Raw genomic sequence first — 72,089 nt, forward strand, 5'->3', positions numbered from 1 at the left:
AAAGGCCCCTGCTATGGACACATTAGTCCACTGAGCCACTAGACCCGGCTAGAGCAGAAGCAAGCCACAGGCAGGTACTGAGCAGGGAGGAGAGTGCGGCAGAGGAAACACCGCAGACACCAAGTAGCCCCACCAAGTGAAGAAACTGCCTCAAGCATAGCAACTGAAGCCAGGGCCAATGACAGGCAGGATGATCTGTCTAACTGCGAGGGCAAGGAGAAGGCTTAAGGCACCATACACTGCCCTAGTGTGCACGCCCCAAACGTGGAAGGGATTAACCACCACAGTGAGTGCTTTGGCCCATAGAAGGGAAGAGGGGCAGGACAGAGAAACAATCATTGGTGCGTAGAAGCACCTTGCACCACGTTCAAAGGGAACAGCGCGGCCGCCCGGGCCCTGGAGGAGCAAACAGGACACAGCACAGGGGGCGAATCAATGTCACAACAGAGCCCCACACGTAAGCACGGACGGAGTGCGCCAGTCAGTTCCAGAGGGGAGGAAGATCTACCTGAGAGAAGAGTAGAAATGTGTGCCCAAACATACGCGCTCATAACGCTGATCCCCTTCCTACCCAAACCAGGGGATCCCTCAATGAAATGGGAGGACTGGAGGGAATACTTCACGAACTATCTAGAGGCCCTAGAGGACGAGAATGGAGAGGCATTTCCCAGCAAAAGAAGGAAGAGGATATTGCTTAATAACCTAGGCCCAGAAGGCATCCGAGTATTCCAGAATCTAGTCCCGACACCACGACAAGTAGCTGATGACGATGTATTTCAACATGCGATTGACGACCTGAACAACCACTATAGACCGGCAGTGTGCACGTCCATAGACAGGTACAACTTCCAACAGAGGAAACAAGAAGTGGGGGAGTCCATAGACGAGTACGTAGCAGCGTTGAAGAAATTGGCAGTCACATGTAAGTTCGGCACCTTACACGACTAATTCATTAGAGATCATGCACATCACAAATTCAGCAATCCCAGACAAGCTGTGGGCAAATGGAGATGCGACCCTGAAAGAAGTCATAGCCATGGTGAAGAAAGCAGAGCTATCAAAAAGGTACGCGGAGGCAGCAAAAAGGGAGACCGCCGCCAGGCCCATGGTTAACAAGGTCACGGAAGCAGAACCACCGGAAAGAGGCAAGGTAGTAGCGGGGGATACGAGGACACAGGCCAAAGGGACATCCAGACCAGCTCCTACAAAGAAGCCTACCAATGACTGCAAGAACATGTTTTACAGGTGCGGCAGTCTTTCTCATGCGGCCTATGACAAGCGCTGCCCAGCTTTCCGCGCCAAATGCATGTTCTGCGGAATTGTGGGGCACTATGAGAAGGTATGTCGCCGCAAGCAGAAAAGACCAGCAGTCAAGTATGTCACTCAAGAGTCAGATGTAGAGGGAGAAGGCGAAGAAGAAGAAGATAGTGTGTTATGCATAGAAGAACATATACTGGGAATCTCCTGCAACCACTCCAAGAAACCTCAGTTCGACCTGGTGATAGGAGGAGTACCGATAAAGATGGTAGCAGACTCAGGATCCCCGTATACTATAATACAACAGAGGGTGTGGGATGAACACTTCAAATGCCACTCAGGACATCACCTAGAACCCCCAGATATTCGACCAGTCATGTTTACAGGAGATCCCATCCCTATAGTAGGTTATCGGAGCCTGAAATTTGAGTTTAGGGAGCGGAGTGCAGAGTACAATTTATACGTGGCAGAGAAAGGTCCTTCAGTTCTTGGATGGGTCGACCAAGGAGATTTAGGCATACAGTTGAACCCGGGTGCAACACACAAGTTCTGATGACCAGCCCTGAGCAACTACCAGACGTCATAAAAAGGAAGGAAGACTTTCCACAGTGTTTGGAGGCAAAGTAGGCAAATTGACTAAATTCACGCACAAGATCGACCTCAAAGCAGATGCAAAACTCGTATGCCACAAAGTGAGAAATATCCCGTTGGCAATCAGAGAAATGGTACAGTTGGAATTACAGAGGCTGGAAGACAATGGCATCATAGAGCCGATAAATAGTGCGGAGTGGTTGGCATCGTTAGTTGTGGCGATAAAACCAAACTGCAAGGTTCGCCTGTGTGTGGACCTGAAGGAATTGAACAAAAACATAATAATAGGAAAATTCCCACTACCGAGAATAGACGAAATGCTGGCAAAAACGTAGGAGGTGAAATGGTTTTCCACCATCGACCTCACCTCAGCCTACCATCAAATAGCCCTACACCACACATCCCGAAAACTGACGTCATTCATAACCCCGTTCGGGTGCTACCAGTTTCGCAGAATGCCTTTCCGTCTAGCATCGGCGGCGGCCGTATTCCAGAAACTTATGCACAAGCTGTTCAAGGAGGTGGACGGAGTTCAATACTTTCAGGATGACATCTTGGTATTGGGCAAGAACAAGGCAGACCATGACGCAAAGCTATCCAATGTCCTGCATGTCTTAGAACGTAATGGGCTCACTGCAGAATGGGACAAGTGCCGGTTAAGTCTGTCACATACTTGGGCCACAAGATCAGCGATAGACATCACACCTAAACAAGCCAACGTCAAGGCAATATGTGACGCACCACCGCCGAGAAACAAAGAAGAAGTCAGATCCTTCCTAGGCTTGGCCGAGTTTTATAGTAAATTTGTGCAGCACTTTGCCTCCAAGACAAACCACTTGCACCAGCTCCTCTAAAACAAGACAACTTTCGAGTGGACGAAGGAGACACAGGAAGAATTTCAGAGGATCAAACTGGATATCAGCACGGCAGTCCCTCTATATGGGTTTGATCAGCAAGCAAGATCAATACTAACCACAGACGCGAGCGAAAGGGGCCTGGGAGCAGTCCTAATGAAAGAGACGAAAGAAGGAGGAATGACTACCATCAGCTTCGCATCGAGGTTTTTGTCACTGACGGAGCAAAAGTTCAGCATAATAGAAAAGGAGATGCTGGCAACAGTATGGGCCATGGAGAAGTTCCGCCAATTCATATGGGGCACGAGATTCAGGCTTAGGACGGACCACAAGCCACTGGTCAAAGTCCTCACATCTTCTGTACATGCGAATGCGACTCCACGCATTGCTAAGATAACATTGAAATTGTTGGACTACAGGTACGACGTAGAACACATCCCTGGAGCAAGGAACAAAGTAGCCGATTATCTCAGCCGAGCCTCAGCCATGGAGGAGGCTCCACGCGATTCCGAAGACGAGTGTATCAGAGTCGCGTTCATGGAGGATCACGGAAAAGTGAAAAGCGTGCAGGAGTGAAAGGAAGCATATGGAGAACGACTCCGACATCAGGACGGTCAAGCAGTTCACACTACAAGGATGGCCAGAAAAGAGGCACATGAAGGCCGAGCACAGGACATTCTTTGAAGTGAGAGAGGAATTATCCGTTGGTGACCGAGGGATCTTCCTGCTAAGAGGAGAAAAGGTGGTTCCTCCTAATTCCTTAGTGCCACACTTACTCGCCATTCTACATGAAGGACATCTGGGCATCGTGAAGACGAAGCTTAGGGTGAAACAGATGTACTGGTGGCTGGCAATGAACAGCCATATAGAAAGGCACGTGCGTGAGTGCGAGCAATGCCAAACAGCAGACAAGTCACAAAGCTTGATGCGTCCACCCTTGGGAAAAATTGACAACACCGCTTACCCTTGGGAGGATTTGTCGATAGACATTCTAGGTCCGGTGTTGAATGCAGAAGGAGTCCCGAAATATGTAGTTGTGTTCATAGACAGGTATTCCAAGTGGCCTGAGAAAGACATTCAGGAAGACATGGACACAGATAAAGTATTAAAGTTTCTTACAGCCATCTTCCTTAGAGAAGGTATTCCACGCTCCATCCTAAGTGACAACGGGCCCCAGTTTACGTCGGAAAATTCCTACATGGGAAGGAACGGCATAAAGGTCAAGCACACATCTATATCATCCGGCAGGAAACGGTTTAGCTGAAAGGTTTGATAGAGTCATCATGGGCTCGGTACAGTCTGCGATAGGAGCAGGAAAGGACTGGGAAAAAGAATTGAAGTGCACGTTGTGGGCCTACAGGATCACCCCGACCAGCACGGGATACAGTCCCTTCCAGATCCTAAGAGGTCGGGATCCCTTCACTAAGGACAATGTCGCGTGGAAAGAGCGCACCATCACGAGCAAGTGGTCCACAGCAGTAGTTCACCACAACTTGGAAAAAGCGCAAATAATACTGTGAACTCTTCCAGCACTCCAGTGAGACGCACCCGCCCTGGCAGAGCCGTGGTAAGACCGGCTAAGTATAGAGACTTGATGATGGGAATGAGCCAACCAGCAGGTAGACTGAGAGACTTTACTTTTCTTGTAAATTGTATTATCCATAAAGGAGGAAGATATGCAGTGTCGCGCTCTAGTCGTTACTCTGCGACGTGACGACGTAGAGCGTGGCCGCCATTTTGGGGACAGAGAGCGAGGAGCCCGCGAACCATGCAGACGCAATTCCCGGCGCTCTCCCTGCGATATTAATAAATAGAGTTATACCTACCTGCAACCTGGGTCTGAGAGTATTATTGGGGTGAAAGCAACACATTACAATGAGTAGTGGATAAAACCCTTTCACCCATGATTCCTAGAGGCATCGTGTAGCTTTTGGGATTAGAACAAGGCATCAGGAGCAAACCATGCCACTAAAAGGGCTAAAACTACTGAAGTCTTGGAAACCAGGGAGCTTATGTGTGTCCTCCGACACCTCTACAGCCCACCAGAACAGGCAGGGACTCGACCACCCGGATAAGGTTGGACCATATCACTCCCCAAAGAGATGCCACAAACAGTGGGCCTGTGGAAAGTGATTAAAGCCCCACTGGGGATAATGTCCTTCCTGGCCTGGTCTTCCTGTGCTCTTGTTAGGGACTTCCAATCAGCGAACTATAGGGTTATCTAGGCTTGGTCCCAGTAGCAGGGGAACAGCAACAGCACCCTAGTTCTAACATACATTTTTTAAACATGAGTGCGTGAGAGAGCACTTTTCTAAAGCATGCCTTACGGCAAACCATATACAGGTTCTAGTCTACTAACCTGTCTATAACTTAGTAACCATTACATTAAAACTAGTTGCTTTTCAGTAGCATGCAAAATGCATTGTGGCAGGTTTTGTGTTGTTTGTAGGGTGGCAGTGTATTACCCAGTGGATATGGTGATGTGGTGGGTTGGTATACCTAGATCGTATTCTCTAACTATTTCAGTAAACATTTGCAAACTTTCTCTGTAACCTTTTCTGTTTATCAGAGGCATGGCTACTACAATGAAAATCAACAGAAACATGGGCCCGGCTGTGTATAACAGGTGTAATTCCTCAATTTTTTGTAGGGAAACCTTTGGCAATAAGCCGCTAGCATCATCCAGTGTGTAAGTAATTAAGGAGGCAACCAATGTTGAAGTTGGAGGGTCCAGTGTGTATGCCAAAGTCCAAGGATCTTGGTAGGGGCCCTGCGCCCAATCAAGAGCAGAGTATACTTCACATTAGAAAGAATCAGTCTGTTATGGTAGAAGACATATTCCTGAACAAACCTGCAGGCTTTCTGAACAAGAGACGAGGTCAAGTAAGTATATGTAGGTTTCGAACACCTGGTCATGTCTTTGAGAGCCATAAGCCAGGCAGCTGCAGCACCATCATTTGAGGGTCTAGCCTGCACAGAGCAAGAAACCATTGTATTGATGTAAGAGTCTAGCACCCACATCAAGTTATTGTGTAAGGGGTACTCTGCCATACTCACAACTTACCCATCCCATACGAGAGGGGGGCTGGGTTGAGTGGCTTAGGTATGTGTGGGCAGTAGTGAACTTTTACAAAGAGGGAGTCAGTAAAAAAAAGGCTGTACCATGACCAGTTGTGTCAAAAGTGCTGCTACTGAAGGTCCAAAGCATGGTCATAGCTGAAGGGATGCCTTCCTCATGGACTTTTCAGGAGGGCAGATGGGTGTTTTCCAAATCTAGTGTAGTCTTGAGCTCTGACTGGGGGAGCAAAAACAATTGATTTGCGGCCACTGTTGGATAAGATACTGGGAGAGCTAAGGAATAAATAACAAAAACGATTAAACAATATTTTTGACAGCAAGATGCAGTTCTTAATTGATATTCTCTATTTACTATCAGGTTATATCACTACTTTACCTTTAATCAAATTGTTACAAAGGACGCAGGGCAAAACTGTTATGTTGTATTAGGTTATGTTATGTGTATTTATCTGGCATGCGTTCTGAAAGTACCTGCAAGAAGATGCCAAAAAAAAACTGGACAGTGAGCTGCCAAGAGGCTTTTGACACATTGAAAGAAGCAATGTGCTCAGCACTCATTCTTAAATTCCAGATTCTTCAAAGCAGTTCATAGTGCAGACTGATACTCCTGGACATGGGATAGGAGTGGCCCTATCCCAGAACAATAAAGATGGCGATGACCAGCTTGTTGCTTTCATTAGTAGGAGGTTACTCAACAGAGAGCAGCATTGGGGTACCATTGAAATGGAAGTCTTTGCTGTTGATTGGTCCCTGAAGAAGCTGAGACCATACCCGTGCCAGATCTCTTTCTCTAAAACTGTACAATTATTCCCCCAATTGGCAATACCTTTAGCACCCCTTGTAAGTCCATAGAAAATTGTACCCCTGGTTCCTAGGGCAGGGAGGCTAAAGAGGGTTCCTTAGGGCTGCAACATATATCGTGCCACTCTAAGGGACCCCTCAGCACACTCATGCAAACTGCAAATACAGGCTGTGTGACATGGTGCAGAGAAAAGTGAAGAGACGACATGGCACAACTCCTGTGTGCCATGACTAAAGACACTGCATATAATATAAGCAAGTCACCTCTACAGCAGGCCTGAGAGCCGTAAGGCAGGGTACATTTTATTTAGGGCTCCCAGTTTGATGGTATTATTTTGTTTTACATTTCCGTCTGTATTTATCCAAATACATTTTTTGTCATCTTATTAGTATTTATCCATATTTTGTTTGGGTTTGAGAATAAATGGAGTCATAAAATTGTATATTTTCACATTTATTTAACTGATAAACATGTGCTCATAATTGAATACATTTCGTGTGCTAGCAAATTAGCAGCCAAATATAAAAAAAGCTACACCCACAGGTACATATTAGTATTATACACAAATATATATGAACATATGCCTGCATTTAATGAAATCCCACTTTGTTTTTAATTCCCCATGCTGTCTATCTGCTCAGCTTTTGCCTGGAATTCATGAAAGACAACATGTAGAGTCACTCACAAGAAGCACAAATTTCAGTATTTTTTTGCTTTTAAAAATAAATACAGATGGAGGAGGAGCTTCGCGGGCAACCAAGATGGCCGCGTGAGCTCGGAGCTCCGAAGACCCTCCGATCCTCCGTATTGATCCTGCTATCCATCCTGTCCCACGGTAGTGGGAATCAGTTGCGGTGCTGTTGCTGAGGCGGGGCCCGTTCTCCGATTGAAGATCCGGGCTTCCTGTGCTGAGCTATACCGTCGTGAAGTTTGGTGACGACGACGCCATTACAGCCTTGCATTGAGAGGGGGACGGTGGCGCTCCTACGCGGTGGCAGTCCGAGTGGGTTTGAGCTGCCCTGCTCTGTGCTGGTGACCAGATCAGATTGCCCAGAGGCCTGACATTCTGCTGGGTTGGTGGAGGTGATTATCGACTTCGACCGTCTGGTGGTGGTAGTGTTGGCTCGACCTCGTCTTGGGTCGTGAGATCCCCGTCGCCCATCATGGCGGGCAGAGGAGACCCCGACAAGGGGAAGCCCCCGAGAGTCAGCAGGAAACCTTCCCTCTCGCAGACCACCATTTCAGAACGCTTTTCCCTACCTAAGGTTTCTACTGGTGCTTCGGGCCGCACTAAAGATTTGCAGCGAGATGTGTCTCCGGAAGATGCTGAACCCACCCTCCGGGACGTAATGGGAGCCATTGCGGGCGTCAAGGCCGAAATGCATAAGCAGCACGAAGTGTTGTCACACAAGGTCGATACCTTGACGATTGAGCTCAACCTAATCAGGGCAGACCTCGGGAAGACGAACGACAGAGTCAAGTCGCTCGACATCAAGACGTCGAGCCTGACTACTGACATGTCTGATGTACAATCGGAGGTTCGGGATCTGAAAGCCGCCAACTCGCTGCTTGCCCGCCGGCTTGATGATTTTGAAGGACGGGCACGGCGCCAGAACGTCCGCATTATAGGTGTACCAGAGGGCGCGGAGGAGGACGCAGCTGATCTCTTTGTTGAGGAACTGGTGGTGAAGCACCTGGCTCCCGGTGGACTGAGTAAGTTCTTCTCGGTGGAGCGAGCGCACAGATTGCCCGGAGGCCAACCGAAATCGGGAGCATCTCCGCGCCCCATTATTGCCAGACTTTTTAACTACAGGGACCGGGATGCGATCCTGCAGGCATCGAGGAGAGGCGGTCCGTTAAAATTTCAGAATGCAGATGTGAACTTCTTCCCTGACTTCACTCAAGCGGTACAGAAGCGCCGGCAAAGCTTTATGGGCGTCAAACGAAGACTGAGGGAGATGGGGTTGAAGTTCTCTATGCTTTTCCCAGCGAAGCTCCGTATAGAACATGGCACTCGAGCGGTGTTTTTTGACTTGCCGGAGGCAACTGGGGACTGGCTGGACACCTTGCCTCAACGTCGGCATGCCCCTGAGGATCAGTCGGAAGGGGCGTCAGGTGGTCCTGACCCTCAGGAATGAACTGTGCTTCTTCGGACTTCTTTCGGTGGAGGGCCCTGCAAATGCAAGCAGTCACTGACTTATATTTTCTTTTCTTATTTCTGCTGATTTTCAACTTTGGAGGATAACGGGGGGTGATAGGATGTCTCCTTTCTCCTCTGGGGGCTTTTCGTAGGTTAGTTTTTAGGGACGACAGGCACACTGCTAGTTGGGGGGGCTTTTTAGTCTAATGCAGGGGTGCAGGGTGGGGGGGTGGTTGGCTTGTGTGATTTTCTTCTGTTTTTCCTTTTTCCTCTTTCTCATGGCAAGGTTACTATTGTTCTGTTTGCTATGTTATGGTAGCTGGTTTCTGGGGGTGGTGGTTGGGACGGTGCATCTTTGATGATGGGGGGTAAGACATTAAATGTGTTGAGTTGGAACGTGATTGGGCTGGGAGATCGCATTAAACGTGGGGTTGTGTTACAGATGTTTAAACGTTGTGTACCCCATGTTATTCTACTGCAGGAGACGCATCTCATTGGCAATACGTGTCAGGCACTTAACAGAAAGGGGTTTTAAATGGTGGCTCATTCCGGGTTCTCTTTGGGGTCCCGGGGGTTGGGATCATGGTGCGCATGTCTCTCCCCCTGGAGGTGGAGTCCAAGGTGATTGATGATAGGGGCCGATATGTTGCTGTTGTGGGCAGGTGGGAGGGGCGTACCCTGGTTTTGGTTTCAGTTTACGCCCCCCGGGTTTGCAGACGACTACCTTCCAGGATCTCGGGGGCGCCATTTTGAGCCTCCCGGCGGGATTGCTTATACTTGGTGGGGATTTTAATGCCGTGGTGTCGGGAACCCTTGACCGCTTTCCGTCCAGAGATCTTCGCTGTGCACAATCATGGCTCCCGAATTTCCTGAGCACTATGGGCCTTATTGACTGCTGGCGGCTTCTACACCCTGCCCAGCGGCAGTATTCCTTTCACTCGGACGCGCACAGTAGCCTCTCCAGGATTGATTACATCTTGACTCCGGCAGTCCAGGCGTCGACCGTCTCTGGAGCCCGCCTTATGGCCAGAGGTATATCCGACCACTCACCGGTCTGGGTGTCATTTGACTTTGGTATTGCGGCTACGACCAGAGTTGCGCCGATCAACCCCTGGTACTTTCGCAACCCCAAGACTCGAGACCTCCTAGCTAAAGCTATCGACCTGTACTTCACTGAGAACATGGGTTCGGTGGCGTCAGCCCTGTCCCTCTGGGAGGCCTTCAAAACTGTCCTGAGAGGAGAAGCTTTCTCCCTGATAGCCGAGGTGCGCAGGCGAAGGGATGAGGAAATGGTGCGGTTGGAGTCGGACATTGAGGGCCTGGACTCTCAATTGGCGTTAGACCCAACGCCCGAACTGCTGCACGCTCTCTGCCTAAAGCAGTTGGGGTACCGAGCCACTGCCACTGACGCTGCCAAGGCGATGGGCAGGGAACAGCAAGGGAGGATCTATGATGCGGGGGACAAGGCGGGTAAGCTCCTTGCCTGGTTGGATAGGAGGGAGATGGCTTCCTGTGTGGTGCCTGAGATATTGGGTGAGGACGGGGTGGTTGTTACTGACCCCAGTGCTATCGCTTCGGCTTTTGCCGACTACTTCGAGACGGTTTATACCTCGGTCTCCACCTTGACTGAGTCAGACTCGGCCTCTTTCCTGGAAGGGGTTGAGCTTCCTTGCCTGTCGGACACCGAGCGTGACGACATGGACAGGGGTATTACGGCTGATGAGGTGGCGCTCGCGATACGATCCCTGCGATCTGGCAAGGCTCCCGGTCCCAATGGTCTTCCGGTGGAACTCTACAAGATTAAAGCTGATACCGTCCCAGTGCCCCTGCGGCGCATGTTCTTGGAGGCCCGGGAGGCCGGTGAACTCCCGCCGGATCAGTGTTTGGCCACTATTGTGGTCATTCATAAGGAAGGGAAGCCCAGGGACCTTTGTAGATCGTATCGCCCGATCTCCCTGCTGAATGCCGAACCCAAGATTTTGGCTAAGTTACTGGCTAATCGGCTCGTGGGTGTGATCGCAGACCTGGTCCATCCGGACCAGTCGGGCTTTATACCCCACCGCAACACTGCTCTTAATCTTCGGAGGCTTCACGCTGTCATGGCGCGGGTGCACAAACTTTGCGAACCGACTGTCCTGGCATCACTGGACGCGACAATGGCGTTTGATTCCCTCGAATGGAACTATCTCTGGGCGGTGTTGTCTAAGTTTGGGTTTGGCCCCGACTTCATTAGTTGGGTCAGGCTTCTCTATGCCTCCCCGTTGGCCAATGTAACGGTCAACGGCCGGAAGTCGGCTTCCTTTACCTTGCGCAGGGGTACTAGACAGGGTTGTCCGCTGTCGCCGCTCCTTTTTGCCCTGGCGCTCGAGCCGCTCGCTGCCTGGCTCCGCACCCACCCTGATATCTGTGGGATCAAGTGGTCACCTGGCTTTGAGGATCGCGTCTCGCTGTATGCGGACGATATCCTGCTCTATCTTACCTCCCCCTGTCGGTCCCTGATTGTGATGTTTGACGTATTGAGCACTTTTGGTGAGTACTCGGGCCTAGTCATCAACTGGTCTAAGTCCTATCTCTATGTGCTTAGCGGAGACACCCCACGTCTTCCTAGGGGCTGTGCTATACAGGTCTCGCAGCAGGGATTCAAGTACCTGGGTATCTACATATCAGCGGATGCCCGGGCACGATATGCCAACAACTTGCTTCCCCCTCTTGCGCGCCTCAGGCGCGACGTGGAGGGTTGGAAAAGATTGCCGCTGTCCCTGTTGGGCCGCGCCGCATTGTTCAAGATGATGTCCCTGCCGAGATTCTTGTACGCGCTCCAGAATACGCAGGACCCCGTCCCTTCCACGTACTTCAAGGAAATTGAAGGTCTACAGCGGACCCTCTTGTGGGAGGGTAGGCCACGCATAGCTGTAGTTAAATTAACTATCCCATGGTACGATGGCGGTATTGCTTTGCCTGAAATCCGCCGGTACTATTGGGCCTCCCAATTGGCTGCTCTTAATCATGGCTTTTATGGACCGGCGGAGAGTCCGGGGTATGCCATGGATCGTTGGCTTATGAATGACGGGATGTACTACAGAGCGTTGTACTCTAGATCTCTGGACGGAAAACTGACTGGTCCCACTAAGACCGCTGTGCACATATGGAGGGCCGTTACGAAAGCATTGGGGTGGAAGGGTAGGCTCACTATGGCCACTCCCCTCTATGACTCCGACTTGCTGGGAAGGTTGTGGCACTCGAAGGGATTTGACCGGTGGGACCTCATTGGCATTTCCAAGGTGGCTGATGTGATGGCCAGGGGGGAAATTAAGTCTTTTGAGACCCTGCAGACTGAATTCCAACTGGGTGCCACGGAGTACTTTAGGTATGCACAATTGAGACATGGTCTTCTGTCTACCCTGCCTGTTGGCGAGAAGGTCCCCGAGTCGTCCCCGCTGGAGGATAGGGTGCTGGATGGCCATATGCCAGATAGCGCCATTTCCCTGACTTATAAAAAGCTTATAAATGTTCGGATTGACTTGTTGTTGAGTGTGCGTGATCAGTGGATGCGTGATGGGATTGAGTTGGATGATGAGGATTGGCAGTGTGCGGTGTCCTCCCCCAAGGAAGTAGCAATTCCGGCTAGGCTGCGCTTAGTCCAGTTGAAGATACTCCACAGGGTTTATGTCACTGGCCCCAGGTTGATTCATATGGGACTTTCCCTGGATGGTCTTTGCAGGCGAGGATGCGGTGCACTGGCCACCTTCATGCATACCATTTGGGAATGCCAGGCCATTGCCTCCTATTGGGAACGGGTGCATGCGGTTATGCGTGAAGTGACTGGTGTGGATTTGTCTGCGGAAGCTCGCCGCTGCTTGTTGAACGTGTGGGGTCCGACTGATTACACTAATGCACAAACCCGCTGGGTCACGCTAGGGTACATTGTGGCCAAGCGAGATATTGCTAAAAAATGGGGCGCCCCGACTCCCCCCTCTGTGGGACTGTGGAAAACCAATATGGACTGGTGCATGCTCCGTGAGAAAACTGTGTACTTAGCTAGGGGTAAGCCTAAGATGTGGGGGTTGTCTGGGGGGGCGTGGAATGCATACAGAGGTGATATTTGTGTGCCCCCTGACGCAGGTCCGCTGGAGGTTCGTCTTTCTCCCTAGCCATTCCCTCCGCCCACTGTTTCACTTAAACGTAATCCTGGTTCCTTTCCCCCCCACAATTGTACGCTTTTTCGATATGGTTTGTTCAGAGTGCTAAAAGGTCCCACTCGCCCCCTGGAATCGTGCTTTTCCGCTCTTATGTTGTGCCTTGCCACCTTTTCCTCTCCCCCCCTCTTTTTTCCTTATTCCCTTTAAGGTTTTCTTTTTGTTCTCTTAGGTTCTTAGTTATATTATAAAATTAAACCTGATTGCTCCTTGAATTGTTCTGTGCACACCTTTTCTCCGCTCTTTATATTGCTGCCTAGCCTCAGGGATGTAAGGCTGAATAGCTGTGTGCTTTGAATTATCAATAAAGGTTTTCCCCAAAAAATAAATAAATAAATAAATAAATACAGATAAGAAACACATAGTAAAAACAGAAAACTGGGAGCCTTAATTATATTACATGTGAGGACATATCTGCATGAGCAAATAAGCCCCTGTGATGTCCATGTCGATTCTTGAACATTGCCAGTGAACAGGGAAGCCATCTTAAGTGTATGTACTGGGCGCTGGTGATTACGAACTTCGCAGCTACATGATGGCTTCACTACAATGAAAGATGTTTGGTATCAAACAGCTTGTATTGATAAGCCCACACTGATTCCAGTGATGGATGTATTAATACATGCACCCAGAGGGGACCTTAGAGGTGCCACGTGTAAACCTACTATCATTAGTGTACTGGCTGACTGGTGTAGACCAGCCTGCCACCACAGACAGGTTTCTGACCCCCTGCAAGTGAGAGCTCATGCTCTCTGAGGGTAGAAACAATACCTGCTCTGGGTGGAGTTGTTGTCACCTCCTCCAAGCAGGATGGCTAAGTAATGAGCAGATCAAGGCAAGAGACTTCAAAGGCCTTTGCCGTCATTGATATGTGACCTAGGCTTCCCCCAAACAGGAGAAATGCCACCCCGTGCCCTAGACAGATTTGGCATCAGGACAAGTGGGAAGATTAGCTAGTCAGAGGCGTGCTCCCTATCAGGCTAGTTCCACCCCTATGGTGGGCTACTTGATGTGAACACAAAAACTAGAATTCCACCAAGTTGGTTTTTGGTGGAATTAGGCTTACTGGGTCAGGGTTATGCTCATTTCCCACAGGAAGTGGTGATATACGGGGTGTATTCACCCATTGGCTACTACCTGTCACACCCCTTAAGACCCCTAAATTGAGTATTTAGGAGGCATCACTGATGACAGGTATTTAGATTTGACGGATCCAGAAGAAGATGACAAAGAAGAGCCGTGAGAAAATGAGAACTGAAGACTTGCTGTGGACTTTTGGCGGCAAACCATGCCTGTCTGCACCAGTCTTGACAGTTGTGACCAAGTGACTCGTCCTGCAGCTGAGTGTCTGCCAAGAACCCTGGCAGACTGCCAGCTCTTCACAAATTGGCAGCAATCTCACTTGGAGTAGAGGAGCTACTTTCCTGCAGTCACCAAAGACGCCGAGTCTGGTTCACAGTGTTTCAGCTCCCCGGCAAGCCCGATGCAGCAGCTGTCCAGGAAGAGGTAATTGTGATCCAGAAGGTCTGATCTGTCCCCCCACAGAGTAAGCAGACACCGGGACCGACTTGAACTACACAGCACCAACACTTGGGGTACAGACCCCTTGTGGCAAACACAACCCATGAGAGTCCAATCCAGACTCCCACTGCACCTAGACCAAGCAGCCACAGAGGGACGTCAGCATCGCAGGTACCCACTTCCAGAGTGGTCAAACTGTCCTGATTTCTACGCTCAATTGGCAAGACCAACAACCACAAGGGCCTTTAGTGCACTAAGCCCAACTGACCTATCTAATCTGCACTTGATTACCCCAGCCAGGGTCAAGGTACCAGAGAATCAACTGAACTTTCTTCCTCACAGGACCCTTGTGACCCGAGCCTCCCCCTGTTGGGAGCTCCTAAACTTGACCCCAAGTCTCCCTCTGCAGCCTGTTTCTAGGTGCCCCCAATCTTTTCACCGGCATAGCACGCAAAGCTACCAACCTGACTAGTATGTCTGCACCTAAACGCCCCGGGGCAGGTAACAAGTAACTGCTGGTGGTACTTTGGGCCTTGGTCCTCTACAGCTCTACGTCATGAAGGAGACCCCCACAAACTGACTGTAAATAACTGTATGCAACATATGCCTTTTTCCTTATAGGAAACCATTGCAGCGTAAAGACTCATTTAAGTGAACATTTTACTTACCTTTAAAAATCGATATTTAAAAAAGTACTTACTTGATAACAAAGTTCTTGGACTCAGAATGTATATAGAAATATGACTTATTTTTCTAAATTGGTCTCGGATTTTTTCTTGAGTGTGTGTCTAATTTTTTGCTTCTGTGAGTATAATAAATGCTTAGCACTACCGTCTGATAAGCTCACCACACTACCACAAAAGAGAGCATTTAGTGTTATCATTTTTGCTTCTGTTAACCAATAAGGGTTGCCTGGACTCTCTACACATTGTACCTCATTTTGGTCCAACATATAGAGAGCCAGCTTCCTACAGAATTAGAAAGCACCTGTGGTGGAAGTGGGTGGCGACCTCTTAAGAAAAATGTGGCCACCTGTACTCATTATTATTAGAAATTGAGCACTGTGCCGATAGCTGTCAGCATGACTCATTAAAATGTTTGCTGTGGCTGTTTCACAAAGAGGATATGTGTGGGGCTGTAGCCTGTAAAGCTATAAAAGTATTTTTTTATTTATGATCGTGGGAGTGGTGGTAAATAGCACTGTGTGCTCTAATTGGGCTAAACTTTTTTGAATTTGAAAAAGTGTTTGACTCACTTTTTTAATTACTTAGTTGTTGGGATGGTAGGTTTGCTACTTTGCTATTCATTTGAAATGTAATGCAGTAATTGTCTGCTTTGACCTACGCAGAATTCAGTGAGCACATTTGAAAGGTTCAGAGTGTCTGTCTGCTCCCGGATGGCCACCTCACTTCAGGTCATTACAGTTCTGAAATGTTCACCTACAAATAAGTTCATGTGTATTAGTCTAATAAGTTTGATGGCAGTAAAAAAGATTACAACACCCAAAAAGGATTAGGCTCACATAAAAGTCCAGGACTGGAAACAATGTCCATAATGGCCTGAATGGAGGTGATCACACTAATCTGCTGTGGAGCAAGGCTTCAAAAGCTCTTTTTCTATTAGCAGCCAATGGAAAGAGACCGACCAGGACTTGCCAGGAACTGAGAAATCATTGTTAAGATCCAGCCAATACTTCCAGAAGAGAGATGAATAGTAAATTAAGATTCACAGTGCCCTAATACCATAGCGGGTGTGTAACAGTGAAATCCTTTGCTCTGTTCTACTGTAAGTGCGTTGTGAGAATAGTGATGGAGCTCGCGTGGACGAATACTCAGGAATGAAAGCTTCCCACTATACTGGCAAGTCCCATAATGCCTTACTGAAACCTGGATTTCCTGAAACTTTATCTATCAGGCACAGTGGTTTCTGGCTGGCTGGGACACATCGAAGCCAGACAGAATCCACCATCCATAAAAAGGATGATTACAATACACTTACCGATAACCTGTGCTCATCTTAGGTAGCTTGACACAGAGCAGTCAGGCTTATACTCAGGGGCAAAGTGTAAAGTATTGGCACAACACCACCCGCGCAATACACTAAGTACATTACAAAAAGACTCCATGCCGTATGAATAAAAAATGAACACTGGTCTTAGTATTACACACACATTGAAATCTAAGCTGGTTCTGGGGTTGCCCAGAAAAGCGTCTGCATCTGCAGCTCTGGCAGAACTTCACTGGCTCTCTTTGAGACAGAGAGTGCAATTTAAGTCCCTCTGTCTCGTCTTTAAGGCTCTTCATGGGATTTGACCTTTATCAATGCAATCTAAATTTGACTGGTATACTCCAACCAGACTGCTGCGCTTCTCATCAGCAAGACTGGTGAGAGTGCCAAGGGTCCGGAAGGCTAGGTCAGGGGGTAGGTCCTTTGGAGTGGCTGCAGCTAAACTATGGAATAGACTCCCATGGGAGATTAGGCAAATCAAGGAGCTTCTCCCTTTTAGGAAAAGTCTTAAAGCCTGGCTGTTTCCCAAGTCATAGCTGTTCCGCCTGTCCTGACACTCCCTTCCACCCCTCTTGAGCTACTAGCGCCATGATGCCTGCAAGGCGGCAGTGCGCTTTACAAGTTGAATAAATAATAAAACGACATACACATTGGATATATGCTTTACAGTTATATGCAATTGTTGAACTCTCCCATTTGCAACAGAACAGCATGAACATATATGTACTAGTCATGGGTATTCACTTGTGCCCATTATCCCCTCAGCCTCGCAAGCAACATAAACCCATGTGTTTAGTTCCCAGAGGTGTTCACGATCCAAGCAATCCCTCCCACATCAATAGTGACAGAAACGTATATGCAGGCTGTTAAGAGGTATTCCACTTTCTTGCTATCTCATTGGTATAAAACACATCATTGCCAGTATCGCATATGCCATACAATTTTAATGGTCAAGAAATCATAGGTTTTTACTACGCCTCGTGACCCAGCCACTCAAACTCCACCAGCCAACGATACATGTTGCTCCCACTAGCAACACTTTGGATGTATGACGTTACAATGCATACTTTTACAACGTATACCTTTACAACGCATTTTTTACAACGCAACATCCATTACAACGCATTCCATTACAACGCATGCCATTAACAATGAATTTTTAAAAACTACCTTTACAACGCATTCCATTACAACGCATACTACCTTTACAATGCATACCATTACAATGCATACCATTACATTGCATGTATGGTAAGTATTGGATAGTGTAGGGGTAAAAATTACTATTCTAACTCCAGGGGGTGCAACAGTAGGGTAAGTGTTGGATAGTGTAGGAGTAAAAATTACTATTCTAACTCCAGGGGGTTCAACAGTAGGGTACGTGTTGGATAGTGTAGGGGTAAAAATTACTATTCTAACTCCAGGGGGTGCAACAGTAGGGTAAGTGTTGGATAGTGTAGGGGTAAAAATTACTATTCTAACTCAAGGGGGTGCAACAGTAGGGTAAGTGTTGGATAGTGTAGGGGTAAAAATTACTATTCTAACTCCAGGGGGTGCAACAGTAGGGTAAGTGTTGGATAGTGTAAGGGTACTATGCGTTGTGATGGTATGCGTTGTAATGGTATGCATGGTAATGACTGCGTTGTAATGACATGCGTTGTAGTGGTATGTGTTGTAATGTCATACCTTGTAATGGTTGTGTTGTAATGGCATGCGTTGTAATGGATGTTGCGTTGTAAAAGTTTCGTTGTAAAGGTAGTACGTTGTAAAAGTTGCGTTGTAAAGGTTGTTTCCCCAACACTTTGTTTCGTTTGTCAGGACCACCTAAAGTGGAAAGTAACAGTTACTTGTTTCATCCCTCCAGATTAGGCATCCAGGAAGGATCACTATCCCTTCCCCCATAGGCAAAAGACTGACACTGGAAGCTGGTGCACTTCCAAATTGGAGTGATGTTTCCTAATTTGGAAGTGCTCTAGCTGCAAGCTGCAGTTGCTACAGGCAGCCTGCTGTGGGTTCAGAAAAGGCAGAACAATGTTCTCAACACCTCCTTGTGGCATTGGTCTGGGGAGAAAGAGCGGCAACCTCAAACGGAGGTTGCAATGGCAGGCACTGGCGTCCTCGCAGTCTGGAGGTCAAAGGCAGTTCAGGCATCCCGCTTGGACCCCATGGGCTCGGAAAACGTCCGCCAAAGCCCCTCGGACACCACACGCTATGGAGTGTGTAAGAAAGTGGGATTCTGTTACAGTAACTCCCCCACATTTTGCCAGGTTTCTCATGCACTTTTGACAGAGTGTGCCCAGAGTCCCTGCCAATCAGGTTTCCAGGGCCTGTCTTCTTTCCCAAAACTGTATTGTTTCTACAATTGGCACACCTCTGGCCCACATATAAGTCCCTTGTACTAGGTACCAGTTGTACCAAGGGCCTTGTGACCAAAGTGGGTCCCTTAGGGCTGCAGCCTTTATTGTTCCACCCTAAACTACCCCATACCAAACACATACTATGTGAGTCAACATGGCACACCTTCCTGGGTGCCATGCCCAAACACCATTGCCTGCAGCATAGGTAAGTCACCCCTCCAGCTGACTTTAAAGCCCTAAGGCAGAGTGCCCTATACCAGATAAGATGATAAGATGGCATAGTTGCTTGAGCAATATGCCCCCTAGTGTCTTAGTCTATTCTTGGAAACTGTAAGTGCAGTGAAGCCATTTTGAGTAAATGGGCTGGGAGTTTGCCAAAACAAACTCCACAGCTCCATGATGGCTTTACTGAAGACTGAGAAGTTTGGAACCAAACTTCTCAGCTTAATAAACTCACACTGATGCCAGTGATGGATTTATTATAAAATACAAACTGAGGGCATCTTAGAGATGCCCCGTGAAAAACAACAAACTTCTAGTGTATTGGCTGACCGGTCCCTGCCAGCCAGCCAGCCATCACCAGACAGGTTTCTGACCTCATTGGGTGAAAGCCTTTGTGCTCTCAGAGGTCAGTAAGAAAGCCTGCTCTGGTGGAGGTGCTTCTCAACTCCCCCTAGCAGGAACATCACTGTGTGTTATGCTGATTTGGGCATTTCCAACTAGTGTAGATGCCCACCCCCCTGTCCCAGCCCCACTTTTTGATGGCCGGACAAGCGGTAAAGTTTGTAAGCAGAGTAGGAGTGCCCAGCTTGACCTGGCACACCCCTAGGGTCACCAGGAGCTGAGCTGAAACCCTCTCTTGAAAATTCTCTATCTTGGTTTGGATAATTAGGCACGATAATAATAGGGATGTGCCCCCTTCCCAAAGGGAGGGGGCACCCAAAGGGTGTAATCACCCTATGAGAAAATAGTCATTGGTTACTGCCACGACCTCGGTAACGCCCTTAAATCTAGTATGTTAGGGCTTCCCTGAACCTTGTTCCTCATTCAACCACCTAAGAAGAAGCAGGAACGTAGAGTGCGTAGTTGCGAAGGAGGAAGACAACAACTGACTTGGCCCCAGCCCTACCGACCTGTCTCCCACTTCAAGGACCCTGCACACAGAAACTGGAGTATCCCACAGCCAGCAACCTCCAAGAACCCCAGAGACCTGAGCGGCCTTCAATAAAGACTCCTTTCTCAAGTTGGTACCAGAATCGTCCAGCAAGAAACAACCCCTAAAACTCCAGATCCAGGCGGATCCGCGATACTTGAACCCACAGCCTGAGTACAGGATACTTGAACCCACAGCCTGAGTACAGGTGGTCCAACAATTCAGTGACGTCTTCCCAGAGATCCTGGCCTGGGATCTAGCATTGGACAACCTCTCCTGACCTTCTCCACGACGCCCACAGCCTCAACCTAAAAAGTCCCAGTTGCAGTCCCTCCTTCCTCAGTGATTCTTCTTGTTGATGTCCCAGCATCGAACCAGTGTAGTATGTTTCCAATCCCAAAAGCGTCTCTAACTCCTGAGGGCAGAGCTCCAGTAATCACACCCAAAATGGCCTCTAAAGATGAGATCAGTTCAAAAGGCCACCTTTTAAATGCACAGGCCCTCTCTAAATTTTGCAGGTGCCATTCCACTCCCTCGTACTCGTTCCAGGAAGGCCCCTCAGAGCCAGAGGTCTTCAGTTTCTCACGAGCTGACTGACTGACTGATGGTATTTCTAAAGCGCACTAATGCCGAGGCGTCTTGGCGCTAAGTAAGATAACTGAACATGAGCTGACCGGTGTGTTATTGGGTAAAGAGCCATGTCTTAATTTCCTTCCTAAACAACCTCCAGTTGGGGATCTGTCTTAGCTGAAGTGGTATAGAGTTCCATAGCCTTGAAGCTAGATAGGGGAACCCCTTGCCTCCCCATCGTTGTCTTTTGATCTTGGAGACAGTGACCACACCCTGCGTGGCAGACCTCAGAGAGCGGGTTGGCTGATACCTAGTGAATAGTTGTTGAAGGTCAGAGGCTCCCTCTCCCGACAGTGCGTTATGAACCAGGCAGAGTGCTTTAAAATCCACCCGCCTTTGTACTGGAAGCCAGTGTAGCTGCCTGATGGAGCGAGAAGTGGAATGGTACTTAGGCAGATTGAGAAGTAATCTAGCTGCAGCGTTTTGTATTGATTGCAGCTTGGACATTTGAGCACACCAAGCTCCTAGATAAAGGGCATTGCCGTAGTCTATTCTTGAAAAGATGGTAGCAATTATGACTGTTTTCCTAAGACAGAAAGGAATAAACGGCAGTATCTTTCTCAGCCCTTTGAGCGTAAAAAAGCAAGCGAGGACCACTTGGTTAACCTGAGGCCTCCAGGACAAGTCTTTGTCAAACATTATGCCAAGGTTCCTCGCTTTGGCCACTGGGACCAGACAGGCTCCCGCTGATGTGGGCCACCACATCTGGTTCCAGATCGATGATTTTAAGCCAAACTCGAGGACTTCCATTTTCCTGTGTTCTATTTAAAAAATTCAGATTCATCCACTGCATGACTTCCGACATACAGAGGGAGAAATCAGCTGCCTTGGAATCCACAGAAAGGGAAACTGAGACAATCAGCTGAGTGTCATCAGCATATGACACTAGCTTAAAGCCTTGAGGTTTGATTAGTTTCGCCAAGGGGTTAACATAGATGTTGAAGAAGGTGGGCGACAAAGCAGAGCCCTGGGGGACTCCTCCCGGAAAGAGGAATTTGTCTGACTGATGGCCATTCCAGAAAATGACTTGTTCTCTATCAGATAGAAAGGCGGTGAGGAGATCCAAAGCTAAGCCCTTGACCCCAGCGTCGTAGAGCCTTTGGATGAGTACCTCATGATTTACGATATCAAAGGCCACTGTTAGGTCCAACAGGACCAAGGTAACTCTGTCTCCCTCATCCATGCCCTTTCGTATCTCCTCAGCCGCCATGATTAGCGCTGTTTCCGTTGAATGTTTTGCACGGAAGCCATGTTGGGTATTATCGAGAATGTTGTTTGTCTCGAGATAAGATGATAACTCCAAGTTCATGGCTTTCTCCACTAATTCGGCTGGCAGAGGCAGACAGGAGATAGGACGGTAGTTTTTCATCAGTGGGGTCTAACTTTGGCTTTTTTACCAGTGGCCGAATGCAGGCCTTTTTCCATACTAGCGGAAGACTCCTGACCTCAAAACCTGATTGAGGACCGGCAGTAGTAGTGAACTAGTCTCTATTGGGGCCAGGTGGAGTACATGAGATGGATAAGGGTCCATAGGTGAGCCAGACTTAGTTTTTAACAACAGGTCTGTCAAAGTGTTCTCATCAAGTGGAGAGTACAGTGACAGGCCACCCTGGGTGCTGCTAGTGGTATCGTGCCTGTCTTGCTTAATTTGTCAGCTGTTTGCTGCATTAGACAGATCATTGTAGACAGATTGTACTTTATTATAAAAGTAAGATGCCATCTTGTCCATGAATGCTTTGTCTGGCAGAAAATTAGCATCACGTGGGCAACTCAGTAGGGCGTTAACAGTAGATGATGCACAGATGTAGCTGCTCCCCTGCATCCAGATATCGATTGGAGACAGTATGACAGACACACAGAACCATGAGCACAGAAATTGCCATTTTCCCAAAGTGGCATTTCCACATTAGTAATGCCACATACACTCGCACTACCGGAGAGGATTTGCCATTACTAACTCATCGAAATCAAGCACTATACTGTTATTCTTCTGCACATAGGAAATACTGTTCAAAAGACTTTCCACTGATCCCCCATGCTACTCAATGCGAGAAGCAGGCTCCACTGTATCGTATACACCATCCGGTGCCATTCCCTAGCAGTGCATGTAGCGTACTCATGTACATGCCCTGCCACTTCCCAACACAGCACCCTACCACCAGGGATGTCGCGAGAGACATGCGAAACCTTGGCAAGTAGCTTTCTAAATGCCAAGCCGAGTAACAGTAATCCGCACACACAGGCCCTGCCAGGGCAAACCTGTGGCACGTTTGAAGAGCTCCCTCAGTGGGTGGCACAACCAGTGCTGCAGGCCCACGAAGGAGCATTTAAGTTACATGCCCTAGGGATATGTCTTACCTCTAGGCAAGGGACACACAGCTAACCCAAAGCAGCCAATCATGTATTCATCAACCACCAGTATGTATATGACAAGCGCAGCACTTTGGCACTGAATGGCAGTGTTAAAAGCATTTAAAGTCCTAAGGCTAGCACATAGATCAGCGAAAAACCAGTAGGGACAAAAGCAATAAAGCACCCTAAAAAGGGCCACTTTCAAAAGTATCTCTATAGATTTGGGTGACAGCACATGTCTGATGTGGGATTGGGACCGTGAGAAACTACTTTGGGGTTGGGTCAGGGGTGTGTGTCAGTGACTGAAATAGTAGAAAAAATGTTAAGTCCATGCAGAGCTTTTTCTTCAGAACTTGTTTGGAAAAGTAATAACTGAAGATTCCCTGCTTTGTTAAAGAAGGTTTCTCAAATTGCCTGCTGAGAAAAACTTGGAGATTGTCTCAACTGCCAACCTGATTCTTAGCACACCTGCACATCCGTTTGAAACATATGCAGATCATGAAATGAGAGAGTTGTTGCCTACCACCAAGAAGCTGAGTTCCCCAATGGATTGTTGATTTTTTTAGTGGACTGATTCGAGCTGAATCTAGTCTCTAGCAGCACTCGGGGCAAGAGCAATTTGGTCTCTTGTACCCCTCACAGAGTGTAATATATGTCTAGAATTGGCATCCAGGAATCATTTACACTGGTGGTTATTCTGAGACAACAGTAACCCGGAAAATTACTAACCTGTGATTGCAAAAGAATAACCTGAGATTATAGTGTGAAGTGAAAGGCGAACTTGCATTTGATGTTTATATGACAAATTGTGGCTGTATGGTTTTAGAAGATCTGTTAAGTATAAAAAACTTTTAGGTTACACCTCCTAAAAAGGCAAATTGCAATTTTATACTATGATAATATTTCTCTATGCAATCTTGAACCTGTGATGTGAGGAAACATCCAGGGAAGAGAAAAGGTAGAAAGTGCAAATAGCAAAGAGAATGAGGGATTTGTTCATGTAACACATTCGCCACTGTGGACACAAAGTACCCCAACACTTTACACACCACAAAATGTTACCTCCATCAGAATGCTTACATTCAATATATCAGAAATGGTGTTAAACTGCATTTTCATGAGCCAAATGGTTCCCCTTGTTAAGGCCACACCCAATGCATCACAAATCAGAAAAACAATTATGTAAATGGGTTCACTCAATAACTGAGTTCTAGATCAATAAAAAGTTAAAGGTTTTTATTACATAAATTTAAAAAAGCAATCCAGAGGTAATGCCATGAATACTCTCAAAGAAAGGACAATACAGAGATATGCAAAATCATAAGTTATTCAGAATCCGAAGTGGGCAGCGAAATTGGGAGAATAACAGACTGTACCCCTAGTAGAACCGGAAAACATTTAGGCTCACCCCAAATATCAAGGGTTTTATGTATTGTTTGTGCATATGACATTACAGAAACTTCAGAAATACTGTGGTGTGAGCAAATGTATAATTTCATCAGCAAATCAGAGCACATAAAAAAATAAATATATTGCCTTAACACCTAAGCACTATCCCTCTACATGAATAATTATTCAGCAACCTCTATGCTCATGTTTTGCGGAGATGCTAGAACAAACTAGATAAACTGACAATAACATGTTATATGAATCAACAAGGCACAGTGAACCAACGGAAGGACCTTGGAATTATAGTCGCGGATTGTTATTGAGTTGGAGAAGGTTACAGCCGGTCGGTGTGCGGCAGAATTTGCAAGGAGAGATGAAGGGGGGGACATGAGTTAAAGTGTGGCTTGCATCTTGGAAAATATGCTGTTAACACCTACAATGAGGCCTAATTGACACATATTTGAAAACTGAATTTCTAAACATTATAGAGAATTCGTCTCAAATGCAATAGTACTATATCAGTGTATACATAATTGAGTAGGAAAATACATTCTGCATAAAAATATAAACCTATAAAAATGTTTCACACCATATCTGTAGATGAGTGACATTCTATGAGGGAAAATAAGAGAGGATATCAATGGTAAATCTAGATATTGTTGTTTAAACAGGTAATGATCTAGCTTAAATGCAAAGAATACAGGATGGAGGCTTGTACTTACTTGGTCTTAGAATAACCCATTCCCAGATAGAGAAAGCATAGAGAAAGAGTTAGCACAAGTAACGAAATAATCAAAAACAATTGTCTCTAATAGTGAAGTGATACCACCTCTTCTTCTTCTTCTTCTTCCAGAAGGAGACATGCAAGATATGTCTTATATATTTTAATTTCTTGTTTTAGTTTCTTAATTGTTCTTACACTCCTTCCCCTTGGGCTTATTCAATCAATCCCATGTCTACAATTTGTGTGAGGGTTGTGTGGACACGAGAGATTTAAGGGTCCATGCTGCCTATGCAATCTTGGCAGATAGATGAACTTGTCTCCCAACACGAACCTGACAGTACGTTCAGTCTTCTGCAGACTTGAAAACGTGTTGAAGCAATTACTCTGTTCGGAGACCTGACCTCCGGAGCTGACCTTGCCCCACGGAGGCATTTCTGATGTCAAGTTTGGGGCACCGATTGGACCATCCTATCAGCATATCTGACTATCCTATCAGCATAGCTAACCTCCTGAGAGTCTTTATCTGACATAGCCATCACAAGTATCATGTTGGAATAATGTTTTATTCAGAAGCTTTTCAAATTCTGAAGGTAAAAAGTTTGACAAGTTCATTCCACCACATTTAGGTCAATTGGGTACTCTCATGGCTAAGCCCAAAAGTGCCTCTAGAACTAGGGCTAGTGTATCCTATAGACAAATATTGATTTTGACTTTCCCATTGTTTATCATAAAACTATTTATATTTCTTTATAACTTTTGATCCATCATCTCTGACTGTTGTGCCAGCATAGCACCTTTGTGGCTTGAGACACTATAAATTTTTCATCTCTGCAAACACAGCAATCATGCATGTTTGCAAAGTGTATTTACTGCAATGACAGAGGTCACAGAATGTTGCTCTGAGGTCAGGAGAGGTATTCTTTTTTCTAAGTGATTACAGTCCTTTCAACAGGCTGCAAAGATTTGCAGTGGAGGTAGTATGTTTATTGTGCAGTTGACTGCTGTCTACTGGCCTCTCATAGTAAAAGTTCTGCCTTGTCTCTCTCAACTGGATCTTTTGCTCCTCCCAGGCGGGACAAGGATGTCGAAAGCTCCTGCATGACTCACAAAATAGAAAATGATGATAAGCCTACTCTGGTTCATTATTGCTTGCAGGTAAGTCCGAAAACGTTATTGCATCCCATTGAAGTGAGCAACAGCCCCTATAGCTGAAAGGTGTAGGGTGGCTACCTTTTAAATTGCAGATCCTGCCTCTTGGTATCTTTCAGGTCTTCTTCCTCAGGAATGTCTCTGCAGACAGAATTGTTTTGCACCTGCCTGGGGCCACAGCATGCCTTTGTTGCATCTCCTCCCAAGGCACACTCAACTCTACCCCCTTTCCTGCTGATACTGTGGATCAAACTTGAGAGCCTTCTCAGCCAGTGTGGACCCCGATAAACACCCTCAAAACAAGATGTAACGTAAACAAAATAGAGCATGAGTACAGAATACAAGCCTGGTCTTTACTAGAATAATGCCAGGGATACACTATAGTACAAGGACGGTTACACGTCAAGTTATCTTATGAGCTTCATGGTTGAAGCAGCTGGGGCAGTAAGAGACCTGAACATCCAGACTATTTGCTAGCAGTGCTGTTTGACTCTGTTTTTGAGCCCCTGCAATTAGAAGCGCTGCAGGTGCTGGAGACGAAACCCATCCAGCATAGTGCGTCACAGTACAGTAACTTCAGATCTGAGGATGCTGTGCAGAGGGATTCAAGGAAATAACTTACAACAATGCTGTTAGACCCAGGAGTAGGATCAGCTTTACAACAACTTTTAGTGACATCCCATCTGGGATCTTGGTGCGTGGTCGTATTGGTGCTATTCTACTCCCATGGACTTCTGCTTTGAGACTACCTCTTCTGTCCATTTGTGACCACTGACTGCGGTGCCAGGGTGGGTTTCTGACTTTGTCTGGGGTGTTGTGGGGGTAGGGTTCAGCAAGTGTCACAGGATTCAGGCACAGGGAACAAACCTCACTGAGGACCCGAGGCGGGGATCGAAGAACACAAATATGGTCTCCTGTGTGTTCTGCAGTCTTACTGCCATTTGAGTGAGGTCATGTACACTTCATCAGGTGAGACGAGCAGGAGCTGCCCGAACAACTCCGGAGAGTAGTTGTTAAAGCTATGCTGCCCATGTGCAGCTGCCCGAGTGGAGAGAACAAGCATTGCTAACGTAGGAACTGTAATAGATTGACTTTTCTGTGCGAGAATCCTTTTATATGATTTCAGTTTAAGTTGTTTCTTCAAATGAGCAAGTACATATTTCATTTATAGTTTTAAAGCAATTTTTACGTCTGGCTTGACAGCGCAGCTTTTACCAGACCTTGTGTGATCAAGAGAAAAATAGTTTTAGGGAGCATTAATAAGAGAGGGACTTTGGACAGCCTGCATATTGGTGACCTTAAGTACAGATTTATATTGGGAAGAAGCTACGAGCTTCCACTGAAAAAGAGTTCATGTACTGCACTTTTTGCCATGTGGGAAAGCCATTGATCAAGGCTATAAACTTAAACTGTTTATTAAGAAAAGTTACAACAAAGGCTGTAGGCTTGACTTATTTATTGTGAAATGTAAATGTTAAAGCCAATCGGCCTTTAAGGGTGGGTTGTCGTTACACTGTCTTACAGCATGTAGAAAGGTATTTTGTTACAGGGGTTTTTACAGACTACCATAGTAGGCAAATCTCTTGGTGTTGGTTACACGGTGGTCTGGTAGATTTGCGTTTTGCTTGTGGGAAACATATTATACAATACAGCATGAGTAACATGGTTATGGTGACATGCCTATATCAAGGCTCTAGGCCTAATCTCTTTATTATGACAGGTCATGACTAAGGCAGTAGGACTGTCTTTAGTGTGAAAAGCATTTGTTAAAGCCAAAAGGTCTTTAAGGGTGGATTGTCATTACACTGACTTAAAGCTTGTATACTGGTATTTTGTTACAGAAAATGTAACCAATAACTATAGTAGGCAAGGGTTTGGAAATTAGTTGCTACCTGTGAGAAACCATGGGGGTTTACACTTCTAAAATCGTTTTTAGGAAAGGATGTTTTTTTTGTCAAAAGTAAATTTGCATATATTTGTAATTTTTCTACTGTATGCCGACTATTGTTTTGTGGCAAATCTTGTGGTCAATACAGTAGTCCTGATTTATTTTACGAGGACACGCCAATGGTTAAGACTATAGTCCTAATTGGCTTATTGTGAAAAGGTATATCAGATGCCATAGGTCTTATCTGCTTACGATGAAAATGTATGATAAAAGCAGTAGACTTGGCAAATTTATTGTGACAAACATATGTTAAAATTAAAAAGCCAAAAGTTCTCAAGGGTGGAATACAGTGAATTGAATCCTGTAGATAGGCAGGTATTTTGTTGGTCCCCCATCTGGTGGCCAACGGATTTGGAATCTCCTGCAGTACCTGTCACAAAGGTCAGGAATCGGAGCGTAATGTTTGATGACAAACTTTCGTTCATCCACCATGCGAACGTGGTCGTTTCCTCATCCTTCTACACCCTTAAAATGATAAGGAAACTTCTACCATTCCTCCCCCCAGCGCCGGAAAAATCCTCATGTGCAAACTGATTATGTCGAAAGTCAACTATTGTAACAGACTCCTCCTAAATGCCCAGGAGAAAGTCCTGAACAAAATGCAGCTAGTTCAGAACTCAGCCGCCAGAATTCTGTCCGGCACCTCCAAGTTCAAACCAATCTCTCCAGTCATACGCCAACTTCATTGGTTGCCGATTAGAAGTTGAACCAAATCTAAAGCACTTTGCATCACATACAAAGTGATCAAAAACTCTGGACCTGAGTTCCTAAAAAAAATACTTTGCCCCTACACCCCCAACAGACCCCTGCGCTCATCTTCTCATCATTCCTCGCACAAAGATAACATCACGGGGAGATAAGACGATTCACAGTTGCTACAGCTATATTATGGAACCACCCTCACCTTCCCATCAAAACCAGTCCCACCCTCCTGACCTTTAGGAAGCTAGTAAAAACCTTGCTCTTCAACCAGTAGTCACCCATCTTAACTGCTCTTCTATTCACTCCACAGCGCTGAGACACCCCAAGGTATTTGCTGTATAAATTGCATAAATAAATACATTTTGTTACATAGCATCTCACAGATTACCAAAGTTCTCAAGGACCTTGCGTTGGATCCACTTATGAGGAAGACCCTTTTAATAAAATAAAAAAATTGACACACAAATACATACATAGTGGGTCTTGGGTTCAGGCATCCTCTGTCTGTTAAAGTGTCACTCAAATTCTCGTTCTTCCCAAGACAGCATAATACATGGGCAATGGGTTAGCCAATTTCTGCCATTGGCTCTATTGCCCTGTAAGTAACACCATTTCTCCTGATCACATGTGCACATTTGCCTGAAAATGAATGTGCTTCAGTGTCTGGGCTGGTGACCAATCCCTTTGTTTTCAATTTTTTCGTTTACAGGTCCCTATTCATTTCTTTCTAAGAGCGCCGAGCAACTCCCCTAATGGTCCAACAAAGACACTCGCTTGCCGCAAATTTCACATAAAGTGCTTCATTCTGTGTGACCAATTATTCTAAACTGGTTGGTCATCTTGGAATAGCATTGTTTATAGTGTATCTCTGCTTTACCTTTTCAAGATGGACATTATGTTTAGAAGCATTATTTTGGTCACCTTCAATCACTACATACTACTGACATTGGCTTTCAAAGCCTTGCATGGCACCGGGGCAAACTACTTTAGGAAAAGAGTGAGCTTTTACATACCTGGCAGAGTTTTAAGATCATCCCATCAACATATGATGAGCGTGCCTAAATTCGCTCGCTCCTGCAGAGGAGGTCGCTCCTTTCAAGTCCAGGCAGCACACTTGTGGAATAAACTCCCCACTGCAATCAGGTAACTGTCTGACATCTGGCTTTTCAGGAAACTACTCAAAACATGGCTGTTTCAGCAGTAATCTTTTTTCCTTTCCCCTTGTGAGTTGGCTCTTTCCTTCCCACTACCGCCTTGCTTCCGCTACCGGCGCGACACTCTATTGAGTAGCTGCTCGCTTTACAAATACGCGATAACATACCATAACTACAGCAGCAACACACGATACGTTTTAGCAAGCGAAGACGGCGGTCCAGTGTAATGATTTATCAGTGACTACCTTGGTAAGGTAGGGTGCATAGTATGTCATTGTTTTTACCACTCCAAGATGCTAAACAAGTTGCTTCTAAAAGTGGCAGCTAGATTGGAACTTTAACACAACGATACACTATATGAAATGTCCAATGGTATGTTTAGTTTTATTTTGGTATTGCAAGCATATTCCTGGCAAGTTTAGATAGCAGTACAATGAACAATTGGTCACAGTAGCAAAAAAATTTCAAAAACATAGAACACGGCATTCCAATACCAATGTAGCATAGACTGCAGTGAATGCAATTTATTTTCAAAGCAAATATTCCCTTCAGTTTCGGCAACGCAGTTGCTCTTTTATCTAATGCTAATTCAAGTATTTTTCGGTGCTCTGGCGTTGGGAAAGGAAAGGATGGGGTGTTTGAGGTAAAAGTGAGTAAGTGAAGGTAGTGGACAAGGGAAAGGTGATGTGACATATATACACCCGATTCACATAGTAGGACCAATCTGGCCTAACACAGGTCAATTGTTCCAGTGATACCACATTGCATTGCATAGACACTGATAATGCCCCGGTTACTTACCGGTAATCTTCATTACTCCGAGTATAGTCTTCCTCGCCACATGATTTACATAGTGAGCTTTAGCTCCACAACAGAACCCTCCAAAGCAAAAGAAAACACCTCCCACCCCCTCCCAACATGGCCGACCAGTCCCACCTGACCTCTATAAGAGGCGGACCGGCCCAACCAACAGCCTGATCTACCAAGCAAACAATGAAGCCGATAGCCAGACAGGGAGGGGGGGAGGGAACTCATGTGGCGAGGAAGACTATACTCGGAGTAATGAAGATTACCGGTAAGTAACCGGGGCATTACCTCCTCGTTAGTCTTCCTCGCCACATGATTTACATAGTGAGCAAATACCCAAGCCAACAAGGCTTCATTGACCACCATAAGAACAACACCACCCGGTGATGCAGAGAAACCAACACAAGGTTGATGTAGCATAAATGAAAAGAAAACAGGGATCACAGGAAACCTGAAATCAAGACCTCCAGGAAAAGAAGGCCAACCAGGAGTCGCAGCTCCAGTACTCAGAACGGCCCCAGCGAAGTCCCCCCCCGGGACTGCCAGAGACCCACGAACAAGGCGGGGGACGACCACGCCGAAGCCCGATAAAACTCCACAGAGGAGACATCCATGAAGGGGGCCCAGGGAACAGAGCCACACCCCGCGGACCGACCCTGGACCCCCGCCGGGCCCACCGAACCCAGCGAAGCCCAGGAAGGGGGACAGCCCGAGTAAGCCAGCGAACCAAGCTGGGAAGAGAGTGTCCGCGGCCCGAACGAACCGGACCCAAAAGACACCAACAGGCCGACCCACTGGGAAAGGGAAGACGGGCGGCTAAGAGAAACCAAAAACCGCTCACCGGACAACCAGCACGGACAAGAGAGGAACCTTGTCGGCAGGGAAAAGGCGGTGAAGACACCCCCCGAGCCCGGGACACCAGGGAAGGAACCCCGGGAAGGAAAAAGGGGGACATGCCGGAGGAACAAACGGTCCGGCAACACCCGCAAGAAGGGAGGGGAGCGGAGGCACGACCCCCGCATGCCCCTCCGCCCAGCAGACACCACTGCCACCAGGCCTAAAACCACCGAAAAGGTGAGGAACCGCAAAGCCACCGAGGCCAGGGGCACAAAGGGCGGACCCTGAAGAGCTCGTAGAACGAGAGAGAGAACTCATACGGAACGCATCACGAATTTGCGTGTCACCCCTGCGCAGGGGCCCTGCAAATCATCTCCGTAACGTCCCAAAATCAGTATATGTGCCGCCGAAGCGAGCACCCAAGGGGGAGACCGGCAGAGCGTCCGAGGGCGAAGGATAAACAGCATCGGAGCCAATCGAGCCACCCGGGAAACCAGGCCCTCGAACACCGGACTGCGGAAGGCCCGCAAGGCCGCCCACCGGGCCCACAGGGAAGAAGGGGCCACGCCCCAGGAAAACCCTCAGACCGGAAACCAAGACCCGCAAGGGGACCACGGATGCGGGGACAGCACCAAGCCGACCGCGCCAACGCGAGAAGGACGCCCAGCGCCGGGCACAGGCAGAGAACGTGGAAGACCTGCGGGAACCCAGCAGCAAAAGCCACAACCCCTGAGCAAGCCGCGTCCTCCGCACAAGAACCGGGCCCGCAGAAGGAGGCCGGCCAGCCGACATTAGCCGGCACAACACCGACGCCGAGAGCGGGGGACCCAACCACGGTACGGGAAGATCCGGGATCGGCCAGGAGGCTCGAACCCTCAGCTCGCCATAGGAGATGGTACCCGGGGCGGCGGACCCCGCCGGGACCAAAAACAGGAACGTACCACGACTTGCGTGGCAACCACGCGCGGGTGCCAGGCACCTCTCCTATTGTAACGTTCCAAACCAAGGCCATGCGCTGCCGAGTCGAGCACCCCGGCCCTGCCCAAGCGAATCCCGCCGAGGACCCGCGAACTCACAGGGCACGGGGGAAACGCGTACATCAGACCGAAAGGCCACGCGAAAGACAGGCAATAAGGACCCGGAAGGAGGAGTAGAACCCGGGCAGGAGGGCCGAGTCCCCCTCCGTGAACCGAGACACCGGAGGCAGACCGAGCCGAGGCCCCAGGCGCCGAAGCACCACCGGGGCAGGGCGAGACCAGGCAACGAAGGCTAGATCCGACTCCGTCGAACCGCCTCCACCCAGTCGGACCCCGGGTCCACCAGGGCGCCCGACCAGACCAAGACCTGGGCACCCCGAAGCACCGGCAATTGATCGTGTGTGCAGGGGCCAAGCCATTCTCCTCATCCAATTCTAGTAAACGTGCAGCCGAAGCGAGCACAGCAAAAAAGACGGCCGGCCAGGAGGACATTCAGCAACCCCCGAAGCACGAGGAGCTGAGCGACAGCAGGAGAACCCAACGACCACCAACGACCCGGCGCCAAAGGACGCCCCCCCCCCTGCAAGAACAAGAGGGAAGTACCGGGGCCAGGTACACGCCCCCCGAAGGAGGACAAGCCCGATACGAGGACCGAAGGGACCACCGTACATAGGTCAGGGAGCCGACGGGTGAGAGACACCGCCAGACGCGAAGCCACACCCACGGGGGAAGAAGAGAAACGAGGCCGAGAGGTAGTGAGAGCGGGGCCCCCCCTTCGCAGGCCGGCCCCACAGGTCACCACACGGTCCCCGAGCCCAAGGACCGGGACAGTTTTATAAGGAGACCAGAAGGCTCAGCATCACTGAAGATCAAGCTCTCTTGAGTCTGGCGCCTTAGACCATTCGGCCATCCTGACGGCCCACGTCCCAGGACGGGTCGGGAAGAGCCGTCACTCGGGCCCGGAAGCCAACCCCGAAAGCACCCCGTGAAGACTGACTTCGGGTGGAAAGGCCGAAGGGCCCCACCCCAGCAAGGGCGGGACGACCACACCCACAGGCGGACGGGGAGTCCGAAGGAAGGCCGCGCCCGGGGGAGCGGGCCCCAAATGAAAAGACCGGAGACAGCCCGAGTGGGACATTCGCCTATACCGCCGACAAGGACGCAGCCAGACCAGACGGCCAAGCCAGCCTTGCGGCCAACCGAGTGGGAAAGGCGACAAAGCCCCCCCCCCCCCAACGCCCCTCACAACGGACGCAGGCAGAGGAAGGGAGTCGGGAGACCTGCGCAGAGACCCTACCCCGAGAAACACCACTGCCGCTGGCAGAGGGAAAGTCACGCTTAACGCGGAACGAATCAGGCACTTGCGTGACCTCCCCGCGCAGGAGCCGTCTCGAACTGCACCGAAGCGCAACACGCCACAGCACACAACACATCCGCAAGGGCCCAAGGCGCTCGCACGAACGCCGATGTGGACACCCTCCTGGCCCATTCCCCGAGGCGTCCTACCCCGGACACCTCCAAGGTGGAGGTCAGGCCTCTGACGCCTGGAGGGGGCCGTTGCGGAAAAAAGACAAGCCATTGCCCAGAGCCGCAGGACGCGACACCAGGAGTGGAATAGGCACCGATACACCAGGACCGGGGACACACACGACCCCCTGGGCGAGAGGCAGATGAGGCGAGGAGGGGTCCAGGGCCCCCGCCGCGTCCGGTCAGAAGGGCTAGAGCCGCCAAACAGGGAGACCCCACCGATGGCGCAGAAGGAATCCCCCGCCTCCCCAAGGAGCCCAGAAGGCACAGCCACCCCGCCCTCCAAACCCACACGAGTCCGGAGCAATCAGACGGCCCAGGGCGAGCCAGGGCGCCAGAGGGGAAAAAAAACAGACCAAAGGGATCCGAAAGCGGAGGCCAGGCATCCACAGCGCCGTGGAGTTGCAAAGTGTGACTTCCTCAATGGAATAGGCGCAGAGCCGAGAATAATCAGGTCCGGTGAATTTTTGAGCCCAAGGCCCGCCGAGGCGGGGACTAGAACACTGGTCCCGGGCTAGACCTTTTCCTCAGGGTCTGCCGCCCTAACCATTGAGCCCACTTCATAACCTCGGCATGGCTCAGTGCAAGAACTGCAGTACAAGTACCGCGCGCAATCGATTGCGCCATGGGACTCACTGTCCAGGGGGTGTACAGAGAAGCCGGCCAAGATACAAGTGCATATAGTAATATCCACAGTAACAACACGAACACTACACCCTGTGTTGCACGCTACAGCCAATACGGGGCCGGACACCACACAACCTTTGCGAAACGGTACCGACCTCGCGCTTTTTAAGAAAATCACTGTTTGAAAACTTCCCACCTTGGGACACTTCTACAGTACTGGCAGGATTCGAACCCTGGCCTGTGAGGGTTGTCCCCACCAAAGGCACAAGCCTTACCTTTGAGCCATAGCTCCCTGGTTGGAAAAAGCCTTCACCGAGGATCGAGCCGCGCCGTGCATGCTGCGTCCAAACCTGCCGGAAAATGCCGTGCCAGACCGATGACAGAATCATCGGACGCACCTGGTGGCAATCAAACCCCGCCCCCGAGGGGCGGGGAGCGTTCGGAGCAAACACCCGCACGGCCAACCGCCGCGGCCCGTAGGGGCCCAACTTTTACGGAGGGAGGCGGCAGCGCCCAGCGCCGCGCACCAGAGAATCCCGAGGAGAGCCTCCGGACCCGGACCGCGGAGCCCCCGCCGACATGCGAGGTAAGACTGAGCCAGCTGTCCAGGGGGCCCCACATTGCACCCGGGACCGAAACCAGGCGTTTCGAAAGACATCGATGAACGCGCTAACACACAGCAGGGTATGTGCGGAGCTCCAGTGACTCCCAGCTCAGAAGCCGGGAACCACACGCTGTGAGACTCCCCTCCTGCCGAAGCGCCGCCGCCCCAGGCCAGGCCAGCCCGTCGTGCACTATGCAGTGAAAGCCCAGCGCCGGCTAAGCAGCCAGCGCACACGCTTGTAGTTCAAAAGAGCATGCAATTAACCTACACACTCTTTAACCAAGCTGACTGAGCTATCCCAGCTCTTCCCCCACCCGTGGAGAGAAGGCAGAGCGCCATCTGCACAAAACACAGCAGAGAGAGGCGGAACTGACCTGATAAGCCAGCCCAACCGTCAATTTGCATACAATCACAAAACGCACCGCAGCAGAATACACGGTGAGAATGAAAAACTGCAGGCAGACCGTAACAGGGCAGCAGCTCGAGCCCAGGGGTTATTCACACGATGGGCGTCTGCTGCGCTGGACCCAAAAGCCCACAGAGTGGCCAGGGCCCATCAGTAACGACCTGGGGATACAAGGGAATGACCAAACACCCCACATCCCCGGCCGCCCCCCCCGCCCTGTAAACCCCTGGCACGCTAGGGCAGCACCTAACCGGCCCCATAGGACCGGGGGAAGGAAGAGGGGGGGGGGGATTTATTAGGCATAAGGCACTCGAGACCGCTAGAGCAGGTCCTCCACCCTAAACCCCAAGGGCCAGCTCACGCCGGCCCATCTTACCTGAACAGCGCCTCTGGAGAGAATCGCGCAGAACAAAAAAAACAGGCTGTTGGTTGGGCCGGTCCGCCTCTTATAGAGGTCAGGTGGGACTGGTCGGCCATGTTGGGAGGGGGTGGGAGGTGTTTTCTTTTGCTTTGGAGGGTTCTGTTGTGGAGCTAAAGCTCACTATGTAAATCATGTGGCGAGGAAGACTAACGAGGAGGTAATGAATTTGTAGTTGGGCTTGTGCAGTAGTATAGTCAACGTTTCGACCCCTTAAAAGGTCAAGGTGAATCAAGCCTTACCATGGGGTCTTCATCAGGACTGTGTGAACAGGGAGCACCTAGAGGCAATTGGATACTCTGTTTTAGAGGTGTGAGATTTAAATGGTAGGTAGTGAGTGCTTTGCAAACATATAATCTGTTATTTTCCCTTCTTCGCAATTACTGGTCCAGGTGGTAATGTGTGGCAGGAGGCCAACGGGAATTATAACTGGCCACTCGGATTGGGAACTGTTGTTGCCTGACATTAACAGATCCTCTTTCTCGTTGGCTTCCTGAAGCCTGGTGCCTGATAGTAGACAACCACTACAGGCGCCTTTCGGAATGATTTCTGCATTATCAGCACTTTGACAGATCCAGCAGGAACTTTTAGGGAGTGAGGGGAGGAAATGAATTTAAAAATAATCTAAACATAAAAGCTCACATTATAAATGCATTATCATCACTACCTATGGAGAATATACTGTATATTTCATAATGCAATATAAAGTTTACTTTTATGTTCCATTCAGTCCTGCAGTACTGAATGACCCCCTAAGGGACCAGAGGTAAGTGTGATGGTAAAATGCCCAAACCTTTTCTAGTAACTGTGGTAGATTTCATTTATATATGTTTAGAGCAATTTTTACACTGAATATAAAAAAATCATACAAAGTTACAGTTACGCAGTGTCGTTTTTTTAAAGTTTATTTATTAAATACAAGTTTTAAAATTCAGTTAAAAAATACAACACAATTATGAAACGTGTCAATTCCAGCAATACTTATAATAAAGGCTCAAAGTATAGACATTAAGCAAAATTGCTCAGGCTTTAAAGTGCACTAGGAAAGTTTGTCTGATCATGCTTAATCCATATACATTGAAAAACCATGAAAAAGATGAAAAATTAAAAAGTCCTGTTTTCATTATCTGTCTGCACTGGTAAGTATGGCACTGCTTCCCAACACAAAAGAAAATCCCAGGCTAAAATAAAGAGTTTCACCTCTAGTTATTGCGTGGAACACATCATTCAACCACAATCATTTTAAGTACAAACATCGTTCAATTGGAGTAAAAGGAATATTGTGTGCCCTGATCATACCAGGTGCAGGTAGCTGCACACGTTTATTGTGCATGTAGGCAGTGAAGGGCACATTGATTTCTAATGGGCATTCAGTCTATACCTTGTACATTTAGCAACATTTTAGAGGTAGTGACACAACTTTGACCACTGATGCTCTTTCTGAAGGGAACACACCTAGTTTCTCTACTTCATCTGACCGGCTGTAAAAACAAACATTTTTCATGGAAATAGGCGAAATATCACAACTACTGAGAAATGATACTGCACAGAAATAATGGTGGTATGACTGAATTCTGGAGTCAGAAATGTAATCTAACAAAATGTTGTGTTCTAAATAACTGTCTAATTAGTTGCAGATTTTCTATTATTAACTCTAAAGGAGAAATAGTTCTGTTACCGATATTTAGGTCAAACAATTTGTGACTATGGTACTCTGGATACATATCTAAATTATTTGAGCCAAGGTCGAGTGAAAAAAAGGATCATGATTGGGTAAAATAATCTGTACAAAGTAGTAATTGTATATCTTAAATGAAAGTATGTATGTAAACAATAACTTTATTTTGTACATTGCCCTTCATATTGCCTTTTTTCTTAAGCACTGCAAATATCAGGTGTTACTATAACCTAATTTGATGGTACTCTATTCACTGGACTGGGAAAGGATGGAAGCCGAGTTGGCTATGACATGGTTTAAATTGTAGTCTGCAGCTCGCAACAGATGTCTGTATTGAGGATTTAATTCATTGAGCAATCTAGTTGGTTTATTTCATTTGGGTAATCTGCAATCTGTCATTAATATGGCACTCTACTTTTTCAAAGCCAGTGTAACAAACAAATCTTTGACTTATTATTATTTCAACAGTATAACTCAGCCATTCAGCAGCTGAAAAAAAAGTAGTTACTCTTGAAACATGTTTCATTGTTAAACCATTACAATTTAACAATGAAACATTTTGATGTTGAAAATGTTTATGAAGAGAGTTTCACATCAAAGCAATCTGTATGTTCTAGAAAACCTTCAGTCGAATTTAAGATAATGCAGTGGACTGAGCACCAACAAAGAGATCTGCAAGTCACTTTGCATCCTAACGAGGGATGGGTGAATAATTCCACTACCAGCAAAGTTTGCAGAGTTTTGCCTACTTCGTGCTCCATGTGGAACACAGAGGCCTGCAAAACTCGCGAAGCAACGCAGAGCAGAGTTTTTTGTCTTGCACGGCTCTCCAACTATATATTGGCGATTGCTTGCGAGACAAAAATCGCGCTGGACCTCCTCTCTGTAAGATTTGCTCGCTGCAGGTTGCGACCACTCACGTTGAGAAATCTGCTGCTCGTGTTGAGGAAGCTGCCGCTCGAGTAGAAGGTCTACTCGAGCGGCAGAAAATAGCAGTGCCCTCCGGTGTGATGCAGAGTGCCGTTCACACTGATTTTACAGCATAGGACAAACTCCTGGTGCTTAAAATTGGTGGGAGCAGCACATCTTAACATACTCTGCCGCTAGCGGAACTCCACGGAGCGAGGCAGAGTTCTTCTGTCACTTTGTGGTCTGTCGTGGAGTAAAACTCCATGAACTCTGCCCAGGCCTAATCCTAAATGACTGGACTCAGCTTTCTCTTGTCATTATTGTAAGCAGCATGGATCTGGGTAATTGTCATGTCTATCACTCAAGAGCTTGGTGAAAGCAATTTAGTTTGCAGAGCATGCTATGTAAAGTCAGTTGTTTTTTAGGTGTTTGCTCTTTCAGATCTGTTTGGGAAATATATATATTATGACTACTTTTTCCAAGTTTGAAGGCTACGATATAATTTTGTACTGATCTTAGTTGCAGGTCCTTTTTGTAGCCATAGCGACAGGACATTTATGTCACTAACTGGATTATGTGCAGAAACAAATAGAGATAATGGTTGCTCAGTCTACTCATACTTTCTTAAGAACAACTTTCGGGGATATCCATGTAATCATTTACAGTAAGTGTTCCACACACTAAATAAGAAGCAAACTCTTTTATCACATGCTGTAAATTAAACGGTATCTCGAACAAAAAGCCACGCTATGCACTATTTGATAATATAAGAGTTAATGTACTACTACCACTGTACCCTGTGAGAAAAATGTGTACATCACACTCCTCCTGATAGATGGCTGACAAATGTAACCAGTGAAAGACTGCCATTGTAAACATTAGACTAGGAGCTCTTGCTGGTAACAAACTGAATGTGCATGGATGAGCCCCCGCCAAACGAATTTCACTGAAAATATGCTTCCAAAACCTTTTATATTGACACCACAATTCTCAAAATTAGCATTTGTCTTGTAAACATGGATTTTGATTTTGTATTTCGGGCCAGGTGCTACTAGAAACTTTTAATGGCCATCTGATGTTACAAAAGGTAATTCACCAATCGAATAAGTCTAATATTTGTCAAATAAAAACAAGGATGACAAATTCCTGTCTGTTTTATCATTTACTTGTCTCCCTCTAGACATATAGTGGGCCACTGACACAATGCGACCACATTCTACAGACATTAATATTATCACATGTATCCCTTTAAATCTTCTTGCACCATTACTTTTAATCATGCTTGCGGTTAACTGAAAGGGCCAATGTGCTTGCTGTACAAAATGACAGTAGGGGGACGAAATGTGGCATGTTGGAACCCTTCTGGGTCACACTTCTACTGTTTTTTAAATGGTGCATCACAAGCCTGTTTAACCATTTAAAAGATAACCAAAGCACTCAACCTTGGCCTCAACATCTAACAATGCATGCAGATCCACATGTATACTGTATAAATGTATACTGAGTCAAAAAGCAAGAGGGCACACAATGTTATATACCACGTTACAGTCCTGTGCCAGTATTTCAACTACGCCAAGACCTTTGAAGGCCAAGGTGCCAATCATTAGTTCCAAAAGATGTACAAATTTAGAAGTGTATTATACAACAAAATCAGTTTCTATACAGTGAAATAGGAATAGTGCAACATACAGCTCCAAGTCCCTATAAAATGTCAGTGAGTTTTCTTCTTTAACGGGCCTTAGTCGTATTTTACCAGAGCTTCCCACTTTGAAGCATTTAACATATAAAAAAATAACATGATAAAAGACTTAAAAATAAATTTTAATATAGAGTTCCTGATCAAATGACAAGATAATACCTAAAGAGGGCTATAATAATGAAAAGCTATTTTCAAGTTAGCAGAGCTACTTTGAAAACAAAGCAGATCACGCTTTTCCAAAACTCATTGAATGAAAAAATGCCCCTTTTCTCTCAACTCAGCTCAGGCTCCAATGGGTTAACTTGATATGTTGGTCTACAACGTTTTCTTGTGAGCTATTGACAATAGTGGTGGTTTCAATGCTGAAGTTCGAATGTGAATAAAACCATGGCAATTCGTCCAAGCAGAAACTCACTGAATAGGGCCCCAACCGGTAGGACAGATAAAGACATAAATATCGTTTTTAAAACAGAGTAAAGCTTTTAAAACAATCCCTTGTTCGGCTCCTGCTGAGTCGCTGCAGATTTGTAATATTTGTTGAAGTTCATATACGGTATTGTTCATCCTTTGCTCTCCTTCACACTGAGGACGGCATGGGAATGAGCATGCTTATAGGACCCCCATTACACTTGAGTTTGTCGGAAGTAGCAATTCTGTTCAATTTGCCCACCTCTGTCTGCCAGCTGGGGATCTTCTTGGTCGACATGTGCCTCCGAGCATGTTTCGTCAAGTGATCACTGCGCATGAAACGACGATCACACACAGGACAGGCAAACTTCTTTTCCCCGGTGTGCGTTCTACGATGGCGGGAAAGTTCATCTGAGCGTGCAAACTTCTTATCACAGTCTTCCCAGTTACAGCTGAAAGGTTTTTCACCTGAAGGAAATCAAAGAAATGCGTTGAGTTCATTCTGTAACTAGAACAGTGTTTATATTTACATAGGCAAAGGCATTGCAATGGCTTTCCATTGACTCACACTGGGTTAATGTTTAAAAACGTATTTGTACACTACCCATTTTTTCTTCAAAGGTTTTTAGCAACTTCATCAATGGCATTTGTTCTTGTGCAACACCAACACAATTACGACAGGACCGGTTGTCTAGAATAATTGTGCTTCGCTTGATACGATTATGTCTCTACTTATTATCAGTTGTGGATATATTTATACAGGAGGACACGGGGATGGCATGAATGTTACATATCTCGTAACAAGAGTATGTTTGTTGAGACAATGCATCAGCAACCTACTGAAGCAGTAAAACTTTGCCTACCACTGATTGTGATACTAATCCTACTCAAGCTGCACCTATCAAAATGTCGAAGCTAATGTAGCCGTGGTCAGGCTGCAATGCTTCAATGCTAGCATGGAGGACGGAGTTGTTACCAGACTTTGATGCCATGGGCAGAGATCTACAGTGTGTTCCCTAAGAGGGTCAATTTGTGTCACTGCTATGGATGCTCAGGACTACTGCAGACATCATGGCACTCCTTCAGCAATGTAGCTGTAGTGAGATCACCATACAATCCCACAGGGAGTCCACACCATCAGTCATATATTCAGTACAGGGCAAGGGAAGAAATGCTGGGACGTAATACTGTTATAATATAGAAGCGACTGGAAGAGGAAATATTGCTGTGGGGACAGACCTGGAATCAAGCCATCTTAATCAAGTTGTTCAACAGGCAATCCGATTACAAAAACATAGTATGTTTGACAGGGAATTGGCGGTGAAAGCTCTTTGAGGAACCATGGACCTACAGTGTAAATGCTGTGTGCTGGACACAGTTGGTGATTTGGCAAGCATATTCACAGTACAGCATCACCAATCGCCCTACAGTGGTGCCTGGCTAACAATCAGTAAAGCTGAATATATAGTAGCCAGTGTTTTGAGGAAAAATTGAATGGCACAGCAGTTCACACAGGCACTTCTGGATCATTTCACCTCGTCCACATTCACCAGGCATTGGAAAAGGGCCTGAGGTTCTTCCTGAGGGTACTGGTCTCCCAAACAGCAAGTGTTAACTCTGGACATTACTAACACCATAAGTATCACTCCATGACTCCTGGCACTAATGCATTTTTGGAAGATCAAGGGCGGAATTTGAAAAATGTTGCAATAGAGCTCTATTTTATGGTTTGGTTTTCTGAATAATCTCCGATTGAACTAGTGCATGGAGGAAGAAGTTCATTTTGAAGGGAAGCAAAGACCATTTAAGATTATGTGGTGATGCTTAAAGGGATTTGGCCCCTACTGGTTTTATAGTCTGGGTTCCTAGTATAGGAGACCAACCATAGTCCAGGAACCGGACATGCAACTCGCCAATCATGCTTCATAAAATTTCCAGTTAAGGTAGAGGACATTCCTATAGCAGCGCATGCTCTAGTCTGGATTGACGCCCAGCAGGGGAGAAACAAAATGAGTACAGACCTGACTGGGTATATTATGGATTGCATAGTGCACCTTTTATGGCCTGTGTTTAGTAAAAATGTTTAAAAAACCTAAGACTGTCTACTGTGACCATAATCTAATTTCAAACACGCCACTGGATTGTTTAATAAGTACATTTTGTAATTGGACGAGCCCACAAATGAATGCTTGGATTACTAAAACTGTACGTAAAGCATTTAATATTGTTGTCCCTGTGACCACATAGGAATGGTAGCCTCGCTGTGGATTATATAAACTGGGTATAATTTACAATGCACCACAGAGGTATTCTTTAGTGCAAAGGGTTAGCTATTATGACCCTCACCCTTGCCCTATTTGCAGGAGTCCGGAGTGACGTGTCGGTGCTATATAACCTCCTTTCTGTTGAAATGGAAAAGGTTGGACAGGACCACCTACCTTCCTGCCTAGTGACACCAAAACCTGTGCTCCATAAATATTACATTGGAAATATTAGTACTGGATCATGATAAGTTTGTGCACTCACTGCTATGCATGTGCCAGGGGAGGAGATTGCCAAAATTGCTGTTGATGAGCACCTCTCCTTGTCTTATTTCTTTCTATCCCACTGCCGCGATGGACCGGGGTGGAACAGAAGTGCAGAAGAAATGTATGAACTAAGAATTGTTCCAGAAACAGTTGCAGTTCCCTCTGATGCTGCATATTAGTGATGTAACTTACGAGGACTGGTGTGGCCCAAATTCTCATACATGATTTATTTGTTATACCAGATATAGCCTGTTCAATTTTTCAATAAAGTACTCAGAACAATCAATAGAATCCTGAAACCTGCGTATAAAGCAGTGTCCAATTATCTGCAACTAAAAGAGCTATTTGAGTATTATGCACGCGAGACCGATAATTGAGGAGAGGGTGATACTGTGACCATGTATTCTAAAACCTTAAGTACCCCCTACCGTAATATTTTTCTAAAAAAAGACAGTGCAAGTTGCCTCAGTAGACTCAAGTTTCAGCAAATCCTCAATAACTGCCTGTTCCAAAATCAGCCACGAGGATTCTATCTTTTCACTAAATACAATATTTTGAGGAGGCGCAGAAACTGCAGCTCTCTGCTGGGACTGTTGCCACACGCCACTGTATTCAGAAAGCATTATAATACTGGATTATTTGCTTAGCAGTAGGTCCCATATAGATGTGAACATCTTTTATGAAGTACTGGACATGTTAACTTCTACTCATGCAGCCGTTTCCCACATTTTTTGCAGCTACAGTAAAAGTGGTCACTGATCCGTTCTCTCCAGTCTTCTTACTGTTTATGGTTGCTCCAGGCTGGCTTTGCTTCATTGGTTTAACAACTTGGGCTTGCTCACTGTTTTCAATGCTATATATTGCCCTGCTCATCGTACTGTTTATACCTGACCTAATTTTACCCACTGATGATTTAAAAGTCTGGGGAAGCTATACTAGGTTTAATTTTGCATTTTAGCAAAATGACCCACTGCTATGTTGCCGACAAGCACTGGGTGTATTATCCATCCCTTGAATGCAGTGGATTTACTAGTACTGAAGGGTCGTGGCCGTGCCATCACCCATCCAACCTGTTCAGCATCTAACCTAGAGGAGTCCTGTCTACACAGCACAGTGAAATGTTCTGAGCGACTGCATAAAAAGACTGATGTTAAGCCTGGGTCATGATGTAGAAAGCCATGACGAGTCGTGGAATGAGGTGCAATGTGAGGTCAGAATATGCTTCTAATTACGATGGGATACGTGTGAGGAGGCTTGATTTGGCAATGACAAAACAGTTTTGCAGTCAGAGAAAGCAATAAGCTTGGTTGACCAGGCGTTCTAGAAGTACATTGATGTTAGGCCTCTTGCATGCAGTGAGAGGAGAATGACACCAATGAGACCCTGAATGGTGAAAGGACTGCATTGCTGGTCGAGGTACACATGGCACTCCCACATCTAAGAAAGTTGCGCCTGAGGATGTTACCTGGCCAGTACCAGCAGAAATGTTCATATTTGTCCAGTGGCTGTGCATTTCCACACAAAGCCCTTTAAACGTCCTGTAAATCCTTGGTGTAAAACCGCAATTAACATTGTGGGTAGTTTGAATGGTCTGCCACTGTAGTGCCTGGTACACATACATTATTCCAAATTAAGTAAAGTTCACTAACTTCATCATTCTTACCAACTTCAAAAGCCTATAACGGCAGAATGTTTCAAAACCAAATAGAATAATTTTAGACTCTTTTTGAAACACTTTCAATCCAGAGACACCCAAATTAGCGATGGAAAAAACACATTACATAGGACTTAAACTGCATCTTACTGAGGAGACCAAATGAAGCTGAAACCAGTCTGAGGTTGCTTGTGTTCCCATTCAGAGGAGTTGATGCCTGGCAATTGTGTGCTAGATTATTCCTACTAAGTATGACAGCCTGGTGAGCACCAAGCTGATCCCAATCTGTAATGGCCAACTGAGCAAAAACTATGAGCTGGAAGGTGACCTGGGGTGATCAACATCCCCTCCATCACTTTTTGTTTTTTCTCAGTGAGATGCTCTAAGTGGAGAAGGTATGACTAAATGCAGATCCAGGCTCTCACTATGCCCAGGACTGAAGCTGCCCCTCCCCGCAGAGGCCTGCAAGGCTGACATTGGTCTCGAACTACTTCTGTCGTCATTCAAAGGGCACATAGATTGACAATTAGTGCTGGACTCTTTGAAGGCGGACCAAGGCTGGTTTGCATAAGGTTAATGTAATGGCACAGTGAGCAAAAACAATGGACTGGTATACAGTTCGGTTACTGAGGTTGAGTTCTGCTAAATGTGTATAATCTTTTACTGCCTTCGAAATCAAAGTAGATGTTGTAGGTCTTGATGCTGGAAAAACGTAATAAAAATGTATCAAGTATTGAAGTAATGGTGGCTCAGTCCAAAGTAGCTATGTCACTGCCTAAATTGTCTTGGCACCCAGCGATTTCTATTAAAAACACCAAAAAGTCTGATCTCAGGACCTTCTCTGGATCAATTAATCCTGTTTTCCCAATGGTTCAGGAGGTGATGTTGTAGGGATCTGAAAACATGGCAGAGCTCTAAATTGTATTCATGTCTAAATTCGGAGACAGTGTAATATCTGCTGGATAAAAAATATATGTCCATCGCTAGAAACACCCCCTCCAATCCTTGTAGGTTGCTAATGAATCCCTTTAGTCTGTTAATGAACAGGCTGATGCTGCAGGGCCCCACAATAACTTGTGCAATGATTGCACATTCCTGTTTCTTTATGTGGGCGATGGAGTTTCATCAAAATCCTAATAAAAAGCCCATAATTCTGTCTCAACAGGCTGCCCTTGTGTTACTATGTTTAATGCTAATCAAAGACAAAGCCAATGATATTAACTTTCCTTGAACCATTAATATGAATCATGTCAAAGCACAACTGCATGCAAGCAGAGCCCTATCTGGCAACAGAACATTGGGTCCAGACTCATTCAAACTTGGTCGCATTAGCATTAAGGACATGACAGTTTGCATCCACTCTATTCTTAATAACCTCAATTAAATCGTTGAAATTCAGTCTCCTTGTCGAAGCCGCCCGTGATGGGAAAGAGCGGGTTAGTATCATTCACATAAAAATGAAACCTTGGTGTACTCTATACTAGTAGATAGTGGAGAGGGTTCCCAAAGATGGAAGAGAAAACGGGGGAAAAAGAGTAACCTGTGGGGTTGCAGAGCTAACTTTGGATTCAGGTGCAATGAACCAACCACTTTGGATATTTCTTCCTATTTCTTGGACTTTTACATAAACCACTCAGTGGTATCACTTTCCTGACCTACCACTCCTGCATCCTATGTAACAGGATGCCACTGTCAGCGGAAAGGTCACCAAAGCAACTGAACACTTGCCCACTGCCCACAGCAGATATTTCCTCTAGTCAACTAGAGATGGCTCCATCCTTATGCTGGGCCTGAAGCTCAATTGTCTCTCTTTCAAAGGAATATTTAGTGCTAGGTGCCATGTGAGTTGTTACGTTATAACTTTCTCCATGATCTTGGGAATGGGGGGCCCGCTAAGGTCATTAGTTTGTTGGTGTACGAGGCCAACAAATGGCTTTTTAACGAGCGAAGCAATTGTTAACAAGCAACTTCCAACTTCACTGACAAACCACATGTCCCCCAAACCATTAGGTCACCAAACCTTCCGACTACTACACACAGACACTTGGTCAGTGGGCCAGGGTGGACGAAAGGAGTTGCCTAATGAGGTAGCCTGTCATAACCCCTTTGCCCCCCCGCACCTCCCAGCCCACCCAATATCAGAACCGGCCTGAACAGCCGCTTCTGTTTTTAAAGACTTTTTTGTGAGTGTTTGTTTCTCGAGAACAATCATTACTAAAAAAACAGCCTTCAATACTTTCACGCTGAAATGAACCACTGCAGTGATGCAGGCCATGTAGTAGAGCCCTAAGGATTTCTGCAAGGTGGGGGGGTTCCTCCTCAGGTTGCCGCTGTGCATTTCGCCTAAAAGGGAGGAATTTTGCACTGGTGACCAGCCAATTTTGCACTTGCTTTTGCACAGAGAGACCAGTGCAAAAATTGCTTAATCACCAATGTAAGGCTTTAATAAGCACATTGGTGTGCACAGCTACACATGAATAGTGTCGCAATGTCAGTTTCTAAAGTAACATACTTACTAACCTATACCACACATTATATCTAATTTTCTTACAGCTATAGAAACCACCGGGAAAACGGAGCTAAAAAATTGGTACACAAAGTAAATGGATAATTAACCAATGTGTTCAGAAGACTGGAAAAAGTAAATTCTCTATCCTTCCTGTCCAGTTTTCTCAGTAATTTGGTACATGTAATGGAACTACCTTGTACAAACAAAATTAGGAAAAGGACCACAGAGAACTTGGTAAATGTTATCGCCAGGCTCCTATGCAATGCTTTAAATGTTAACACATACATGGCATCAGCTCCAAAGTAAGGCAAATTTTGACTTAAATGTGACGAGTCAGAAAATGTGATGTTAGCTTGGTTTTAAAAGCAATCTTGGTGCAAATAAATATAAACTAAACATAGCAGCAATGAGGGAGAAATAGTACCTAAACTCTTAGCACAAATGAAACGGCAATATAAATAAAAAGCTAACCTACCAACAGAAACAGAAAAAAAAGTGGTGAAAGTAAAAATCGAACAACACAGTCACAAACATCACGAGGGATACTGTATTTTTGCCAGATGACACACCATATACCTGTAAGAGCACAGCAAGGTTCTTTCCCAGACTATGACTCAGTCCTGATGTAATCTAATGAAATACACTGTAAAATAAACAAACACTCGGTTTCTCTGCCACTTAAACAGTAGCATGAAGAAATCTTGTGCGACAACAATGCCCTCTACCGCCATCTTGTACTAAATGTGTAGCTCCATAGAAATCTAATACTAGATAACAGTAGGTTTCGGTACAAAAGTTTGATATACTAACCAGTGTGAGTGCGGAGATGAGCTTTCAAATGGGAACTTTTAAAATAAGTCTTTCTGCAGCCTGCAAAGTTGCAGACATAATTCCGCCGTCTGGAGAAATCTATTTGGGGGGCACAACTTTGACCAGAGGTAATGAAAACAGGCGCTGGTGCTAGAGGCAATAACTTTGTGTGTCCAACAGTCATTAAAGGTGGCTGGCACTGCGGAGGTTGCGTGACAGAGGCTTGAGGAAGTACAAACATCACAGTTCCCTGAGGCACCGACGTTCCCATGAGGATTGGCTGAGAGGATGCAGCTGGTCTTGGTATGACTGGTTTGCTATTTGTGCAGGTCGTCTGTGCAGGTGGCTTAATGAAGGCAGAAATCATACCTGCTGGTCCACCAACAGGAATCATTTGGCAGAGAAGTGGGGGGCTCGAAACAGGCACGGAAACCAGATGGGAGACCCTTCTATGTTGATCATGTTCAAAATTCTTTAAACCCTGCTCTTGAACGGGACAGCTAGGTTCCTGGGTTTTAACAGAAGGATGAATAGGGGAATTGTGCAAACAAGGCTGGCATTCTGGAAAATTGTCACTATACGAACTTTCGGTGCTAGGCACATCTTTTAAGTATTTGGAATGCTTCAGATATTGTCCTTCACAATGTTGAGTGGAATTATGGTTGCCCAAAGAAACTCTGGTTTCCACCTGCGGCGTGGGAATGTGATGGTGAGTGCTGGCAGAACTATCTGCAGTGTGACGGATCACGCTTGTTGCCATGGCGCTGCAAGAGTGAGAAGCAAGTTGCTCAGTGGTACCAAGCTTGCAAGAAGTCTGTGTCTCCATACATTTGGTACGTGTTTTGGCTCTAACGGCAGATTTGGCTGCACACACCGTCGAGTTCGCTTTAACGGCTGCTGGCTTGCAGTACGTGACTTGTGATGATGGAAGCATTGTTGCAGAGGGTTCCACAAATTCAGGGCTGTGTGGCGGAGTCATACACTGTAAAGAAACACATTTCACAGAATTAGACTCTATATAAAACTAAAGAAGCAAAGAGTTTTCATCCTGGCTAGATACACTGTATTGTAACGTTTACAGAATGCAATGATGTAAAAGAACATTGCAGCAGATCAAAAAAATTAACCAAAGTTTAAATGTGTGCCTCTACATTCCATTTTATAGGGCAGCAGTGGCTAACGTTGTTGCACTGACAGCACAGCGAAGCCAGATGTTTATCTACATAAGACATGTTTATTCACAACTAAAAGGAAAGTTCCACCCAACAAGTTTTTTCGCCATTGAATGTCCCACAGTACAAAATCCTTGAATCATCAAGTCATTTTCCCCCAATTGTATTGTATTTCAGCATTTATTTAGTGCTTCTTATCCCTATGTGGGGCGCTGAAGCGTTTGCCTACATGAGTAGCATGCTACACCGTGTACGGTGTGTGGTTGGAAGGCTGTTCTTTTTTGTTTTGATCCTATGTGAGGAGTGTTTCCATGTTGTGTGTGATGACCACAAAGGTGCGGGTATTGTGTTATGGGATGCAGCCCGTAGCAGTGTGTTGGATGATGAAGTGTGAGAGATTGATTTGCAGTTTTATGATTTTCAGTATGCTGGTATCTTTGAACGGATTTGCAAGTCCCTTTTATGTTATTTTGTATAATATAGTCTTCTTAGCTTGTTGCTAAACTTTGTTGTCCAATCTTGAGATTTTGTTGTGAATTCTTGTATTGCCAACTTTAACAGCTGAAAATGACCACTTGTCAGCTGCCATCTTGCTAACTCCTCGCTACTGTCTGACACATTTCAAGTGGAAAAAGGCAAATTATACTTTATTGCTTTGTGTGGATGCACACAGAGAAAGCCCACAAACACAGTCACAAAACGTCAATGGCTAGAACTTGCAAACTGAAACTAATAGTAGTAACAAAGAGACCTCAAGAAATGTGAAATCTGGCAAAACCTTGCTGCTGTCTTTCTACAATTTATTGCCAAGAAACTCCAATGATATACTGGCTATAGCACCTCAGTGTTTAAGTATTCAAACAATATTTGAGGTCCCAGGAAGAGTTGACACTAGGACCTTCAGGTTTTATTTGGAGTATCTTACTTTAAATGAAATACTTTTACCTATAGTAAATTTAAACTTGTTATTTATTTAAAAACAATAAACATGGTTCTGATCCGACATTGAAAACAATGTATGAATACTGTGCCTACTGTAACTGGGTTTCAATTCCAAACCTACTGTCACCTTCCAGAGTAAGCCTTACTGCTAACCATGCTACACTTGGAGTCTGATCTACTAAGTACTTGGTCAATCACACTGGAGTAAAATAATACTCAGTCTGCTGATACACCTGTGGTAAAGGACAGCCCCTATGACGGACACTGCCCAGTAATTGCTGACTTTCCAAGGACCCAGAGTAAGGTTTTTCACAACAATGCCTGATCTACCAGTCACTATGCTATAAAACAGCGTAATTTACTTCATCAGAAGCGACATTGTTGTCTACAAAGCTGGCACAGATTATTCGCACATTGCCTCATAAAACCTTTTCTCACCAAAGCTGAGATTGAGAATATGCTTTGTGTATCTTAAGGATGGCTTACGTAATATTTCATAGCGATCCAGCTGCACAACAGCCCACTTTCAGAATGTTATAAAACTCTGAAATAAAACGAAACGTGTCAAGTCACAGTAGAGAAATGTGTTTTTTCCTACACACCGGATTGTAAATAGCTGCATGGCTACTAAACTAGCTTCTAAGCACTAAACCCTATAGTGAAAGAACAGCATGAAAGAAATTAAATTATGCACAAAGCCCATCTTTGCTACAATGTGCAGAATTAACCTGATCCATGTCAAAAGAACAGGGAGCCACGAAATAGATGGTATTACTTAAGATGCTACATTTGTTTTTAAAGCCATCTTGATTTCTTGGGGACAGGATTCAACCACTGTTAGTCCTTACTACTTCAAACACTCCTGTAGCCCGTCTGTCAAGAATTATTAGTGAATAGACCTGGCTTACGGGCGTTTTGAGGCTTTGACAGATGATACTTCAATGGGGCAGGGAGGTAGAAGGATGTACCCCACTACCCTGGAGAACTACGGTCCTTCACATGTAGAGATCTCCGACTACATGGCAAAGATCTCTGTGCCTTCATAGGACCTGCCACCATGACAGCTCCTCTGAAGACACTGAATCTTTGCTGTGCAGATTCCATGTTCAGTGTGCCCACGCAGCAAAGTTTTTGTTTTCCGTAAACAAACTCCTAAAGTGGATTTAAAAAACACCAGTCTCTGACATGCTAAGAGCTTTCTCCGAGCTGGTGAGGTCAATTATTTTTTTCCTCTTCTGGACTGCCAGGCTTTCCCTGTTGTTTCAAACAGGAAACAATTGACCTGTTTTGACCAATGTCAGTCCAGTGGTCAAAAATATCCAATGGTGCAGCCAACGTCATCTCCGCCAGCATAAACATGATGGTTTGCAAGACTCCAAATTGAGCGAGTGAACCAGGAGTTCGGTGGAAAGGGTGCTCCCCCGCCCCTCAAACCCCCCCCGCATTTGTGGTGGAGTACTGACGTCAAACTCTAAATAAAACTTAGGGGCAGATTTACAAGCCCCTTGCGCCACGTTTACGCCGCCTTGTGTGACGCAATAGCGGCGTAAACGTGGCGCATCCCTGCGAGGCATTTACAACGTGACGCATCTAGGGAGATGCATCACGTTATAAAGCCCAGCGCCACAATGGGGGCGTTCCCACGCAGGGTGGGCGTTCCGGCACCTGTGCGCTTCGCAAAAGTGCCTGCGTTCATGCAGGCACTTCTGCGACGGTGCTACGTCAATTCCTTACGCCTGCTTCAAGCAGGCGTAAGGACTGACGCAGCATGTTAAGTATTGGGCGGCCCTGAGCATTGCTGGAGTTGCGTCGCGCTTGCGACGCGACTCCAGAGATGCGCCGCCCTTATGTCACGAGATGCGTCACGCATCTGCCTACCCTTGCGCCACAGTGCACCGCATTGTAAATGCGGCGCATCTGCCGTGACGCAAGAGTAGTTTTGCGTGACGCATTTGTTCTGGCGTATCTCTGCTGATATGCAGAGATGCGCCAGAACTCATAAATATGCCCCTTAAAGCTTTAATTTGCAGGACTAAGCCACATCTAGCTATAAAAAAAGTTGTGAATCAGGCCCCTGGGGAAGAAACATCAGCAACACTAAAGCATTGTTAGATTGAAGACCCGAGGATTGTGTCACACATCACAAAAATATTGCTTACAAAAATCAGGGTTCGTATGAAGAGGGGCATTGCCTCAACAATGTGAGGGACAATGTGAAAACAGGAATACGGTGAAACATGCTTTTTTTCAATAAAAATGTTTTACCTAATTTTGTTTTCGAAGGAAAAGTACCAGAACTGAGGTATTGCTTTTATCTGGTTTCTGGATTTATTAGTGTTGCCTATCAAAGAACGTTGCATATATAACTTTTTAGATCGTATATATATATCAACATTTACAGAAAGGGGTTACATAAACGTGAGTTGATGGTAAATAATGGTTTGGGTAGGAGACATGCATGCCGACAGTTGATCATCAAGCATATTTACAATTACTTATACTTACATTGTGTTAGTAGTCACTGCTTAGCTTAGCAAGGGAATGGACAAAGTGTGGAGAAAAGACAGAGGATTCAAGGGCGCATGTGTTATCGACTTGTTTGAATTACTAGAGGTTACATGTTTTTTATAGCTTCCATGTTTGTTATAAGATAATAAAAACCGTCACAATATTTTAGAATTAATACAGGGTAATAAAACATTTTGCAATAAAATACGTTGCTTTTCTTATTAATCAGTTTCTTTGACGGGCATGTTGATATTTCAAGGATAGGAGATGTTAAAACCTTTGGCATCTCAAACATTTCATTTCATTTCTATTGTGGCCCATAGCTTTCAGCTAAGCTGTTATAAAGTGGCATGTGCAGCTTTCAGCTAAGTTGTTATAAAGTGGCATGTGCATCAGAATAAGAAATTAAGTTCAAATTTGAAATTGTGCAAGGTACTAAAGTCCCATAGTTTTATTTTTAAAAAGTTAGTTTGAAATTGTATTTAGGAGAAGAAAAACAACTTGAACCTCAAGAAGGCACATGTTAAGAGTACAGTTAGAATTTGGTTGGTAGATAGCCATCCTTGCTCTCAGAAGTTATATACCTCTTGGGTGGCAAGCTAAAGATTCTGTAAAAGCTTGCTTTTTGTTCATGGTTCAATCCCCCAAATGAAGTACAAGGCTTGAATGTGCCAAGGCTTGTAAACACAGGCATTTACACATGCAACTTCCACATGTTGCATCGACAAATGCTCATTAACACATTGAAGCGTGCCCTATTGGCTTTTCCAGTGCAGGGGAATACATACTAAAAAGGATTGTTTTTAACAACCAGCATGATAATTGAGCGTACTTTTCAGATGTAAAATAGTCCCTTGTGCATTCCAATGGAAGCACTACCTGTAATGTGGAATGATACACCAAATATCAAACAGGATGAAGAGCCAGGAAAACACTCCTGTAGGTGCAGTCAAAGCCCATTTTATGTGTATTTCAAATAATTGGTAACTGTATACCTGGCAGACAGCTGTGGTGGCACGTTAAGATATAAAAATAGAGGTTGTATCACTGTGCCAGGGAAGAAAAAATGCTAGGCCTTTTATTCTAACGAAGGAAGATGAAGAGGGAAATTGCATGGAATAGAAAATGTGTGTGAGCATAAACCAGATGAAGGCATGCTATATAGGATCCCATAAAACTCCCTTCCTTTCTGCTTGATCTGCATGTTTATGATCACTGTTTGATGGAGGAATAGAAGAGGCAGGGCGCGATACATAGCATAAAAATGTGGATGAATCTCCATTAACAAACAAGTGTCTTCTACCTGGGTGATCCAAACATCATGGGTAAGTCAAGCTTTGCACATTGTAATGCATTCTCACAGTGTAAGAGCAGAGTTCAACATCTCCATTGTGGGCAGCAAACCTTACTCAATTTTACATGCTATCTGCACACATCTTTCCTGAATGAGAATGTAGTCCTGGAATACAATGATATATAAAATGTAATACAATGTATACAGACTTCCTATATGTAAAGGGTTATCTTAGAAACAAATCTCTTACCAGTGTAGATAGCGAATGAAAATCCTTCAGATGGTCTGATGCATTTTCACTATGTATTGTTATGTCACTTGAATCTGAAGCAGGTGTTAGTGGTCTCATCTTCAAAAGGTCACTTTTTTGTGACCTTTGGCCCCAGGAGCTCATGCAAACCAGCGCCTCAACTGCTTCAAAGTCATTCTGCTCCAAGGTGCTACACGTAGACCTCTCGCTGTCGTGACGCTTTCTTTCCATAATAGATTCACAAATATCCATGAGGTCAACCTTTGGAGAAGCAAATAACTTAGTTAGAAACAAATATCAATACCACATATGTTATAATACCATAATGATAATTAACAGTGTGATTGGGGCTTTTAGAGGTGGGTGACCACAGCACATCTAACAAAAAATTAGGGGATATCCTACACTCTTGCACACTCCTTTAAGGGACCGCCCTGAAAAAATGGACAGACCCAGCCAGGAAAAATGTCCAGCATTTTCTGGTAGACAAGCGGATGATGACTGGTTATATGAGCCCTGGAAGATGACGAATGCGCTTTGAGTCTAGCGACAGGATTCACATAGATGACAGAGCTTACCCTATGCCACCATCACACAGAATTTATGTTAAGTTTTTTTCCCCATGAAGCAGCTCCCACAACATATTTCAAAGTTTATTCCAGACTCTTTAGCCTCTCATAAATAAAACCCTGGCTCAAGTGTCACATTATGTAGAACACGTCACATAACCAGAAACACCAAACTCGCACACTAGCCAATCGTCGGGCAATGGACTCTGCGAAAGAAACGTCATAACCTTGAGGATGCCGCCACTTGAAGTAATAACACGGCACAGTATATATCAGAGATAACAATGTGCACGGGATGGCTTTCGCTATAAGAATAAATCAAAAGGTTACCTATGTACGATTTTAAAAAGTGTTGCAGTGCGTTCAAGTCAGGCCAGCATAGTCTACAGTGCTGGAGCCCGACGCCAGGCTTCAGCCGGCTTGTGCCTGTACTGCATTAGGAACCTGGGCAGCGGTTCGTGTCCTCGGATGAACTGGCGCGTTTACAGCATTATTAGGACAAGTGAGACGGGAAGCTGCATAATCGCACAGCTTGGACTGCAGGCCCAGCGGATAAGAGACACACACTGTCTGGTTTAGCAGCTTAGTGTGAGAGACAGCCATCATCACACTCGCAACAAAGAAGCCCTTCCCTATACAGCGAACAGGAGCGTGTGAATTAGAATCAATAGTGTGACAATGTAGCACACAGATGTTGGTTCTTGCAAAGATGCAGCCAGATGTGTAAATTAAAAGAAGTAAAACGCGTCCTGGTATAAGCTAAACATCACACAGACACTTTGCAGGCCTTGCCTGGAGGATTTCATTCCAGAATCAGGCACTGGCATCGACTTATCTAGTCAGTTGTTTGACGTCAAGCAAAATCCCAGAATTATATCATGTTCCCTTATGGAAGAGCATATTTAAAGCTACCCCTTGCAGTCACAGATAGGCATCTCTGAAGGTGTTCTCCAGTTTGGTGTAATGGCACTGCGCTTCAAAAGGACAGGTCATAGCAGGTACTTGTATGCCTTGGATTTGAGAGGTTGAACACCAGCACTTACCAACGTGAGTTCAATACTTCAAGGCCCTCCTTAGGAGTGGAGCAGAGTAATTCCAATTATTTTCCTGCCCTATAATCACCATGACCGGGGGTCCCGATAATTCCAGGGGCAGGAAAATAACAAGAATTACAAGTTTTTAGGTAATAACGTGGAAACTGGAAACACCATGCTGAGACCCATATGATTTCTCCAATAATTCAACCGGAGACACATTATTGACTCACATTTAAGAGTAATAAAGTTCGTTTTTTATGACATACTACCGTAATACGACGAATGTAAAAACGGAGGGAAATACACGTAATTGGTAATTCTTGCAAATGTAGACCTGATGGATATTCAAGGCATGAGTAATTATCTGCTGTCCCAGCATCTCACTTCTGAAAAGTCCTGATGAGGGAATTTAATTCCTAGCTACTGGTGCATCTCACACCTGGGATCTTCTGATGGGACATCTGAGGTGTAGTTATTCTCATCTCTCTCTTTAAATCTCCCATCTGGGTGTACCTGGTCAGAGTATTTGAGGCCTCAGCAATTTTCATATAACTCTCCATCTTTCATCTAGACTGAGTTCTCAAGGATATTTTAGACCTGAGTAATCCTTTGTCAGCCCTGAGTATCAGATTTAGGCTAAATTGATCAACTTATCTGAGGTATGAGTAATTTCACAGAAGACTCTGTGTCTCACATCCTGGTGGGCCAGACAGGGATGACTTTCTACATAGTAAATCAAAAGTTATAATGGTTGTGCACAGATTAACAGCACTGGTAACCTAGTTCTGCCCAGTACAGCTTTTGCAGGAATGTTCAACAGACCAGACCAGTGGCACACAGCAACATCTAATGGATGATGCTGGGAAAGTGATGCAAAAAATCACAACCATGCTATGTTTAAGTTCATTTTCAATCTCAAGCACTGAGTTTTTAAACAACGGTGATTCACACCGCCACTTGTAGATTCACTTTCCCTATGTAAGCATAGGCCTACAACTTCTTCATCCAAAACAACTGCTAAAGGTGATGTCAGACGCTTTTAATGGAAGATTAGTTTTGACTGACTGTGTATTTGAGGTTAATGCATGCTGTTTGGATTGTATAAATGAAAAGCACTCTAAACGTCGGTTCACCTCTATTATCCACTTGAACATGCAAAACTATGATGAGGATAACTCACAAAGAAGCCAATCCGCCCAGTGTCTGGTGAAGAGGAAGTGAGATCACACACTCTTTGACCACCAGTAACATCACAGAACTGTCCACCTTGCCCACCCTGAGCCCCTTCGCAGCCTCCTATTTGCGAATGAAAGAGTAGAAACTACAGCAAGAGGGCACTTAAGAGCTTGTTACTCCGTGTTCCTCATTCTGCATGCATCATCATGAGACCAGGGGTTGCAAGGATTAATGCCAAGGGCTGCAAAGAGCAAGCGAGGGTTAGTAGAGGCCACCCAGGTTACCCATAATTGTGCTAACAATTGAAATGACCAAACCTTGAATTTGAACTGCAATGGCCAAAAAAAAATCTTTTAGATAGAAGTTGACATATATATATATATATATTGTCACCCGTAGCTACACTAATTCCCTACATCTTGCCCCCCGCCCCCGTCATAACATCTCCACCTACTTTGACCCAGTTCTCCTCAACAGAGCCCTGCCCTCTTATTACCAAACCTATTCGTGCAAACAACATCTAGGGTCACTGTCCACCCGCGACTCTTTCCCCTCAGAACCCAGCCTAATGCAGCAGTCCTACGGGGTCTCAAATAGGAAGAGGGCGTGCAGCTACCGCCCACTCCAAATATAGCTCGTGCACGACGTCACGTATGAAAATAGCCACGCGAGGAGCGCGTGCGCTGTTGCGACGGGGCGAATGGAGAGGGCGCTGCCCCGCACCTGCATTTGCATTAAATGGTACAGTAACAAAATCATTGCAGTGTGACAGGCGGTTGGCAGGCGAGAAGAGGTGGGCCACACTCTTTACCGTTGAGAGCTTTTTAAGCTGTTCATAAATGTTTTCCTGGAGTTCCCACGCAGAATATGCAGTAAGCACGCGCCACCACCCTTCGCTTCACGAGCCGCCTTGGGGAAAGTTGGGATCCCCCAATCGCATCATTTATGCAAACGTACTGGGCATAAGTATCTATTTAAGGGATAACACACAACCAAAGGCTCCGTTAGTTTAAGACTATTTTTAGATGACGATGGCAGTAGAGGGTACCACCATGCATAAGAATACTTTCATGCAGGCCATGTGCACATATTACATAACGCCTGTTGTGCTCTCATTTCTAATGTAACCTGCTGCCACGACTCACACCCACTGCTGCAATGATACTAACACCACATCCTATGCGCCACTCGATATCTTCACATAAAACTCCCATGTTCAGAAAATAAACATAGCAAGACACACGTTCTCGTACACAACGTAGGCGGATAATAGAGCTAAGCTATGGTGGGGATGACCTGTGAGGTGTCACTGTCATGCCTGGCGTCAATGGGTTAAATGCGGCGTTATTGTCTGCTACATGCAGCTAAGAAATTAGGTTACTGGTTCAAGTGTCGTTTTTCGAGGCTGTTGGCATCGGGCTGTGATAGACTAGGATTTTGTTTCGAAGATGGCAATGGGCTCTGAAATACAAAGAGGCACTTGTTGGTGTGATGCAAGTCTGAGATGTCACCCGCGTATATTACGGACGGGGCACTGGGTTGTCAGGTGCATGAATGCATCGAGGCAATTGACTGAGACATACAAGGTGGCACTTGCTGTTCGATGGCAATGCTCTGCTAGATGCGCCGTGCCAGTGTTTCCGGATCTGTAGGGCGTGTGGTAGTGGTGGTACTGTAGGGTATGTGTGGCAGTGATGGTACTGTAGGGTATGTGTGGCAGTGATGGTACTGTAGGGTATGTGTGGCAGTGGTGGTACGGAGTGCTTATATAAAGGAAATGTATGGGAGGAAGGGGCACTGGACTGTTGGAGGACTGGTGTGTGAGTGGGAGCACAGGGTGAGGTAAAGCGGTGGAAGGATCTCTAGGATGGAGATACAGCGTCTCTGGGGCTGGCAGGTGGGATGGTGGCTCGGTACTCACAGAAGGCGAATCGTCCATGGCTGCAGAAGGGGTCGCGCACAGCACAAAGAAACAAAGGAGTTGCCCGCCCCAGCCAGGCTGTGCATCAGCAATAACAACCGTGCCCTCAGCATGCAGGGTTGGACCTCCTCCCTGTACCAAGAAACCCGAGGAGGCGAGGCTAAGGCGCGGAGAGGAGGAGAGAGCGGGCGGAGAGGGGAAAACAAAACACACATCACTGCAAAGACCGGTCGGAGATGATCCACCAATGAGAGTGCTTATCTTCCAGTCGCTTACCAATGAGAGAGCCGACTGGCGCGTGCTCCAGGCGTGATGGCAGCGTGGTTGCAGGAAGCCCGGAGCGTGCACCAGAAGCGACGTCACTGTCGAGGCGGGCGGCTGAGTCTGCAAGTAGAGTGAGGCTGAACTCGGTGAACCGCTAGCCTGGAAACTAGGGGAAAGGTGGCGGGGCGGGGAGCGCGTGTCAGTTACTCAGGCTCCGCCCCGCTCCTGCCCTCCGGCACGATGCCAGAGACAGGGGAATGCCCTGTTCCGAGGCTCCAGTTGCAACACATCAACAGGGAAGAAGTAGGCGTCGCCTACACACCCCGAAAACTGGTGGAGATAAACACCGTGGGGGTGGGGCAGCGGTGGAGCTCTCTAACGGGGTATGGCCTAGGTTTACTGGGACATTATTTCTACAAATGTTGTTCTCGCTAAGCGTGGCTGGTTCTAAAAAAATATTGTTTTTGTTAGGACTATCGGTTAAAAATTTTAGAATTAAAATAGGAATAATGTTTGCGCCACAGCACATACCCCGCTCGGGTGTGGGAGGGGAGTTACGTTTGAGTCCTTTGGAGGGAATGTTCTAGCAATGGCGGGTGGTATTTGGCAAGGCTAAATATGGCAAGACTCGCATTCAACTTGGAGATCCCTCCGAAAGGGGTTTAGGGCGATAAGCTGCATGCCAAATGACTACTGACACAGAAGTGTGTGCAAAAGGCCACTTTCACGAGGCAGGTACGCATCACATATAACACCTTATCAAAGCTATACAAAGTAGAATTAAGACTTCACGAGTACATTGTACTCCTGCACCACTCTTAGGTTGACCAACTGGCATGGGTAAGGTCCGCGCTATATAAAATTGCATAAATAAATAAATAAATAAATGGGTGCAAATTTAGAAGAGTGAGTGTAAAAGTTCGGGACAAAGGGTAAACATTTAGTATAAAACTTCGGGACAAAAGGTAAGTTTTATAGACAAGTCAGAGGAGGTTGTGCAATTGTATAAAAGTAAGTAAATAGACAACCACTTAAGTACAAGTAAGTTTATATTAGGCTGAGACAATCGTGCACTTCACATTTTTCAGTGTGCCCGCAGCTTGGTACCTTAGACGATTCAAAACTCGCATCTCGCTTCATGAGGTATTAGTCACCAGACAATGGTGAACCACACCTTAATACAAGTGGGGCTGGATTTATTGTTGATTGAAAACTACTGGATATACAAGGAACTTTGCAGTGCCAGCCCCCAGTAACAAAACCGCTCCACCCCTTCTTTCCAGCCTCCCAGGGAAACACCTGATGCCCGGTCCAGCCACTCCGGCCTTGCTACCACCCTCCAATGGTGCTCATCATCTTCACATAGACTGTCTCTCGTGTATTGAATTTGTTTTATAGTGCTACTCATCCCAAGTATGTAGGGCAGTGGGTCGCAGTGTGTTACATCACACACACATCATATAGAGACAATTACTCATATAAACGTGAACGTCAATGTATAGGAAATGTTACTTAAGATAATGTGTGGTACAAGGTGTAATCATTCTTTTATCTATCAGTCTTTCAACGTTCATTCTGTCCTTCCAACTATGTGCCCATCTACATCCAAACATTTTCAACAATTTGCAAACCTACCCACCATGTATCCTTCCATCCATCATTTCACTCATCCATCACTCCACCCACATTCTCACTCATCCATCTGTAGAAAAGCAGATTTTCTCTAGTTATCATCAATCACTGCTTGGCGTTAATCGCCTCTAATCCACTCGATTTTTAGCTAATCAAATAAAGAGACAGGCGCTGGCAAACTGGAAAGCGATGAACAGGTTTATTTCTCCGGAGGAGAACACATCAATTCGGACAAACAAAATGTCTTCTCGAGGTGCTCTAACTGTACCTCTGTGGCATAGCCTTTTATTCACAGCCTCAACTCTTTATTGCAGGGTAACACATTCCTGACAGTAGTTTATTACATCCTCGGAATCCCCGCTTCCAACTTGTTCCCACACATACCCACCAGCAAATGTCCCCCACCCCGGTCTCAGCAGGTGATTGTTATCGCGCAGCTGGGCATTCCGTCAGGGTCTGAAGTATGCACTATTGGTTAGATCTAAGAGGGTTGTGTCATTGATTAATTCCGACCCCTTTGATGGGGAACGAGTTCCTACTGTACGGGGGTAATAAACTGTATCCGCAGGTGCTGGTTATTGCCTGGGACCGTATCGAGCAGCCAGGTGCAGGGGAGGAGGTTATCGATGGGCCTTGTTGTGAGAGGGGGATGAAAGGGCATGGGCGATAGGCACGGGAAGTGGCTCCCCAGCTGGGTCGTGCTGAGGATGCTTTATGACTCTAGCATGTGTACTTGGGGGTTGTCCGAGCGCGGGGGATGATTGCGAGGTCAGGGTGACGCGATGGTGATCGGCAACGCACAAAATGGCCGCGGTATCTAAAATGGGTGCCGCTAACGTGCATTTGATAGCTCTTGTTAGGCGAGATGGCGCCGGCGATGTTCACGTCTGTCGATTATATTTTACCAGTCGCCCCTTTGAACAATCCAAGGCATCCTGCTAGTCTATTTCAATCCCCATGAAATTCTGCACCTCTGTCATACATTGCATTAATTCATTCTATGCGAGTATCTACAGTCCTTGGACACAAAGAGTTCAGACATAGAGATCACAAGGGCGGTATGCATTATATCCCCAAACAGCAGCCACATATTATGAAAACTGGCACCAAGATGATCATCAACAGTTTCCAACCCCAATCTTTTAATATGCCCCAAAACCAGCTTCCAAGTGTCCAAGTCTCTTGTTTTTGATGGATCTCTGAAGCCAGCCTGTGAAGGGTGTTCAATTGCCTTATAGACAGAAGGCGAGCTATCAGGGACAAAAGTGCAACAGCTTGCACCGATGATGCGGCATGCTCCTCCACGGTCTGCCAGTACTACGTCTAAAACAAGGCGATTCTGCAAAGCCAACAGGCGGACCGCTTGAAGCTCGGCGGTGTTGTTGGTGAGGATGCCGGCTGTGACGTTCAGAGCTGTCTCTACTGCTTGAGTCAGGCGTCGAATGGCCCGGCTGTTTGTCATCGGACCCCAAAGCGGGACAAGGCCTTTGGCTGCATCAAGAAACTGGGATGCAGCAGAGTCCGCTTGGTCCTTGTCTCCGGATCGCCTTTCTTGGTGGTGTCCAGCAGGTGCAGTGTAGGTCGGTGGCAGAACAAAAGCGATGTAGCATTTGCCTCCCCAGCCTTTTGGGAGCCAGGTGTAGGACTTTGTACCACAGATGAAGTACATGTTGGGTGATGCAACAAATGAAGGGGGGTCGGCAGTGTTCAGTGTTCTGGTTATCTGGCAAGTGCTATGGCCCACGATTTCAGTCCCATGGCCTTCGATGCAGACAAGACCTGGGACGCTCACTACAGATAGGGCTACAGTTGTGTTTGCAGCTGTTCTTTTCTTTAGAAAGGAGAAGGTTGTCTGGCTGGGTTATTCAGTATTTGCATTTCCACTCGTTCTTTTGCAGGAATGTTCATTGGGAAAGTTGCGTTTGAAGTGAGAGGACAAAAGGGAGCAGTCGTTCTTCCAGTTTTGTTCAGCCAGATCTCGTTATAGAATTGTTTCATTGTCCCATCGGATGTGGCATTGTCTTTGTAGCTCTCTTGCAGGAGCATTAACCAGGCGAGGCAGGACCCATGAACAGAGAAGGGTGAAGGGATGAAAGGAATGGAATGTTCAGTGGCATGTGGTAGCAGCCCACATATCAAACAGTTGGTGGCATTTGCAGCAAGATTGTATTGGTGCAACAACTGTAAAAAGGAATTGTTCCAAAACTCTTTGCGCCGTTCTCAGAGTCGTGGTGCCAGTGAAACCAGATAGTGTTCTTTTTCAGTGGTGGGTTGCACAGTCGGTATCAGTGTTCGGTAAGCAGGAGCACTCTCTTCAATGATCCAGACTGTGACCATTAGCAAGAGACTGGCAAGAGATGCTGTTAGGAGTATGATTGTCTTTATGCTGTGGATTTTGGCAGTCTTGGTGTTGTTGCGGCGGTTCTTCGGTTGCCCGGGAGCTTCCATCACCTTCAAGAGGCTCGGTGACTGACAGGACCACATACTTTCGTCTAGCGTTTCTCCTGGTAGCCTTTGTAGTGTTGGCTACCGCTCTGAGACTTTTGACTTAGTTAGTGGCCTGCTTCGTCGGAGCACTCTCCTTTCGTCGTATGCTGTACCCATCTTTGGATGGCACTGTGGGGTCTGGAAATTCTGCTAGTTTGAGTGTCTCTGTTTCAGGGTAACAACTCAGGGCTGGTCGATCTTTGGTCAGGAGCTCTTCTTGGGTGTCCACGTCTTCTTTTGTTGCCAGTGTCGGTGCTCTTCGTTTGCAGTGGTGAGCGTGCAGCCAGTTTGTCTTTCCTTCCACTCGAAGTGCAGTTCAGGTGGTGATTAAGATTTGCCAGGGGTTCCAAACTCTTCGACCTCTGGAAGTTCCGAATCAGGACAAAATCCCCGCCGGGTTTGATATCGTGTCCAGGGCCCCTGGATACATCTGGTATGGCTTGCTGCACCTATGGTGGGAACAGTTAGTTTGCTCATCAATTTAAACAAATAGTCAGACATGAATATGTCCGGGACATCGTTAATGGTTGTTGGTTTCGGGGCCGCCCAAATATTTATTGGCCTGCTGAAAACAACCATGTACGGGGCAATTAGTGTCTGGTTGGGGTGGAGCGCATGGATAGCAATGCCAGTGGAAGGGCATCGGGCCATTTCAACCCAGTGGTGGCTACTATTTTGGCTAGTTTCAATTTCAGCGTGGCGTTGTGCCTTTCTACCAGGCCCGCTGACTGGGGATGGAAAACGGCATGGAAGTTTTGTTTTACTCCCAGCCCCTTCAGTATGTGTTGGATGACCTCGGCTATGAAATGGGGGCCATTGTCGCTCCATAAAACTCTACAAGGGCTGTATCGGGGGAAGAATTCCTTCAGCAATACCTTTGAAGTGGCAGTGGCGGTATTGTCACCAGTGGGGTATGCTTCCACCCATTTGCTGAAGGCGCACACAATAACTAGAACGTATTTCAGACCATGGCACCTTTCTAGTTGAATGTAATCCATTTGGAGGATTTCAAAGGGATGGTCGGGGACTCCAAACCCTCCCCGTGGTACTACTGTCCCTTTCCCTGGGTTGTGTTGCAGGCATACCATGCATTGTTGTACTAGACGTTTTGCTGAATCTGCTATCTTGCAGTTATGCCATACCCTAGCAATCAGTTCGGTCATGGGAGGGGATCCTATGTGTGCGGGTAGGTGTGCCATGGTCAATATGGGGATCAGATAGGCGTTAGGTAGCAGCCATTTGTCTCTGTCTTTTGTCCTCCAGCAGCCTTCATCGTCTTTCAGTCCCACCCGAGGCCATTCAGTCAGTTCGTGTGGTGTACTCGTCAGTTGGATGTCTCTTATAGTGGCCCTAGCGTCCGTCCATTTCTCAGCTTGTGACCTAGTCACATACATTCGTGTTGCAGTTCTGTCTTCGGCTGTGGCTCGGGCAGTAACGTCAGCTAGTGCATTTCCCTGTCCAATAATGTCCGTCACTTTCTTATGTGCTTGGCATTTAATTACTTCTAGCTGCTTGGGGAGGAGGACTGCTTCAGTCAAGGCGGAAACTAGATCTCCGTGTAGGATGGGTGTGCCGTGCGAGGTCAGGAATCCTCTTTCCCTCCACAAGAGCCCGAAATGGTACACCACCCTGAAAGCGTACTGGCTGTCCGTGTATATGTTTGCTGTCTTCCCTGCTGCTAAGATGCATGCTCGTGTGAGGGCAATCGGTTCTGCCGCCTGCGCGGATCGTTGGGCAATGCGGGCTGTTTCTATAATGGTCTGGGAAGTGGTGACGGCGTATGCAGCTGAGGTCGTGCCATCCGGGAGTTTGATGCACAAGCCATCTACCCATAGTTCCCCGTCAGGCTCTGGAAAAGCAGTGTCTTGAAGATCTACCCTGCTCCTTGTCTGTTCGTCAGTGAGGGTCACACAGTCATGTAGGAGAGTCACGCTGGGGTAGTTTTCGGGCAGAGGTAACAACGTAGCTGGATTTAGAGTGGTGCATCGCTACAGAGTAATGTGTGGCGCTAGCAGGGTCAACTTGTATCCTGTTAGTCGTGTACTAGTCAGATGTTGGGTTTTGGTCTGATTCAGAAGCGTGTCAACTGCATGGGGTACTAACACTGTAAGGGCGTTGGAGAGTACTATTCCCTCACTCTGGCGTATCGAAACTGCTGCAGCTGCTACGGCGCGTAAGCACGCCGGTAGCGCTCTGGCTACTGGGTCGAGGGTGGCTGAGAAATAAGCGCAATCGATTGTGTTAGGACAGATAAGGCACATCCCTCTCTTTCGTGTGTATAGAGGGAAAATGGCTTGGAGTAGTCTGGGGTTCCTAGAACGGGTGCTGAACAAAGGGCGTCTCGTAGTTCTTTGAACGCTGTCTGGCATTCGGGGGTCCAAGGGAGTGGTAATGGAATGTCTTTGGCTAGAATGGAAAGTAGGGGTTTGACTGGTCCAGCCACTCCGGCCTTGCTACCACCCTCCAATGGTGCTCATCATCTTCACATAGACCGTCTCTCGTATATTGAATTTGTTTTATAGTGCTACTCATCCCAAGTATGTAGGGCAGTGGGTCGCAGTGTGTTACATCACACACACATCATATAGAGAGAATTACTCATATAAACGTGAACGTCAATGTATAGGAAATGTTACTTAAGATAATGTGTGGTACAAGGTGTAATCATTCTTTTATCTATCAGTCTTTCAACGTTCAATCTGTCCTTCCAACTATGTGCCCATCTACATCCAAACATTTTCAACAATTTGCAAACCTACCCACCATGTATCCTTCCATCCATCATTTCACTCATCCATCACTCCACCCACATTCTCACTCATCCATCTGTAGAAAAGCAGATTTTCTCTAGTTATCATCAATCACTGCTTGGCGTTAATCGCCTCTAATCCACTCGATTTTTAGCTAATCAAATAAAGAGACAGGCGCTGGCAAACTGGAAAGCGATGAACAGGTTTATTTCTCCGGAGGAGAACACATCAATTCGGACAAACAAAATGTCTTCTCGAGGTGCTCTAACTGTACCTCTGTGGCATAGCCTTTTATTCACAGCCTCGACTCTTTATTGCAGGGTAACACATTCCTGACAGTAGTTTATTACATCCTCGGAATCCCCGCTTCCAACTTGTTCCCACACATACCCACCAGCAAATGTCCCCCACCCCGGTCTCAGCAGGTGATTGTTATCGCGCAGCTGGGCATTCCGTCAGGGTCTGAAGTATGCACTATTGGTTAGATCTAAGAGGGTTGTGTCATTGATTAATTCCGACCCCTTTGATGGGGAACGAGTTCCTACTGTACGGGGGAAATAAACTGTATCCGCAGGTGCTGGTTATTGCCTGGGACCGTATCGAGCAGCCAGGTGCAGGGGAGGAGGTTATCGATGGGCCTTGTTGTGAGAGGGGGATGAAAGGGCATGGGCGTTAGGCACGGGAAGTGGCTCCCCAGCTGGGTCGTGCTGAGGATGCTATATGACTCTAGCATGTGTACTTGGGGGTTGTCAGAGCGCGGGGGATGATTGCGAGGTCAGGGTGACGCGCTGGTGATCGGCAACGCACAAAATGGCAGCGGTATCTAAAGTGGGTGCCGCTTACGTGCATTTGATAGCTCTTGTTAGGCGAGATGGCGCCGGCGATGTTCACGTCTGTCGATTATATTTTACCAGTCGCCCCTTTGAACAATCCAACACATCCTGCTAGTCTATTTCAATCCCCATGAAATTCTGTACCTCTGTCATACATTGCATTAATTCATTCTATGCGAGTATCTACAGTCCTTGGACACAAAGAGTTCAGACATAGAGATCACAAGGGCGGTATGCATTATATCCCCAAACAGCAGCCACATATTATGAAAACTGGCACCAAGATGATCATCAACAGTTTCCAACCCCAATCTTTTAATATGCCCCAAAACCAGCTTCCAAGTGTCCAAGTCTCTTGTTTTTGATGGATCTCTGATGCCAGCCTGTGAAGGGTGTTCAATTGCCTTATAGACAGAAGGCGAGCCATCAGGGACAAAAGTGCAACAGCTGGCACCGATGATGCGGCATGCTCCTCCACGGTCTGCCAGTACTACGTCTAAAACAAGGCGATTCTGCAAAGCCAACAGGCAGACCGCTTGAAGCTCGGCGGTGTTGTTGGTGAGGATGCCGGCTGTGACGTTCAGAGCTGTCTCTACTGCTTGAGTCAGGTGTCGAATGGCCCGGCTGTTTGTCATCGGACCCCAAAACGGGACAAGGCCTTTGGCTGCATCAAGAAACTGGGATGCAGCAGAGTCCGCTTGGTCCTTGTCTCCGGATCGCCTTTCTTGGTGGTGTCCAGCAGGTGCAGTGTAGGTCGGTGGCAGAACAAAAGCGATGTAGCATTTGCCTCCCCAGCCTTTTGGGAGCCAGGTGTAGGACTTTGTACCACAGATGAAGTACATGTTGGGTGATGCAACAAATGAAGGGGGGTCGGCAGTGTTCAGTGTTCTGGTTATCTGGCAAGTGCTATGGCCCACGATTTCAGTCCCATGGCCTTCGATGCAGACAAGACCTGGGACGCTCACTACAGATAGGGCTACAGTTGTGTTTGCAGCTGTTCTTTTCTTTAGAAAGGAGAAGGTTGGTCTGGCTGGGTTATTCAGTATTTGCATTTCCACTCGTTCTTTTGCAGGAATGTTCATTGGGAAAGTTGCGTTTGAAGTGAGAGGACAAAAGGGAGCAGTCGTTCTTCCAGTTTTGTTCAGCCAGATCTCGTTATAGAATTGTTTCATTGTCCCATCGGATGTGGCATTGTCTTTGTAGCTCTCTTGCAGGAGCATTAACCAGGCGAGGCAGGACCCATGAACAGAGAAGGGTGAAGGGATGAAAGGAATGGAATGTTCAGTGGCATGTGGTAGCAGCCCACATATCCAACAGTTGGTGGCATTTGCAGCAAGATTGTGTTGGTGCAACAACTGTACAAAAGAATTGTTCCAAAACTCTTTGCGCCGTTCTCAGAGTCGTGGTGCCAGTAAACCAGATAGTGTTCTTTTTCAGTGGTGGGTTGCACAGTCGGTATCAGTGTTCGGTAAGCAGGAGCACTCTCTTCAATGATCCAGACTGTGACCATTAACAAGAGACTGGCAAGAGATGCTGTTAGGAGTATGATTGTCTTTATGCTGTGGATTTTGGCAGTCTTGGTGTTGTTGCGGCGGTTCTTCGGTTGCCCGGGAGCTTCCATCACCTTCAAGAGGCTCGGTGACTGACAGGACCACATACTTTCGTCTAGCGTTTCTCCTGGTAGCCTTTGTAGTGTTGGCTACCGCTCTGAGACTTTTGACTTAGTTAGTGGCCTGCTTCGTCGGAGCACCCTCCTTTCGTCGTATGCTGTACCCATCTTTGGATGGCACTGTGGGGTCTGGAAATTCTGCTAGTTTGAGTGTCTCTGTTTCAGGGTAACAACTCAGGGCTGGTCGATCTTTGGTCAGGAGCTCTTCTTGGGTGTCCACGTCTTCTTTTGTTGCCAGTGTCGGTGCTCTTCGTTTGCAGTGGTGAGCGTGCAGCCAGTTTGTCTTTCCTTCCACTCGAAGTGCAGTTCAGGTGGTGATTAAGATTTGCCAGGGGTTCCAAACTCTTCGACCTCTGGAAGTTCCGAATCAGGACAAAATCCCCGCCGGGTTTGATATCGTGTCCAGGGCCCCTGGATACATCTGGTATGGCTTGCTGCACCTATGGTGGGAACAGTTAGTTTGCTCATCAATTTAAACAAATAGTCAGACATGAATATGTCCGGGACATCGTTAATGGTTGTTGGTTTCGGGGCCGCCCAAATATTTATCGGCCTGCTGAAAACAACCTTGTACGGGGTCAATTAGTGTCTGGTTGGGGTGGAGCGCATGGATAGCAATGCCAGTGGAAGGGCATCGGGCCATTTCAACCCAGTGGTGGCTACTATTTTGGCTAGTTTCAATTTCAGCGTGGCGCTGTGCCTTTCTACCAGGCCCGCTGACTGGGGATGGAAAACGGCATGGAAGTTTTGTTTTACTCCCAGCCCCTTCAGTATGTGTTGGATGACCTCGGCTATGAAATGAGGGCCATTGTCGCTCCATAAAACTCTACAAGGGCTGTATCGGGGGAAGAATTCCTTCAGCAATACCTTTGAAGTGGCAGTGGCGGTATTGTCACCAGTGGGGTATGCTTCCACCCATTTGCTGAAGGCGCACACTATAACTAGAACGTATTTCAGACCATGGCACCTTTCTAGTTGAATGTAATCCATTTGGAGGATTTCAAAGGGATGGTCGGGGACTCCAAACCCTCCCCGTGGTACTACTGTCCCTTTCCCTGGGTTGTGTTGCAGGCATACCATGCATTGTTGTACTAGACGTTTTGCTGAATCTGCTATCTTGCAGTTATGCCATACCCTATCAATCAGTTCGGTCATGGGAGCGGATCCTATGTGTGTGGGTAGGTGTGCCATGGTCAATATGGGGATCAGATAGGCGTTAGGTAGCAGCCATTTGTCTCTGTCTTTTGTCCTCCAGCAGCCTTCATCGTCTTTCAGTCCCACCCGAGCCCATTCAGTCAGTTCGTGTGGTGTACTCGTCAGTTGGATGTCTCTTATAGTGGCCCTAGCGTCTGTCCATTTCTCAGCTTGTGACCTAGTCACATACATTCGTGTTGCAGTTCTGTCTTCGGCTGTGGCTCGGGCAGTAACGTCAGCTAGTGCATTTCCCTGTCCAATAATGTCTGTCACTTTCTTATGTGCTTGGCATTTAATTACTTCTAGCTGCTTGGGGAGGAGGACTGCTTCAGTCAAGGCGGAAACTAGATCTCCGTGTAGGATGGGTGTGCCGTGCGAGGTCAGGAATCCTCTTTCCCTCCACAAGAGCCCGAAATGGTACACCACCCTGAAAGCGTACTGGCTGTCCGTGTATATGTTTGCTGTCTTCCCTGCTGCTAAGATGCATGCTCGTGTGAGGGCAATCGGTTCTGCCGCCTGCGCGGATCGTTGGGCAATGCGGGCTGTTTCTATAATGGTCTGGGAAGTGGTGACGGCGTATGCAGCTGAGGTCGTGCCATCCGGGAGTTTGATGCACGAGCCATCTACCCATAGTTCCCCGTCAGGCTCTGGAAAAGCAGTGTCTTGAAGATCTACCCTGCTCCTTGTCTGTTCGTCAGTGAGGGTCACACAGTCATGTAGGAGAGTCACGCTGGGGTCGTTTTCGGGCAGAGGTAACAACGTAGCTGGATTTAGAGTGGTGCATCGCTACAGAGTAATGTGTGGCGCTAGCAGGGTCAACTTGTATCCTGTTAGTCGTGTACTAGTCAGATGTTGGGTTTTGGTCTGATTCAGAAGCGTGTCAACTGCATGGGGTACTAACACTGTAAGGGAGTTGGAGAGTACTATTCCCTCACTCTGGCGTATCGAAACTGCTGCAGCTGCTACGGCGCGTAAGCATGCCGGTAGCGCTCTGGCTACTGGGTCGAGGGTGGCTGAGAAATAAGCGCAATCGATTGTGTTAGGACAGATAAGGCACATCCCTCTCTTTCGTGTGTATAGAGGGAAAATGGCTTGGAGTAGTCTGGGGTTCCTAGAACGGGTGCTGAACAAAGGGCGTCTCGTAGTTCTTTGAACGCTGTCTGGCATTCGGGGGTCCAAGAGAGTGGTAATGGAATGTCTTTGGCTAGAAGGGAAAGTAGGGGTTTGACTATGAGACTAAAGTTTGGCAACCACTGTTGACAGACTGAGGTGAGGCCTACCAAAGAGCGGACTTGCTTCTGGGTCTTAGGGACGGGAGTGTCTAGAATAGTCTGGATTCTGTTAGGCGTGAGCTTCCTCCCTCCCTTTGATAAGAGGTGTCCTAGATATGTTACTTGGGGTTTGCAAAACTGTAACTTCTTTCAGGAAACTTTGTGGCCATTCTCTGCAAGGAAGTGTAGGAGCTGGATGGTGACTGTGACTGCTAGCGAGGTGGTGTCTGCTGCTAAAAGGATATGGTCTACATACTGTATCAACGCCACCCCGTCTGGTAACTGCACTTCATTTAACTGTCTTTTGAGCGCCTGGCTGTAGATGCTCAGGCTCTCGATGTACCCCTGAGGTGCTCGACAAAATCTATGCGAGCGGGATCTTAGGGTAAATCCGAAGAGATAGCGGCTGTCTTGGTGAATGGGAATGGAGAAGAAGGCATTCTTGAGGTCAATTACGGTGAACGTGGTGGCAGTGGACGGGATTAGGGTCAGGATGGTGGTGATGTCAGAGACTACAGGATATTGTGGCACAACTATCTTGTTGATCTCTCGTAGGTCAATGATGAAGCGGTATGCTTTCCCATGTCCCTCTCCTTGTCTCTTAATGATCGGTAAGATCGGACTGTTACAGACATTGCTCACTACCTCCTCTACCACTCCTGCTTCTACTAGTGACTGTATTATTTCAATCAATGCTTTCTCGCCCTCTGATGATATC

General features: G+C 46.7%; 1 protein-coding gene and 1 non-coding gene across 3 annotated transcripts; both read right to left on the bottom strand.

Annotated features, from left to right (window-relative positions):
* Window positions 1-31,960: 31,960 nt before the first annotated feature.
* LOC147707306 (U6 spliceosomal RNA) lies at window positions 31,961-32,067 on the bottom strand. The gene has a single exon (XR_015296922.1). It is a non-coding gene; the product is annotated as a U6 spliceosomal RNA (small nuclear RNA).
* Window positions 32,068-38,093: 6,026 nt separating this feature from the next.
* Window positions 38,094-59,433, bottom strand: KLF11 (KLF transcription factor 11). 2 transcript variants are annotated; one of them, XR_015296611.1, is made up of 5 exons: window positions 59,272-59,420; window positions 54,569-54,829; window positions 48,403-49,384; window positions 38,656-41,369; window positions 38,094-38,603 (listed from the first exon to the last, which is right to left on the bottom strand). XR_015296611.1 is itself a non-coding variant. In XM_086926352.1 (4 exons), exons 1-4 carry the CDS (start codon window positions 59,287-59,289, stop codon window positions 41,071-41,073), a joined length of 1,560 nt encoding a protein of 519 aa, XP_086782478.1. In that variant the 5' UTR covers window positions 59,290-59,433; the 3' UTR covers window positions 38,094-41,070. The 2 variants fall into 2 exon arrangements, 1 of the variants encoding a protein (XP_086782478.1); XM_086926352.1 differs by having other exon boundaries at window positions 38,094-41,369; window positions 59,272-59,433.
* Window positions 59,434-72,089: the final 12,656 nt, after the last annotated feature.

This window comes from Lissotriton vulgaris, chromosome 6, assembly GCF_964263255.1.
Source record: "Lissotriton vulgaris chromosome 6, aLisVul1.2, whole genome shotgun sequence".
NCBI lineage: Eukaryota > Metazoa > Chordata > Amphibia > Caudata > Salamandridae > Lissotriton > Lissotriton vulgaris.

Excerpts from the sequence above, each read along its gene's own strand:
- KLF11 (XM_086926352.1), bottom strand. Across the intron at positions 49,385-54,568 it reads TTCATTCGCTATCTACACTG|TGTATGACTCCGCCACACAG; the intron begins GTAAGAGATTTG and ends GTTTCTTTACAG. Across the intron at positions 41,370-48,402 it reads TCATCTCCGCACTCACACTG|GTGAAAAACCTTTCAGCTGT; the intron begins GTTAGTATATCA and ends GATTTCCTTCAG.